This window comes from Populus nigra, chromosome 1 (assembly GCF_951802175.1).
Source record: "Populus nigra chromosome 1, ddPopNigr1.1, whole genome shotgun sequence".
In the NCBI taxonomy this organism is placed as follows: domain Eukaryota; kingdom Viridiplantae; phylum Streptophyta; class Magnoliopsida; order Malpighiales; family Salicaceae; genus Populus; species Populus nigra.
The window spans coordinates 8,641,771-8,713,859 of record NC_084852.1 but is presented as its reverse complement, the minus strand read 5'-3'; the positions used below and the strand labels follow the sequence as shown (position 1 = coordinate 8,713,859).

Sequence of the window (72,089 nt, the reverse complement as noted above, 5' to 3'; positions counted from 1 at the left end):
TCAAGTCTTCCCCTCTCTATTTGTCTTTCAAACAATCTCCTGCTTCCTTCTCTCTATTCGGTTCTCTTCTTCAAGTTCATTTCCTAAAAATTTTGCCCCCTCTGGTTTCCTCTTTTCCTTTTCCTCCCCCCTCTTTTGTTTTCTCCCTTCTCTGTATTTATAGTCACAGGAAGAGAGGGGTACCTTACCACTGCCATGGCACAGGGTAAGGTGGCTACCCTGCCCATGTCTTGGCACAGGGTAGGGTGGCCAGTCATGGCTTGCATTAATGGTGGCAGGGTATGGGATGTGGCTTGTGTGTTTTGGGCAAGTGAGGAGAGCAAGACATATAGGGAGAATAGTGGGAAATGATTTAAAATCTTCTTTTTCCCTGCCTCTGCATGGGCATAGAAGAAGGAGAATAGTGCCGTTTAAAACAACACTGTTTTGGTTTTTTTTTGTTTTGTTTTTTGAAGAAAAGAAAATGTAATTTGAAAGAACCCAAAAATGGGTTATGACATTGTCTATAAAATTTTGCCTAGTTTTCAATACTCTATGTTTTGAGCATTAATAAAAGGAACCTTGTAATGAAGTTTTGTTTTTTATAAGTAGTACTACAATTTGTATTTGTAATGTAATATACATTATCATTAGCAAAGCATATTGATGAAAAGAAGGTGATGGCAAGGAAATGTTGAGGATAGTATGGTATGGCTATGTTTAATGAATTTGCTATTAACTAGTAGTTGTAATACATCATTATTCTACTTCATACGAACATCAATTAATTATCATAAAGGGTCAAATGATTGTTTGTAGTGTTATGTCTGCAACTTTATCATCTATTTTTAAGTTAATGAAATCTCTACATCATAAGAAGATCACATTAACATATTTAAATTATGTATCATAAATAAAAATACACAAATGCATCATAATTAGAACATGAATTAAAAACTGTAATGTTTAAACGATGTATCCAGTTTGATTCCTATGTTATAGTATCCAGAACCTAGTTAAAATACTCGTTTTCTATCCAATTCAGTTTAGTTCCTATATTTTAATACCCAGAGCCTGGCTAATATAATTGTTGTGAGTAAATTTTTTAGGTTTTTACCTGTCCTTTCTATATCATTTACTAAATTCTGACTTTCTACATCATTTCATCCATTCACATATATTTTTTGATCTCAAAATAATCGCAACTACACTTTAAACTTTTGTTCATTAACTTTATGAAAAATTAGAAGCAACAAAGTTAGGAATCTGTTAAATAATGCAACTAAAAAAGAAGATTAGAACCACGAGTGCTTACTAGAATTATGAAGAATAGATCAATGGTTCCTGCAACAATAAATAGGGATACAATTTCGACAATGAACAAGATCTGGTTAGATTCAATATTTACAAGAACATGCACAGATGAAATTGATGACATATTGAAATCAAAATTTACCTAGATTTTTCTACAAAAAAAACAATTGCTTGTATACCAAAAAAGGGTTTATAGAACTTAAGAAAAACAGATCTGGTGGTGGTTTTTGTAGATCTTGGTCGTGGATGTTGGTTTATGTAGATCTGATGTGGGTTTGTAGGTTTTGCAATCGTTTGTACCTATAAAAAGACAAAAAAAAAAAAAAGAACGATGTCTGTAAATAGAGGTTCTTCATCAAGAAAGGAAGAGGTCGGTGAGGAGATTGAAAGATGTGGATGCTAAGAATAATCATTTCATTGGTTATCGGGAGAGCAGTGAAGAGAAGATATGATTAAGTATTTTGGTAAAGAAATAATTGAACGGTGTTCTGGCTAATCACTTTTGTGCACATGAATGTTAAAAGCAGATAAAACATGCTTTTGATAAACTCTAGTTGGAACACAGTTTTGATATGGGTCCCACTTTGCCAAACATTCATTTATTATGGGCAAACCACAACACATTTTCTACCAAGAAAACAAATACAATCTTCAACGTACCAAGATTTTGTTTTGGCTATGCGTAGAAAAGTGCTAAGATGTTTGAAATTGTTATAATGATTGATTTTAAATGATTTTTACTTGAAAAAACAACATCAATAGTTTTTTTTTAAAAAAATATTTTTGACAGTAACATATCAAAATAATCTAAAAATATAAAAAAAATTCAAAACATTTTTTGGCCGCAAAAACAAACATATTTTTTCTAACATTTAGGTGATTACCTTATTTCTCCTACACAATACATGAGCATGACTTGTTCTGTTTTGTTTAAGTGGAGCAATATAGCATGATACATGTGATTCAGAAAATCTTATGCTATAGATTCTGTCTGTGTTGCTTTCTTTATTGCTTTTCTCTTTATGTAAGTCTTTTGTATGGATGGTTTTTAATGTCTTCCATAAAGGCATTGCCTTGTTTTGTTGTAAAATGAAGAAGCCACATGATAAAAAGAAAAGAAAAAAAAGGAACAAGAATAGAAAAATATATTAAATTATAATGTAATATTTAAAAAATAAAAAATAAAACCAAATATTTCTTTTTTATTTTATTTAAAAGCTAACCAAATTTAGAATGTTCAATCTCATTAGAAAATATTTGATATTGGATTTCAATATATTTTTTATTAAAATTTTAAATTTTTTATTTTAAATTTTTTGAATCATTTTAATACGCTGATATTAAAAATTAATTTTTAAAATATATTATTTTAATATATTTTTAAATAAAAAATAACATGTAATGTAAGAAAATCAAGATCTTAGACGTACCGAAACGCTAATAACTCTTTTAATGAGTTAAATTTATGATAATTTTTTTTTTTGTTTTTTAACGTGCCTGAGCTAGATCATTCTAGCTAAACCAAAGTGCAGTAAATTCGTCTAAATTAAATCAGTGTGTATATATATATATATATATATATATATATATTCTACTACAAGCTAAGTTTAGTTAACGAGTAGATTTACCTTGCTGCATCGCGTTCATCAACTCATCCGAGTGAAGGATTCAGGCTGTGCTTGATTTTCACTAAAGTCTCTGATGCTGCGCGTCAGGGCATCGCCCTCCGTACAGCATCAGATGTGATATTTACTGAGTCCAGTTCGGTTTATTTGAAGCCATTACAGCATCAAACCAAACCCCAACGTGCCACTAACTCATTGATCGTTCACCCACCCTTCGCCCATCACAATCAGACCCCACAAGCTGACCCCGAGCTCTGATGTCTTTACCGGCACCGGCTAATCCAAGTCACCTAACAAATAAATGAAAAGGTAAACTACAAGAAGCCCATCTAACTATCATAGATGTTCCAATTAGGCCCTCTTCTGATTAATGTATTGTAATTGATGCAACATCCAGCACCAAATAATTCTATTAGAGCACTCTTTCTTGATTTTTGATTTATATTTCTTATCATAATAACATTAATCAGATTTAATTTTTTACATCTTCAAGTATTATTATATATATATATATATATATATATATATATATATATGACAACACCAGTGAAATGAAAAGCTAAGATTTCACCATTACAATACATTGATGGTGCAATTGAAAGCTATTGCAAGTGAGAAGGACTAAAATAAAACAAGTTTGATAGTCAGAGGGCTTAGATACACCTTTTTCTTCAGTAAAGAAAAAACACAAGAAAGAAAGAAAAAGCAACCTCTCCTTTTCCACTCGTTTCTCTCTTTCTCTGTACCTGGCTTACATTTTGACAGCAAGCTGCTTTCTTTAGAGAGAGAAACTGCCTTTGTGTGTGACTTTCTAGAGAGAGAAAGATAAATCAGCAATAGCCATGGATTCTTCAAAAGAGCGCGAGAACTTCGTCTACGTCGCGAAGCTCGCCGAGCAAGCTGAACGCTACGATGGTCAGCACCTCTATATCTCTCTAGATATATTTACATGTCTTTGTGCTTTATCTCTCTAGATCTGTGCTTTCATGCTCAGTTTTTGCTCATTATAGACTCAAAGTTACATGATCGATCGCAGATTTATGGATTATATTAACTTGTTTAACCTACATTTTATGCTTATTATCTTTGCTTTGAAATAATTATTGAAAATAATTCTTGTCTGTTTTTTTTTTGGGATATTAAAAGTTAATTACGTTTAATTGATGTTACGGATTTTAATTACTGTTGACTGATTTCATTTTTTGCTAGCAAGTAATTTGACGAGGATTTTTTTTCTTAATTTCTTTCTTATTTTATCTGATAATGTAGGATCTTGCCAAAAAAGAAAATAATAATAATAATTGCTGATTTAGCAGTTATTATTTTTATTTATTTATGATTACGTAAACCGTGAAGTAAAATTGAAATGAAATTATTCCTGAGCGTCGAAATTAATTTAGAATTGAAATTAAAAAAGAAAGAGAGAAATTTATGATGTGGATACTTTCTTTGGAAGTTGTTAGAACTTGGAATGCTGATGGTTTATGTGATGGTATGTAGAAATGGTGGATGCGATGAAGAAAGTAGCGAAGCTTGACGTTGAACTAACAGTGGAGGAGAGAAACTTACTCTCTGTGGGCTACAAGAATGTGATCGGTGCGAGAAGGGCGTCGTGGAGAATCTTGTCATCCATTGAGCAGAAGGAGGAGTCGAAAGGGAATGAGACGAATGTGAAGAGGATCAAGGAGTATAGGCAGAAGGTGGAAGCAGAGTTAACTGGCATTTGCCATGATATAATGACAGTGATTGATGAGCATCTTATTCCATCATGTACAGCTGGGGAATCCACTGTGTTTTACTACAAGATGTGAGGGTGGATTTGTTTGTGGTTTTATTATGAATTTGCTTATGTGGACGTAGTGGGTTTTAATTGTCATGTGGATTTTATGAAGGGTTTTGGGTTTGGTGCAGGAAAGGTGATTATTACCGGTATCTAGCAGAGTTCAAGAGTGGTAATGAGAGGAAAGAGGCAGCTGATCAGTCACTTAAGGCATATGAGGTATGCATGTCTATTTTTTGTTTCGTTCATTGATGCAATGGTTAAATTCTAGGGCTTAAAGCCGTGGCTTGTTTTAAGTGCGTCCTACTAAAGTGATATGAATGGTAGAAAATTGAGCCTGGTTTCCACTCATCTGCACTACACGGATTCAGAGATAGTTCTTTCCTCCAGTCATTTGTACTCACTGTTGCTGTTTGGATTAATAGAAATCAGAAGCATGTGCTCAATCATGAAAGGTGAATTTTCATGTGCAACCTATTTTTGAAAACCCCCAGTTTTTACCACCATTTTTCAACACATTTTCTCTTTAGTTGGTTCTTCGAAGGAGAAAGGTACTGGACTTGCATTTCTGAAGTTTATAAGGTTACTCTAACCTCCTCCTTTACTGTTAAATTGGCCAGGGATTGCTTTAACTTGCATAAAGCATTGCACAGCTGTTTTTTGGTGTTTTAAATTAGCAGAGCCCTGCTTGGCATTGAACAAGGCTTGTCGCCTCTCTATATATATTCTTCATATGCTTTTTCCCATGGAAGCATTCTTTGGTTATGGCCTTTTGATCTTCTGCCAATTTTCCATGGTGCTTTTTTTCATTGAATCTGCTATCTTTACCCTTGTTTTCCTTTTATTTTTCCGGATAAGGTTGCCTATATGATTAGTTCTGCATGTTTACTGGTTCTTGCAGACTGCTACAACAACTGCAGCCAGTGATCTATCTCCCACCCATCCCATTCGACTGGGCCTGGCTCTTAATTTCTCTGTGTTCTATTATGAGATTATGAACTCTCCTGAACGGTATGCAGAGCATGATTTGCTTATATGTGGGAAAAGCTTTAAACTTATATTTTTATTTGTATGTGGATAAGCTTTAAACTTATATTTTTATAGATATAATTTCTTATTGCATTCTTGGGGTCTATTAGGGCGTGCCATCTTGCAAAGCAAGCATTTGATGAAGCTATTTCTGAGCTGGATACCCTGAGTGAAGAGTCTTACAAGGACAGCACTTTGATTATGCAGCTGTTGAGGGATAACCTCACTTTGTGGACTTCTGATATTCCTGAGGATGGAGGTATCTATAGATTTAATTCTTGAAAGTTCCTAAGGGCTCAGCTTTCATTTATTTTATGAAGAATCATGTTAATCTGTCCTCTCTATTAATGGGCTTAAAGTCTGAGATGTAGTGAAATCCCATTCTCTTTAGACCCTTTCTCCAGAACAATAAAATAAATAAATGACAAAATCGATGCATTTGACTTTGTATCATTACGAGGTTTGCGAATCCTGTAAGTGCTGCATTTATTGTAAGGACTATTCATGATCTCTTGCTTTTACTTGGAGCTGTTGGGTACTTGGGTTTACTAGTATCTTACTGAATGGAATGAGCAAGCAAAATTGAAAAGTGATGGCCCATTGACGAAGTAAAATCTATATGCATTTGATTATTTGACTTCACAAGCACAAAATGTGCCAGATTCTCAGTAAGCGACCATAGTGGTTGTGCAGTATTTTTAACGGACATCTTTAACCTGAACCTGTTGCTTGCAAGTATGAGTTGCCTGTTGTGCACGTATGATTCTAGATATTTGCTTAGAGTTGAGCTTTAAGTGGACAATTGACCTGTTATTTGAGTTTTTATTTTGACAGAAGACCAGAAGATGGAAACCTCTGCCAGAACTGGTGAGGGTGAAGATGCTGAGGTGGGTCCTTTGCCTATTGTCCATTCTTCGAATCATTCATTTATTTAGATTTGCAGAGATTTATGAACATCGGCTGAATTATTTCTTTATGCAGTGACCTTGCTAATAGAACCTTCTGGTCCTTGAAAGCCTGAATGGAAGTAGGATGATTTCCCCTAGTGTTGTGCTATTGCTTTATTTCAAGAGGATTTTTGTAGTACCTTATCTCAGTTGGTGTTGATCCCTGTTTCAGTCAACTATGTATTAGCAGAAATATTTGTTGGGTTATAATATTGGTAGCCAACGACTATTGCTGCTTTTTGACATTTCCTGGATCCAATTATTTTTCAATTGGTTATTTTGGCTTTTCCCCCGATCCAATTCTGATCCAGCTACAAAATTAATGATGTTGTACTGTATTTTTTGGGAATGATTTTCATAATCTTATATACGATCTAAAATCAAAATCTATAGGCTATAAGAACCTCTCCTCTTGATGCTCTTCCTCTCTCCTCTGATTTCTCTGCAACCTTAGTTTCTCATCTTTCTCCAGCTTCTTCGTACGGATGAATTCGGCAACGCCCTGGAAGGAGTCAGGGCTCTTTGTTAGCTCTCGTACAATTTCTGCATGGGTTACTTCAACCGTCTCTAGAATCCCTTGAATCTCTTCGAAGAGCTTCAAGTCATAGAAACCGAAATATCTGTGTGCTAATAGCTTGAATGCAGGAAAGGTACAGTATGGCATGTGAATATGCATGTCCAGGCGACCAGGAACTAGCAAAGCTGGGTCGAGCATCTCGTTCTCGCTAGTTGTGACAACAATGATGAGTTCATTGACGCGAGGCAGCCAAAGTCCATCAATAAACTGCAGTAGCCTTAAGAGCATAGCCTGTTGATAAAAACACAACACGTCCGAGACATGAGAAACGGTGTCGTTAAGCAAAATGTCTTTCATTGCAAGCATGTGTGTGAGCTCTAGTCTTTCAGATATGCAGACAATAAAGTTATAACAACCTGTTTTTGAACCTCAACCACCTTCCTTGGCTCAAATCTCCGCCTTCGGCATGATACTGTGACAGTGGAATCAATATCTTTGATGACAAGTATAGTTTTGTCTAAATGGTGAAGCAACACTGACCTAATATCGTAACTTGTAAGGAAATTATGTTCCTGTAGATCCAAGTCATGGATACTGTAGTTCAAGTGATTAGCCATGGCGGCGATCAAGCTCGACTTTCCTGTTCCAGGAGGACCGTGTATCAGGTATCCACGTTTCCGAGCTTTCCCGATTTTTCTGTAATATTCCTTTGACTTCACGAAGGTGTTCAGATCACCTATTATTTCTTCCTTGAGCCTCTCATCCATTGCAATGGTCTCAAAGGTCATCGGATGATCTATTTTGGTTGATGTTAACCAAGATAAACCTCCAAGACTGTTGAGCTGCCTTACCTTGTTTTCCTCCTGAATGGCCTTCGCCTGCCGTAAAATGAACGGCAGGTAAGAGCTCAGGACCTTCTCTTTGTGCTTCTTGTGAAAAACCAGCTCATAGGATCTTAGTCGTGCTACTAAGGTATAATTTCTAACTTCAGAGTTTTCTCTAATAACCATCCTCCACTTTACTTCAATATTTTCAAAAACATCAAGAATTTCTTGGTCTCTGTCCAGGGAAATCGCTGGTTCTCTCTCTCTCTCCTTCTTGCATGCCTTTATTCTTCGAATTGATGGAGCCGATTTAGTTCCCAGATAAGCCTCAGCAGCCAAAAACAACTCATCACAGTAGTAATCCGGTCCATATTCTTCTATAACAAGAGTGAATTGAGGACGGAAAAGATGAGGAAACATGCGAAGATTGGCAACTGTTGGAATCAGCACTGCTGAAGCTGCAAGAGAAGCTACCACAGAAAGAACTGTTTTTGTATGAGGCAAGTTCTGGAGAGACACCATCCTTGAGACTAGTTAATGCAAGGTTGGTTATCAAATAAACGATTATGATGGAGCTAGTGAACGAAGCTCTGTAAATGATGCCTAAAGTTCTATTAAGAAACCAGAGAGAAGTGTGATCAAGGTGTCTTCAGTGAGGTTTCTGGTGCAAATTAAAGCCAATAAAAAGAAAGAAAAATGCCCAGAGGACTATTCTATCACTCCTGTAGATTGGTCATGGCTTGTACAGGAAATGTTTGTAGAAGGAAATGCACTGACATTTTTGAATGGATTACTTCAACAGTTTTACCTTTAGAAGACTATTCTAGTTGAAGAGTCTTCTAAGTGTATGGTTGAAATTTAGCTACTAAAATGATTTTTAAAATATTTTTTTATTTAAAAATTTATTAATTTTTATTTTTAATATCATATTAAAATTATTTTTTATATAAAACGTATTTTTTTAAAATATCCAAAAAAACCAAAAACAGAAATTATCAGCCGGCGAAGCTTCAACCTTTTTACAGTGTTTGGAATTTTTCAAATTTGTTTTTTACTTTTATGCAGCAATGCAATTTTTCAACCGTTGACTCCAGAAAGCTTCATTGAACATGTCAAATTTCACAGGTTTGCAAAAATCAAGGAAGAGGGCGGCAACTTCACTTCATTAAAAAAACAAAAAGTGAAGGAGAAATTAATGCAGCACAAGATTAAGATTATTATTTATTGAAATAGTAATCTGATGATATTGCTATTGGCTCAAAAAAAAAAAAAACTTTTGTGAAGTGATTTTTTCATATAAATAATTATTTTGTATACATTATACAAGGTTAAATTAATCATTTCATTTTTGTTTTGCACGGTAAAAATACAAATTAAGCTCTAGAATAAAAAAAATGAGTAAGATTTTTGATCTTTTTATTTTTAAAAAATAGAATAATTATTTTGATATTTTTAAAAACAAAATCAACTTAATTATTTCACAAGTTTTTTTTTATCATTTTACATTATAGATTTGAATGTTGATATGAATTTTTTTTTGTAATTAATATATATTAAATATATTTGAATACATATTTTAAATGCTACGTTGGGTTTAGGAGGCTTTAGTAACATTCCATCATTCCATTGATTGTTGACAATGGGTTTTTTAATACTTTGATTCATTGTTTCAAAACCAGACCGGTCTAGGAGGTTGCCTTAGGACATTGTTGATCCAGTAAATCGATTTGACCACATCCAAAACTTGGATTAGTTTAATTTGAATTAAAAATTAAAAAAAAAACTTTAATAAATTTGAGCAAAGACTCAGGATGATTTAATAACCTGATAAACTCGGGTTTAATCTAGTCAAAACTTGGCTATAACACATTAATTTTTTTTAAAAAAAAATTTATAAACCAAATCATTTTGATTCACATTTTAAAAAATAATTTTTTTATTAACTTGAATCAACTCTTTCTATTTATGACTCGGAAATTACCCGGATAGTGTGTTAAAACTATACTTGGATTTCTTGCACAAAATATAAAAATCTTCATCCTAAATCTTGAGGTGGCATGTGGATGACGGTTAAATATGAGAATTAAATTTTAAAAGATTAGAGGAAAAAAAATATTGAAAGTAAAAAGTGTGGTTCCTAATTGTTCAACCTAACAATCTTGAAGTGACTTGATGGTAAAATTTGGAATCTTTAATTAGAGTTTTTAAAATACTTCTTAATATAATAAATTTCCATTAATAATATATTTTAAAACCAAAATTAATTACGCAATCATATTAACAGTATCACAATAATAGCAGGCAACCCATCCATAAAATTATTCATCCAGAAACAAATTAACAACTAGGTGAGGTGTGCCTTCTCCATGCCTTTTTTCTGGAATGGAATATAAGGAAATTCAATAAACAACAGAATGCAAGTTCTTCACCCTCTCTCACCCATATCTTCTGCAACATTACTGAAGGAGAAGGGAACTCCATCTCTTAGCTGAGCCTTCCTTGGAATAGTGCGGTGGCTCGCACCCTATATCCTTTGGTTTTATAACCAAGAGATGAGATGAGATGATATTAAATAATTATTTTTATTTAAAAATTTAAGTTATTAGATGAGATATCAATATATGATTTATATTATTCTTTAAAATATCTTTTCAAGTGAAAGTTTTTTGAACTTGAAATTTGTACAAGTTCACACTATTTTATGCTTAATATTTTTATCACATAAATAGGGATGATGATTCGAACTCGTGATCGCTTGATCATCAAGACTTAAATATTATGTCAAAGACCCAATAGTGTAAGCTGTTAGGTGAAGTAATAAGATATGATTTATGACAAAAGTTTTAATAAAATTGAAAAGGATATCAAAAAATCATCTTAATTCAATAACTTAAGGTGTTAGGTAAGATTTTAAGATATGATTTATATTATTTTAGAACACACATTTTCAAGTGAAAACTTTTTGGACTTGAAACTTGCATAAGTTCATGTTATCTTGTGTTTTATTTTTATCAAATAAATAAGGATAATGAAATTTGAACTCATGATCGCTTGATCATTAAAGATCTGATATCATGTTAAAGAATTGATGAGCTTGGAAACTTTAACTGTTAAATAAAAAGTTTTTATATTATTTTTTAATAATTATTATTTCGAATAACCTACTCTTTATGATGAATCAGAATCTTGATTTGTAATGGCAGAAAAAGATGTCAATAGGAACAGTCATCTCACGGGGAGGGAGTATACAAAGTCTCTCGGGATTATTTGGCAACAAAGATGCATGCAACCCACGCTAGGATATTATTAGATAATGATAAACAATATGATATGATTCGATAAATAATCTTTTATTATTAGAGAATATCTTGAATATATGATAAAAAAATAAAAATAAAATCAAGAAAGTAAGGATTTATCAATCAATCCTACAGTGCTCTCCCACGTGAATTTCCAGGGATGATTAAAGACCCAAGGGAAGATGGGGGCCAGAAGTACAGTATCGATAAGGTTGTTGAGAAATAATAATTGAAGCCAGAAATTGAATAATAATTGAAGCCGACGATGATATGTCTTCTTTCGCCATTGTTATTGACCCTTGGCTGATGAGAGAAGCCCGAAATCTGGGAGTGCTTTGTTCTTCCTTTCCTTGTTTGGAGAAGCAAGCGATTTTGAATTTTCTTCTCAAAACCAAATATATGAAACTTCCACACTTCAAATTGCAGTTTTTTACGAGGATAGATTTACAATTTCATAGAAAAATAGATCTAAATGTAGTTTAAATTTTATGAATAAATTCAATTCATTTACTTGTTTTTTTGTTAATTACAATTACAAGGCGTTCATTGATAAAATATTATATGACATCTTACTTTTTTTTCCTTTCAAAATTCATTAAAAAAAATCATTTTTCCTGGATAGATATTCCTAACTAATTGTCCCGTGTTTTATTGCAGGTCAAAATTTTTTTGCTTTTACGTAACACCAAAAAAGAATATGCACTTATTATTAGTGCTTGCTGCAACATTAAAAGAAATTAAGATTGTGTAAAGAAAAATAAATGCATGTGTTTACTAAAATAAATTTAGAAGCATATTCATATAAAAACTATAGCTTTGCAAAGCGATGTTCCCTATCTAATTAAGACTAAAACCAATCCGATTTTAGGGTGATATTCTTTTTGTGTAATATTAAGCGTGCGACATATTAGACCGATTCTGGTCAATCTAGGTTAATCGTAATATTCGTGACCTGTATCATGGGCACGTCACAATGCACCAACTCGGTTGGCTATTTATCTCTTTCTTTCCCTTCTTTTTCTTCTCTCCTATGACAAGACTTTTATTAGATTGTGGTTGGATGAAATATGGGACTATATTGCATATTTATTAGAAAAACATGGATTAAATTGAAAGAACAGAGCTTGATATCTGTATAATCATAACCATGACTCAATTGAAAAGTTAATGTAGAATAAGAAACAAAGACTATGTTTGGTAACAAGGTTGCGTCTGCGTTTTGTTTAAAACACAAATGCAACCTGTTTGGTAAAGAAAAATATACATTTTACCGTGTATGGGTCTTAATGTTTTTGCGTCTGAGACGCAAGAAAAGGAAAAGCAACAAAATGTTGCTTCTTGCTCACTGTGCATGCTAATTGCATTGTTCATTGAACAGTGCAATCAGCATGAACAATGTACATTAATACACTGTTCACGTGAATAATTTTTTTTTTCAGTGTGTTAATTTTTTTAACAGTTTTTTTTTATATAAAAAACTAGTTTAGAGTGAATTAAATTCACTCGCACTGCACTGCGATGTGAACAATATTGTTTTTCCCGAACAATATTTTATCTAATTTTATTACACGCTCAAAAAATTATGAAAACTGTAGTTCTTATCGGATGAATTTTGTACGTAATGAAATTATAAATAGTTTAATGAAATAATAAAAAATATTTTATATAAAATATTATTTATTTCATGATGTAATATGAGTAATTAATTCTACAATATTTAAATTTAAAACTATCAATATTAATATAAATATTTTTAAATTATTTTATAACCTCAATTTCAAAAGCATTCTTAACCAAACACATTAAACTACCTTTTTTTCTATCTTAATTTCAACCACAGTTTTAATCAAATATTTATTTTTTCAAACCAATCTCAACTAAAATTGCTTTTATAAAATAATTTTTTTCAAATCATAACAATAACCGTTACCGCAGTACCAAACAGATTTAAATTAAAAAAAAATGAAGAGAGAAGAGTCTGATTCATACACCACACGCACCCATGCATTGGAAGAGCCACTGCATTGTGGCGGTGCATGTGAGCTCCTCCGACCTCATAGTACCTCCTTTTTTAATGCTGCTGGAATCATTGTGATCTAAGCTTTCTTGGAAGGCGACGAACTTTGGTGTTTCTCTTGCGAATAATTTTTATTTTCTTTCTTTTTCTCTTTTCTTTCTTGATTTTTTTTCTTTTGGTTTCCTTTTCACATAAAAAGGGCTGGTTTATTTTATTTTCTAGTTTAGCGCTTGGTCAATTTGGGCACATCATTTATGTTGTTCGTAGACCTTGGACCACTATTATTATTTATTTGTAAATTATTGACTTGTGAGTATCTCTATTATATTATTTTTAGTATTAATAAATCTCGTATCCTTTGCTGTAAATTGTATCGTCTTGGATCTCCAAAGCGACTTGCCAGGAAGTTTAAGACATCTTGAAACAAAAACAAAATAATATCAATTTAATTAATGGTTGCATTGTATCCTGATTAGACCATTAAGAAAATCACATAACAATCATCTAGGAGGATTTTAAGAGATATTATATTAACTTAGGGAGCAAATAGGGTTATCACATTTTAGAATAAATTAAAAGATAAATAAAAAAAATATAAGATGAAAACTATGCAAGTGAAAAAACAAAAACAATTGCATAAATAGAGTGAGAGAGTTTTCGAGTTTCATTTACAAATATAAATATAAATCATTTTTAATTTCAACAATTGTAATAAGAAGAAGCTTGATAAATAATATTTTATGCTAAAAATCATCATCCTCTTTGTAATTATTAAAATTGATGTATAATTGCATAAATAATTTACATAATAAATGTTCAACTCTATTTTTATTTTATTATCTTATATATATTATGAGAGTTGGATGCACTTCAATTAATTATTTTCATACGTGACAATTACGACCCTAAAAACTCAAGATTGCTGCCTAGGAAATAAAAGGTTCGGAGAATTAATTACTTTGAATGACAAGTTTTACTAAGAGTTTTTAGAGTTTAGCCAGTAATTGGGGAGTTGTATGAATATATTTATAAGATTATATGAAATAAGCATTCTTAAGATGATATAGTTGTATGAATATATTTACAAGATTATACCAAATAAGAATGTTCTCTCTTTGTTTTCTAATATTTATTATTCTTATTTATTCTTTTTATTTTTTATTGAGTATATTATCTGCTTCTAAATATATAATTTTATAATACATTATTAGCACAATTGCTTCTCACTTTCGTCTTAAAGCAAATAATCATATTTGATTTGTGAATTAATTAAAAGTAGATGATATCTTTATCAACTTTTTTTTTCTTTCTTTCTAAAACTTCTAGTTATTTAAGTGAATCATTCTTTTTTAAGTTCATAACAAATTTATTCAATATTTAACCAAATGTTACATGCATTTGAAAGAAAGATATGGCCATTAAAAGACAGTTATTCTTTTAAAAGTTCATTATGATTAGATACATTTACGATTGTATAATTTCAAATTAGTAAGTGAATATAATTATACAATGCTTTATATTAGTTCTAAATTGAGATTATATAGAGATAATATCATTGATGGAGATATGTTAGAAAACACTTTATTTACTTTTCATACATGGAAGGTGCTCCTGCATTAGCAATGTAGAAAATGAGGTTTTAAGAAATATTATAAATTGATTTCATGCCTCCTTGTAATTGGACAAAATAATGAGCTTTTGATGAGAAATAATGAATCATGACCGCCTTGTTCAGTTTCATTTCTTGAAGTGAATGCTATAATAATAATAATAATAATAATAATAATGGTCATGGTTGTGGTCATAATAGAGGCCATAGATGTGGCAATGGGCAAAGACAAATTAATTTCTACAAATATAATGGTCATAATTCTAACAAATCTCCATAAAATAAGAAGAAACAAAAAAAGAGGAAGAATATACATAACATAAATACCAAGAAAATAAAAAAATATTTGTTATAAGAGTGGAATAAATGGGCATTGTTCATGTACCTGTTGTACAACTAAACATTTTATTGATTTATATTAGTTCTTATTAAAGAAAAAAGATAAGGACATAAAAATAAATTTTCCTCACCCACATCAAGATAATAATGATATTTATTGACTCCTTGGATATGAAACACCTTAATGTTGTTAATTTATTTTAGCAAACTGATGAGAAAGTTGATATTTCTAGTAATGATAATAATTAGTTAGTTAAATATAAGAATGTTAGAATTCAAAATTCTATTAATCTTTTGAGTGTGTTTTTTTTGTGCTAGTATATTTTAATGTATTGAAATATAAATGATTGTGTTATAATAATTATTATATGCAATTTGAAGAACTAAGTTTTCTTATAACTTATTATATATTTATTTCTTTTCATGAATAAAACATGAACTTGTGTCATGTTGTAATAAGTTCAATTTTAGTGGTAAAGATACATGCTTAGTAGATAGTGCAACAAAGCACGCACCATTCTCAGGCAAAAGTAATATTTTTCATATATAAAAATGATGAAAGCAAAAGCAAATACAATGTCAAATTCAATAGACTTGATTGAAGGCTTTGAAAGAGCCAATATTAGCTTCATAGGGGAATAAGATTTATAATTGATAATATTTTGTTCATTATCAAATCAATGAGATATCTGCTAAGTTTCAAGGATATACGTTGTAACGAGTACCATATTGAGATTGTCAATGACAATGGTATAAAATATTTTCATATAGTATCAAATGTGTCTACTAAAAAATAAATATTGAGAAAATTATCATTTTATCTTCATGTTTGTACTATACAAGTATTAGTATAATTGAAATGAATGCAATAAAGAACTAGAAGTTCAATAAATCAAAAATTTTTATTATTTGGCATAACCGGTTAGGTCATCCTGGATCAATAATAATACGAAGAATTATTAAGAATTCTCATGGCTATCCATTGAAGAACCAGGAGATTTTTCAATTTAAAGAATTCTCATGTATTGCTTGTTCTCAAGGCAAATTGGTTATTAGACCATCACCATATAAAGTTGAGATTACATCCTTAAGATTTCTAGAACATATACAAGGTGATATTTGTGAGTCTATTCACTTACCATGTGGACCATTTAAATATTTTATGTATTTACAAGATGGTCATATGTGTATCTATTATCCACTAGTAATCTAGCATTTACGAGATTACTTACTCAAATTATTACATTGAATTTCTGAATCATATAATCAAAAGAATTCATCTTGACATCGCTAGTGAATTCTCATCCTAAGCATTTAATGATTTTTGCATGCCATTTATCGAACATCATGTTGCACATATTGAATCATTTATTAAATGCTTCTAGTTAACTGTGAGGTCATTACTAAATGATGAGCATTATGAAATGACAACAATGGAGATGTTATTGTAGTTTGCTGGCCGATGGGAAAGGAAAAGGTAGATTGTTAAAAGTGCAAGAGAGATTATCCGGGAAAGTGGATGATGTTAATTAAAGGCTGTAGTTCCATATAATATCAAGGAAGTGGAAAGAAAGGAAGGAAGGAATTCGGCAAAAAATATTTTATCTATTTTCTATAAGTTTTTAAATTAGATTTAATATATTTTTGATACATTATAAGTATACATGTGTGCTAACCCTAGTACAAACATAGAAAACATAAGTTTAGTAGAAAAAATACAGAACATGGTTAGAAAATCTTCTAGTTCTCCTCAATTAGTATTTAGTACCAATAGAGGAGAAGAAATCTATTTTTATAGAGCATGAAAAAATAAAAGAATTATAATTAAAAAGGAATAAAAGAAAAGAAAGAGAATTACATAATAATGGTTTATAGCATAAAATAAGAGTATCTTAAAAGATTTTATCTAAAATTTAAAAAATCTCACGCATTGCAAGATTAATTTAATATAATGCGGTACTGAAAACTCGGCACTATGATGGTACTGGAGTTTTAGCTTCCAAGAATTTTTTTTTATTAATTTAATATCGTTGCATGGAGGATTTTCAGGAGCTTATAACCCCTGAACATGGCATGCCAGAGATAGATTCGCAAGTTCTTGTATTTTCTTTTATATATAGTTTCTAATTATGGGATACATAGAGACGGGAAATTCTGTGGTTATTTATTATTGCATAAATTTAAAAAAAAAGAAAAAAAGAAGAAAAGAGTGATAATTACAGGTCATGAGCTTACCTATTCTACGGGTAAAAAACCAGGGAAACTTGACATTTTGTGAAATAGCCTTATAGTACGGATTTATTTTCCCTCGTAAGCCTTAGAATAGCATAACTTCAGTAACCACCGCACGAGAACAATTTGTTTCACCTATCTTTTTCTCTATAAAAGCAATATTCATTCATGCATAATTCCTCGAACACAAAGAGTAATCAAAGATAAAAATGGCAAAGAGTTTCACCATTGCTGCCTTCGTTCTTTGCTTCTCCTCCCTTCTCATCTCTGCCTATGCAGCAGATTACTTGGATGTTGAAGGCAAGGTCTACTGTGACCCTTGCCGCGTTGAGTTCCAGACCAAAATCAGCGAGGGAATACCAGGTAAAGGGAGTAGTTAATGGTTTAATTAGTATATGCTGATCAACCTAACGATAAAGATATTCTCGGCTTTTATATTCTTGAAATGATTCAAAATCGCTAACTCTTCTTGTTATGTATATGTCCATGCAGCTGCTAAGGTGAAATTGGTATGTAACAACCGTGACAATGGCACTGAGACATATACCGTGGAGGGTGCAACTGACAACAGCGGCACATACCGCCTCCCCGTGGCGGGAGACCATGAGGATGATATCTGTGAGGTCAGGTTGGTGGAGAGCTCCAGACCCGATTGCAATGAACCATTCCGGAGCATTGATTCTGCCAGGATCCTCCTCACCAAGAACGTTGGAGTGGTGGATAAAACTCGATATCCCAATGCTCTCGGGTACATGAAGAAGGAGGCTCAACCAGAATGTGCAGATGTGCTCAAAGAAATGGGTTTCCTTCCTCTTGAGGTTTAAATTATTTAATCAAATCATCATCATTGCTCTTCCGCCTCGCCTGGATAATAAGATTTGACATGTAATGTCATTTTTTTAAATTTCTGCTGTATTTTTTATATGGACAAATGTACAGTACCAATGATTCCATGGAACTATAACAATTTGTTCTGATTTCTTTCTTTGAGTTTCAAGCCCTTGCTTTCTTTTTAATGTTTTAGCAATTTGTGAGCAAAACAACCATGCTATTGAAATATATTACAAGCCTGTAGAAAAGGCAAGGATCTTTCATAAATTTGCGATGTGATATTGAGTTTCCTAATGGCAAATCCCTGTACAAATAGTGGCTTTCTGCAATTTAAATTAATGGGTATTGGGTGATGATAAAGTAATTGAAAAGGGCAGTGCTCCATTGGAAACACAATACTTTTCTTCAAATATAGAGGAAACTATCTTTAAAACTCATGCGGAAATGGTCACAAGCCCGTAACGCTTGTTAAAGTCCCACAGACCTGTTCATAGTCGACCTGCCTGACGGACTAGCCATGGACCGAGGAATTTCGGCTAGGTCTGGTTGAGAAGTTCGAGCCCATTGGTCTGGTTCTGTCAAGGTTTGGGTTTGTAGTCTGCCCGAAATTATAGCAATTTATGGTAACCAATTTTTTCATTTTTGTACTTGAACTTTCTTTTTTAATTATAACTTTCAATGCCTAATTAATGACGAATTTATTAAAATTTGTTATGGACAAAAAAATTCAACAATAAAGGACCAAAGACAGGAGAAATTCTGTAGCTAGTTTTAAATTAGATAAAAAAAAAAGTTATTCTACTTAATTTATTTTCTTAATATTACAGTTTATATGTTTGAGAGAAAGAAGAGAAAGTTGCATAAAAACAATGAAATAGAGAAAGTTAGTGAATGATATTTTTTCAATGACGAAACTTATCTGTTGTAACCTATTTTTGGATCCCCACAAATAAAAAAATAAATAATAATAAAAAAGAAGAAGGAGGGAAACAATGTCGTTTTAAGAAACATTGTTCCTCTCTCTCTCTCCCCGCATGCTGCTGCAAAAACCCGAAATCCCAGGAGTGGAGAGCAGCGCAGGCGTGCCCTGCAAGGCCACGCCTATTGGAGACCTCACCCGATGTCCATGCGCGACAGAGCCCGCTCCACTTGTGACTATGAATACCGTTCACAATTAATTAAACAGGAGGGGGAGAGTTTTTGAAAAGGGAGAGAGGGCTGGAAAACTAAAAGAGGGGGAAAGTTTTGAACGAAAAAAATGGCAGTTAAAGGAGGAAAACAGAGGGGAAGAGACGAACGGTAACCTCTCTCTCTGCTCTCTCTCCCTCCACCGTTTGGAAGCACACCGCCACCTTCCTGACCACCGTGAGGCATCGTCGGCTTCCTCCCAACACCACCAGATTCTCCCCCACGATCCAGCAGCTTCTCAAGACCAGCCTCCCCTAAACCCCACAGCAGCAGCAGCAACACCAAGAGCCGCACCAGCGCTGCCAACGCCCTCATCATTTTCTTCATCTCAGCAGCCACGCCAAGAACCGTTGAGAGGGGAATGCAGGAAAGAAACGAAGAAGGGAGAAGGACCTGAAAAAAGAAAAGGAACGGATGGAGATATGAAGGGGAACTAGGCAGCATAAGAAAAAAGAAACAGGGAGTGGGAGATCTTTTGAAGAGGACGAAAAGAGAGATAGACAGGGGGAGAACATAAGGAAGCAGAGGAGAGATTGACAAATAGTGAGAGAGCAACAGGAAGAGGAGGAAACAGTTCCAACTGCTGATTATGCACTCCCTCCCACTGACTACGGGATTTCTGCTAGTGAATGGAGTAGCACCATAGCCGATAGCCAATGGACAACTGATGTAGCCCAACAATCCATTCCTGCTGCCAACTTCTTCCCAGAACAAGGTGGACTTTCTGTTTGATTGGGGTGCAGCTCCCGCTCCTGCGCCGGCCCTTCACTCTCCCTTCCTCTTCGCTGCTAACAGCAGCTCATTACGGAGAAAATGGAGAAGTAAGAGGGGAGGCCAAAGGAAAGTAAAGAAGGAGCAGAAAACCGAGACTTTAAGGGCGCCGATCTTTTGCCATGCCAGCAGAAGACTTTCTTCCACCTGTGAAGGAGACGACAACACTGTGAGCAGCCATAAGCAAGAGCAGCAGCAACACCACCAACCACACCAGCAGCTGCACAGACGAGGAGGAAAGGCAGCCGCAGCAACACTAGAGAGGAGGAAGAGCAGCCGCGGCAATACCACCAACCGCACCAGCTCATCATCTCTTTCGGTCTTTGCTTTCATTTTCTTGCATATGAAACCTACAGAAACAGGGAAAAAGTGCAGGAAACCAGAAGAAAGAGAGAGGACCGAAGATTGTAGAGGAGGAAACTCAGAAGAAGAACGCCAACAGAGAATAAAGGGGGGAAAGCTGAAGCGGACGGCAGCACTGATCGACCAGCCAGCAAGCCTTCAAACCTCGCCGTTATCCTTTCATTCCCAGGTCTGTTCTCTTCACCTCCTACACCGTAAGCATTCTTTGCTTTGTGTTTGCACTATTCAAGTGAAATTTAATTCACTTGAACAAGTAACGTGGTCTTTTGCATGTAGTTTGCTTTGTTAATGTGTGAAAACAGGGTTACTGTGCATGTGCACAGTAACTGGAAAATTAATTAACGTGCTACTGTGCAGAGGAACAGTAACACGGTTACTATACAGTGAACAGTACCCAGTGATGTGGTTTAGGCTGGGCTGAGTCCAGCCCTGTAGAAAGTAGGCCCATTTTATTTTTGGGCTGATTTCGGCCCATTTTTCTTTTGGGCCGAGTCTGGCCCATTCAAAAATTTTTCTTCAAAGATGTATTTAAAAATTTGTGATTTTCTGCAAGGTTGTATTTTTGTACTATAAAGATACAAGTCCGGTATGAAAATACCCGATTTTCTTCGAGACATAAAAAAAAATATAAAATGAAAAATGTTTTGTTTTCCTGCATACGGCCAATACCCTAACATGTTTTTAATATTTTTTTCATTTTTAAAAACAAATATGTGAAGTTTCGAAAATGTGTTTTCGCATGGATTTCATAAACACAACAAAAATCATTTTTCTTGCATTTCTGGATTTTACAACATGTTTGTAAAACTCCAAAGGGTATTGGCCAATATTCTAAAAAATATAAAAATCTTATTTTGGGGGGAATTCATCTATTATTCACCGCTAATGTTTGGATAAAGAAATCCTTAAAGGACGAATATCCAAAATATTATTGGGAATAATTTGTTATTATTCACTGTTAATATTTGGATAAAGAAACACGGAGTGGTAAATATCCAAAATAATTTTCTAGGAATAATAAATCCGCACAAATCCTTAAAAGAAGCCTTGATTATAATCGAGGACATTTCAATTGTTTTTTTTTACTCCACGGTTTACGAGACAAAAAAATAGGTTTTTAAAGCACCCTAGATTTCATTCGTCAGAGCAGACTTATCCTAGGAAACTGATGGGATTAGAGAACATCAACACCATAACAGTTATAAGGCAAATCAAATACCAAGCAGCTTACCTTAGGTAGGGCGTACTAGGGGTGTTAAAACCTTCCCTTTACACAACCAGTCCCTTGCCTTAGAATCTCTGAAAGACCAGTTAGGTTTCCTAGTGACCATAATACTAGGTGCCGACTCCTTTTTTCACAACAGAAAGACCGCATATCAATCCCCGCTACGAAGGAAGTGTCGCCGCGACGTCGAGCTCTCGGGAGGGTGCGACATCATCATTCTTGGTGTCATTCTTGGTGTCAACCATTCGACAAGAAAACTTCAATGGTGGTGGTTTTTCATCTAAAAATATTTGAAAAAATAAATTAGACACAGTTTACATTTATTTTATTGACTTGATTTTTTTTTAGTAATATTGAGGTGTTTTAGGATTGGTAGGTGGTTTATGAAGTTTTTATTGTGTTTTTTGAGATGTTTGTAGGTGACAATGGCTTGAAAAATGGATTTTCAGATACCCCTCCTAATTGCTCAATAACCATGGTGGTGACTAGATTTTGAGCAACAGTAGAAAACGTGTCATCCCTTGTATTTTTTGAGTAATTTTTTGTTTGCTAGAAAAATATTAGCTCCAATTAGATTTTTTTTACATTAAAAAATTATATTCTTACTTGCAGCATAGCGTAAGACAATGATCTCGTAGTTATTAGATAGAAATTTTTTTTGAAATTATATTTAAATACTTCACATTGTGTTTGAAATTTGAATTGTATAATTTCAAGTTAATTTATTTTTGGATTTGAATTAGAGTTATGCATGTTGAATTAATATCTTGGATTATATATATAGACACACACTTATAACAATTACGAAATGGCAGACCAAAATGCTCCAAAACTAAAATATATTATTTCAAAAAAAACACCAAGAAAAACAGAATTAACAATCTTCGTTCAAATTATCCATCTCACACAAGTTGAAAGTACGAGGCTTAATAACTTTCAAGATTCATGTAGGCTTCTTTTTTGCCCTCTTTAGATATATGTGTTTTTGAAAATATAAAGATTTACTCTAAAATTATCACAAAAACATATTTATTTTTATATTTGTCTCGTTATTTTTTTAATCAAATATGTTTTTGTCTCAATATTTTCATCTTCTCTATCATGAGATAATAACCAAACATCATCCTGTTAAATTTATTAGAACTTTGAAGTTAATTATAAAAACAAAGACGTGTATTCAAGCAAAACTCAACACTACCTATATTATAAAATATATAATTATAATTAAACATATGATGAGAAAAAAAGATGATAAAAATAAAAATAAAGTCAATCTAAATTTTATACCTCTCAAATCGAAGTGTAGTTTATCTTACCCACCAAGATCTACCTAACTGAATAAGTTTTTGAATTTCTATTTAATATTTGGAAAAAAAAATCAAAATAACTTGAAAGTCCGGTTCCATTATGTTCACATGGTTTGGTTCCAAACCTTTACGCCCGCCTAACAGCTTTTTTAACAATCCTAGTTAGATTTTATCCATCTCTTTTTTTTCCTTTTCTTTTTCTTTTTTTTAATTGTTTTTATTTGTTTAGTATTATAATATAAAGTGATTTTTTACTTGAAAATATATTTAAATATTTTTTTATAACACTAAAAATTCATTAATTTAATATTTTTAAAATCAAATATATTTTTTAAAAAATACTCAAACACAAGTAAAAATAAACTATCACACACGCACATAATAGTAACCCATAACTCTTTCATGGGATTAAATTTTTTTTTTTTTGTCAAAGTCATTCATGTGAGGATAAGTGCATGTTTGGCGCTGAGGCTGCGTTTACAGAAAAACATCGATGTCATGTGTTTGGTTACGGTCTAAATGCACATTACTATTTGTGAGACTCATGACCATCTGCGGTTAAACCACAAGACAACCAAAAGCAACTTAAAGCTGCTTTTTGTGATGAGTTGTAAACTGTGTTTATAGACACAATAAACAGAGGCGCAGAAGAAGAAGAACAAAAACAAAGCAGTGAACAATGAAGAGTGGATAGCAGCTCCCTAAATTCACCACCGACCTCTACCGTTTCCACTTCTCTTCGTCTTCTCCTTCCCCTTCTCCTTCTTCTTCGTCTTCTGCATTCTCCATTGTTCACATATAACGTGAACAGTGGAGAGCAGCTCACCACCAGCCTCCGCCGTTTCCACCATCAGCCACTGCTCTTCCTCTTCCCCTTCCCCCTTCCCTTCCCCTTCCCCTTCCCCTTCTCTTTTTATATTTATCTCGTTATTTTTTTAATCAAATGTTTTTTGTCTCAATATTTTCATCTTCTCTATCATGAGATAATAACAAAACATTATCCTAGTGCTAAATTTATTAGAACTTCGAAGTTAATTATAAAAGCAAAGACGTGTATTCAAGCCAAACTCAACACTACCTATATTATAAAATATATAATTATAATTAAACATATTATGAGAAAAAAGATAATAAAAATAAAGTCAATCTAAATTTTATACCTCTCAAATCGAAGTGTAGTCTATTTTACCCACTAAGATCTACCTAACTGTATAAGTTTTTGAATTTCTATTTAATATCTGGAAAAAAAAATCAAAATAACTTGAAAGTCTGGTTCCATTATGTTCACATGGTTTGGTTCCAAAGCTTTACGCCCGCCTAGCAGCTCTTTTAACAATCCTAGTTAGATTTTATCCATCTCTTTTCTTTTTCTTTTTCTTTTTCTTTTTCTTTTTCTTTTTTTAACTGTTTTTATTTGTTTAGTATTATAATATAAAGTGATTTTTTACTTGAAAATATATTTAAATATTTTTTTATAACACTAAAAATTCATTAATTTAATATTTTTAAAATCAAATATATTTTTAAAAAATACTCAAACACAAGTAAAAATAAACTATCACACACGCACATAATAGTAACCCATAACTCTTTCATGGGATTAAATTTTTTTTTTTGTCAAAGTCATTAATGTAAGGTTAAGTGCATGTTTGGCGCTGAGGCTGCGTTTACAGAAAAACATTGTTGTCATGTGTTTGGTTACGGTCTAAATGCATATTATTGTTTGTGAGACCCATGACCATCTGCGGTTAAACCGCAAGACAACCAAAAGCAACTTCAAGCTGCTTTTTGTGATGAGTTGTAAATTGTGTTTATAGACACAGTAAACAGAGGCGCAGAAGAAAAAGAACAAAAACAGAGCAGTGAACAGTGCACAGTGGAGAGCAGCTCCCTAAATTCACCACCGACCTCTACCGTTTCCACTTCTCTTCGTCTTCCCCTTCTCCTTCTTCTTCGTCTTCTGCATTCTTTACTGTTCACATGTAACGTGAACAATGGAGAGCAGCTCACCACTAGCCTCCGTTGTTTCCACCGTCAGCCACTGCTCTTCCTCTTCCTCTTCCCCTTCCTTCTCTTTCATTTTCTGCATTCTCCACTTTTCACGTTACATGTGAACAGTGGAGAGCGTCTCCACTGTTCGTGGTCAGACCGGGTCCGGCCCAAACCTAAATGCTCGGTGTCTGGTACAACCTAGTAAAATAAAAAAAAATCCAAAAAACTTTCTCAAATATTGTGTTTTATTTGAAAAACTAGTATTTAACATTATTCAATGACACTACAAAATTATATTACAAAAAGATTGCATGATGATGTAGCATTTGTAGAATCGCAACCTAAAAATTTTATTCCTGATGATATTTTACCTGATGTTGATGCACACTCAAGAAGCCATGGAAACTATAGTCATTGTCGGATGGATTTTGTACGTGATGGAATTGCAAATAGTTTAATGAAACAATAAAAAATATTTTATGTAAAGTATTGTTTCATGATGTAATAGCATTAGTTAAATCTACAATATTTCAAATAAAAACCAGCAATACTAACTAAGGGTGACCAAAAAAACTAAAAACCCGATTTAACCGTGAAAACCGAAAAAAAAATAAAAAAACCGAACCGTGAAAAAAAAACCGATTAGAATTTTGAAAAAACCGACCGGTTTGATTTCGGTTTTATAAGCCTAAAACCGAATCGAATCCAAACCGAAAAAACACAAAAAAAAAACCGAGTCAAACCAGAAAAAAACCAAACCAAACTGAAAAAACCAAGCCAACCCAGTTTCAACTGGTTTTTTTCTAAAATAACCGAACCGAAACTGGTCGGTTTAAACCAGTTCCGGTTCAATTTTGGTTTTTTTTTAAAACCCAATTTGGTTATTTTTTTTGATAAAAACTGAATCGAACCGAAAATGATCACCCATAATATTAATATATGTTTTATTTAGTTATTTTATAACCTTAATTTGAAAAACATTATTAACCAAACACATTAAACTACTTTTTGTTTAATATTAATTTCAACTACTGTTTTAACCAAACATATATGTTTCTAAACCAACCTCAGCTAAAAATGTTTTTTATATAAATTTTTTGTTTTCAAATCACAACAACTACTACAATACCAAACAGACTAATGCTTAACATTACAACCAAAACAATGTTTATTTAAAATTTAAATTTTTTTAAATTAATATTTTTAATATTTTTAAATTATTTTAATATGTTAATATTAAAAATAAATTTTAAAAAATTAAAAAAAAATATATTTTAATATATTTTAAAAATATATTTTAAAAAGTAGTGTCTTCTTTTGAAAGGTATCTTTAAATTATAAAAAAGCAGCAACAGCTTGCATATAAAGAGTTTCAATATATTTTTTTATTTCGTGTTTAGTGAGAGAATCTGTTAAAAGAACAGAATAGAAAAGAAAAACTCTTTCTCTCTCTAAGAAAACCCTTGAGAAGAGTAGCGTTGTTTGCAATCGACCTCCACAACAAAAATGGCCAACAGTAATCTCCCTCGTAGAATCATCAAGGTTTGTCCTCCGATCCATCGCTTTCTTTCTCTCTGTTTGGTCTTCATTTTTAAGGAAAAATCGAGTACGCTCTCTCTAATTTTCATTTATTGCTCTATTTGATTCTTGGTTTCAAAGATTTTATTTTTATTTCGTTATTTTTAACTGTGATCTAACAGGAAACTCAACGTCTTCTCAGTGAACCAGGTGGGAAGTTGACTCTCTTTTTTTTAACTCAGTAATAAATTATGGTTTTGGAGTAATGATTTGTTTGTATGAAACTTTGAGAATTATTATTATTTGTGTGAAACTTTGATTATTATTATTATTATTATTATTATTATTATACTCTGCTAGTCATCGTTTGCTAATTTTTGTGATTTACTGATACCACCGGCAGCTCCGGGAATTAGTGCTTCACCTTCTGAGGATAATATGCGATATTTTAATGTCATGATTCTTGGCCCAACGCAATCTCCATATGAAGGTATTTTTTTTTAATAATGTAGAAATGATTATTCAAAACTATGATTTTCTATTGATCATCATGCTTTAAGTTTTTCCCCTTTAACGTTTTAGCTTTGAATTTCCATGTGGAAGAGCAAAGTTGTAAAATGGGTTGAAATTAATCGAAGTATCACTACAGTGCCTAAACTCTGTTGTTTTTCTTTTGGCATTTGGTGCTTTGAGTCTCATCCATCTGTATTTTGCTAATCCAATAGCTCTTCATGTGGAATTGAGTGCTGCTAATCATCTTAAACTATGTGGCTGTATGGTCCAACCCCAGCTAGTTGGGTTATGAATGCTTGAACTCTTTGCTCGTCAAGATATTGTTGATAATTTCTGTGTGTGAAATTGGGATTTCGTAATCATTTTGTCCCTTTATCATCGTGTATTCTTTTCTAATTATTATTTGTAGTATAATTAAACTAAACAAGATCCAGCAATTTGAATGGATAACAGTGCTTGATTAAGAGACTGCACTAGAAACGGGAACTTATCATGTCTTCTTCCATATTTCCCTTTGTGCATATAATAATGCTTGTACTTAGTGATAATGAAAGTTCGTAGTTGACTTGAAACAAATTTCCTATTGCATATTGCAAGCTCATGGAAATGTGGCAGATATTCTGTGAGAAAATTCAATTAGTTTTTAAGTTCAAGTCATTGATTACTAATTAGTTCAATCTATTGCTAAGCTAAAATTGAGGTTGGGCCATTTGGTTGCTCTTATACGCACACACACACGCACGCACGCACGCACTTGATGTAGTATACAGTAGATTCAGTTATTTATGAGCATAACTTGCATCATTGCTGTGTGCTGATTTTTTTGATGTAAACTGTGTGGCATGCTGTTGGATTATAATGTAAGCAAGGCCATGGGAGCTGGAGATCTCTAAGTACATCATGTGGCATGTAAATCCACAGTATATCACAGTAAGAGGGATAGACTTGCATCCTTTGTGATATGGCTAGTATGAGACAGTGTTTCAAATAGTCATTGTGTTTATACTGTTATATACTGTGTATTACGTTAATTTACTCTACGAGCAGTTACTAATGTGGTGTTGAGGTGAAGACTCTTGTCAGAGTTGAGACAGGTGGTGGCTAATAACAACTGCTTCTTGCTTATCGGGACTTGAATTGGCTTTTAGACTGATTTGGTTCAGGACTTAATGTTCATGCAATGGATTATTTTAGCTGTATCTCATTACTTTGCATGCTCAGATGCCAACCAGTGGCTAGGGTATTGCTTTCATTCAGTATTTTAAGCATCAGTTTCTGAAGCATTGTTTATGAATTATTAAAACAGAAAAAGTTCCTGTTACATTCAAAGAAGCATTGCCGAATTTCCCTTGCAAGACGATTAATCATTTTTCTCCAGTGCTTAGAACTTCCAAGAATAGTTAAGCTACCATTTATGACACTGCAGAATGGTAGGTTAGATGAGAGGTGCCCCGTGCATGTCTTTGAGAATTTCCTTTAATGTTAAGTAACTTTTGTTTGGCTTTTTATAGGGTTGAGTTTGAGAGAAATGATTGTGAAGTGGATGAATGCAGTTATTGAATTTCATTTTATTTTGCTATTTGCTTGGTCCACTAAACTGTTTAAAATGTTTTGGAAAGAAAATCTTATTTTCCTCCATATCATGTTAATCTCCTTTCCTTGCAATTATTTTGCATGCCTGTTTTGATGTGTGCCTTGGTTGTGTCTTTGTTTAGGAGGGGTTTTCAAGCTGGAATTATTTCTGCCTGAAGAATATCCGATGGCCGCACCAAAGGTACCTCAAGTTGGTTTTTCCATTGTGATGCTTTCCCAAAATCTCACTTTTATGTTATATTGGATGCTGAATTACAAATAAATGAGAATTTTTTTTGCTAGAGTTTAGAATGTGTAGCACTTAGTCTTGGGGATTTGTTTTTGTCTCACTCTTGTTCTCATAATATTGAATTTGCTTATATTTTGAAATATTTTAATGCATTTCTTAGTTGTTTGATGCTTGATTTATCCAGATGTCTCATCTTCTTTTATTTTATCCTCTTAAACACATTTTGTAAATAGATGGTAGGGGATATAGCACTTTATCCATTGTTCCAAAGTGTTTGTCATAGATTCTTAAAATTTAGGATCAGGGTGGTTAGACTTGGAAAACAACATTTTGGGTTGAATAAGCATAGTGTTGGGATAACTTATTAGGTTGGTCGACCCCCCCGTTAATTATTTGGGTGGAATAATAGCATGTGGATTTTGTAATAAACATGTCTACATGAGGTTTGCTTGGTCTGTTATGCGTGTTTTGACCCTTATGAAACCCAAAAATGGAGATACGCTGGGAACAACCATTGTTATCTATTAATAAGTTGATATAATTCAGACCTGAGTGACCTGGCCTATGTGGACAGTAAATTTTTCAAACAAGTGAAGCTTTTTTTTTACTTGTAGTTTAAACATTTCTCTAGCATCTTAGCCTAGTCAATGTAATTGAATTGGTTAGTTACTTAGTGGTGTAGTTTTGAATTCAACGTGAAACCATACAAATCAGGCAATTTTAGACTTTTAGTATTGCCTGCTTATCTTAACATGGTCTAGTTTACAAAAGTCATCATATACTGCTTCTTTTGGTACCTGCAAACTGTCACACTCTGCATGTATCTCCAATCTTTTGTTGATGCACATTCTTAAGCAATGTCTGTTTATGCTAGGAGTTCTCAACTGTAACTTGTTTATCATAATTTGCTGCAGCATTTTTTTCCTGTTTTTTTTATTATTACTACTCTTCTGTTACAGGTTCGATTTCTGACGAAAATATACCATCCTAACATCGATAAGGTAGGCCCTATTACCCCTGCTTCTCTCTTTTTTAGGTTTAAGACTTGTTATTTCTTTTCTCCAACACTGCAAGTTTCTTATGTAGCTCGGAAGGATATGCCTTGACATTCTGAAAGACAAATGGAGTCCTGCTCTTCAGATACGAACCGTACTTTTGAGGTACTATGAGCTGCAATTTAATATTGTCAAACTTTTTATTGGGGTTAACCCCATGTTGAAACTTGTGGTAGTAAGCACTCATGTTTTGATTGATTGATCCCTAGGGGACTGATGAGCTAAACATTAAAAAGATTTTAACGTACTTTTGCTTTTACTTTTACTATTTCTTTTCCCACTCCATTTCCACTGAAGAATTAACTGCCACTGTGAGGGGAAAATATGAGATGAGTTTTATAGGAAGAGATATTTGATATGCTAGACATGAGAGTATTTAATTTTCTAATGTTGGGTTTGATAGTATCCAAGCACTTCTTAGCGCCCCAAACCCCGACGATCCACTTTCTGAGAACATTGCAAAGCATTGGAAAACAAACGAGGCAGAAGCTGTTGAGACAGGTAATGTTGATATTTCCAATTATTAAGTTCATACCAGTTTCTCTGGAATTTACTTTCCTCAAGCTTTATAATAACAACGCTAACAGGCGTGTTGGTTTAGTCCTGATATTTTGTTGCAAACTACTGCTGAACTCTGCAGCTAAGGAGTGGACCCGTTTATACGCAAGTGGTGCATGATTATGTAAACTTCCCTTCAAATGACATGGGATGCATGCTATTGACTTGATTTGAATGGAAATTTGGAAGAAATGATGTTTGAACAAGTTATAATCTAATATTTTTCAAAGCTTCCAGATGCTGCATGTTAAATTGTTCTGTTGTCGGAAACATGTCTTTGTGAACTTGTATGATCAGATAAGATGTTTTATTTGTATCTCTGTGTCGCACTGCATCTGTCTGAATCTCTCAAATGTGAATTTTATTAACTTTACCTTATCTTGAAGAATCTGAACCCTGGTAGTTATGGTAAAGAAATTGATGTGCATGAACATGGAGTTGATGTGTGGATATCGTTCATGATCTGTTCTTTCATCTTTTGATTATTTCTTTATTTTTTTAATCAACATCTTGATGCGTTTATCTTTGTTAATGAAATTTCCAATTATTTTTCTTCTATGTCCTCCTTTTTATCAAAGTGAAAACCGAGTGTATCTGAAATTGTTGAGCGATTTATTTCAGCTGGATGCTTCATCCTTCAACTGCCCTGACCTTAAATTTTCTTTCATCTAAATTTCCTCCCAATCAACATTAGTATAGCTTTTCAAATGCAGATCTTTTCCTCGATAACATGATATATAATGCTTTCTAGACACTTGAGTATTCTCTTCACTGTTTTTCAATGTGCTTGTCCTGGGTCAGATTGATATCCAGTTAACTAGACCAATGGCGTAACAAATATCATGCTTGTATACATCATAGCATATCAAACATTCAACTGCACTAGCATAAGGAACTTCGCACATTTGCTCTTTTTATTATTTATTTTTTTGTGGAGTCTTGGGACATAGTTTTTGACTCAAGGCTTCGCCCTTTAAAATAGAAGTGTTTGTGATTTTGTAAATCTATCATATTAAATTGCTCAAGATTTTTCTAAATGTACAACCCTTGTGAAAGAGAGTTACTTTCTTGATCAATCTCATAAAATCTCAACTACGAACAATGGTCTTCACTGATCATAGTGAAACCATATGGGATGATTGAATTACGAAAACTAATGTATCCATTGCCTTGAAGATTGTTTTAGATCATAGATTTACTTCAAAATCCTACAGTGTGTTCTTGGTCATCCTTGATGAAACTTATAGATTGTTTCTTATAGATTTATTCTTCCAATTCTCTATTGAGAAAGGCGTCCTCGCATTCATTTAAAGTAATTCAAGGTCCAAGTAAATTATTATAGATAGAATTAATATTATTAAGGTAAACCATACAGGAGATGAAAATGTCTCTACTTAGTTAGTTCTTCCATGTTGTGCATACCTCTTAGCTGCTAAGGCATCTTAGCTGGGCAGGTTAATGGCTCCTTCTAATCGTACGTAATAACCATAAAAGCTTACCCTTCAACTTCATAATAATGATGAGGAATGATTTTATGACTTTTTCATAGTAGTCGACAAATCAATTTTATTGCTACTCCTGCTTGAACCAGCAACCATCGATGGATTCACTAATTTATTATCTCTCAAATTTCTCCCACTTGGAAGTGAATCCAGTGGGGTTTATATAGCAGAAGCAATTTCTTGTTCATCTATGAATACATGTCCTTTTAACTATTCAAAATATCTTATAAAGATATATTTCTTCTATCTAGTACCTTATTTTTCATGTTTATGGGAAGAATGATGAATATAAATAGCACAACCCCAAAGTTTCAAAACACTTGGGTTTATGTTTTGTCTAGAACTCATATGAAAAAGTTGCAAGTGACTCAATAAGCACACGGTAATGCATCACTTTAATATGTGATTGGAAAATTTGTTTGTGTTATCATGTACCTAACCATATCAGAAAAAGGTTTTGTTTTTTTTTACTCAACACCATTTTGTTGTTGTGTTTAAGAAATAATCAATTGTCATTCTATTTTCTTTTTATAACATAAATCTCCAAATTAATAAGATAAATATTCACCTTCTTGATTAGTTTTTTAATGCTTTTATTTTCTTATTTAATTGATTCTTAAATATGTTTTATAGAGTAACTTAGAGTTTTAAATTTATGAGATATTGAAAAGACATAATTATACCGAGTAAAATCATTTATAAATATGATGAAATAAATTGCCCTATTCCTTGTCTTTATATTTATTGGACCATGGATGTCAAAATGAATTAATTGGAATGAAAATTCGCCCTTGTAACTTTTCTAAATGGTTTTCTTATACTTTTTTCGGTTAGACAATACTCATAAGGAAACAAATTTACTTTATCAACATTTTTCAATAAACCATCTTTGGTTAATTGATTTAGTTGTTGTTGACCTATATGACCTAGCATAGCATGTCATGTGTTCATATCCTTCCTGTTAACTATAAACTAAAAAGCACCAACCTTTTATTGCATGAATTCATAGTGAAAGGTTGATTTTTTCCTTGGTGAGCAAGGTTAGCTTTAGGGGTAGATGTGTTTTTTTCATGGGACTCGTCAGTAATTACATTAAAGAAGGGTGTTAAGTAATAATTTCATGTTTTTTCTACAATATAATTACCAAATAACCCATAAAAAGATTCATTTTGGTTCAGAGGTTTTTCGGGTTTTTTCTATTGGTATGTGCATGTCAATTGCTTAAATGTCCCTAAAAAGTAAAATCTCTCTACTATGGATTCAAGGTCATTTTAGATTTTTTACTATGGTTTTTTTGTAATTTTATTATGGGGTTAGAGGTGATTTGTTATTTTAATATATATAAATTACTTTTAAATTCAAAAGGCTACTAGCGCCCATACAACACTGAATGTTGTTGCCTGGGGCTGCATTCGATATGTCTCACCACCTCCAGCACGGTGGTGAGGCGCATGTTCGCCGACAAAATGTGGAGGAGTGCCAGCAAGGAGTTTTTCCCTTCATTCCTTTTTTCCCTCACTCCATCTAGAAAAACATGTTGGCCATCGCAAAAAAACAAAAAAGTCTAGTTATTTATTTGTTAAGTTAAATTAGATCCTTATTCTTTTGATTACAATGTATTTGGTCTTGAATCAGTTATTGAGTTAATTTGTTTTCTCAATTTCATCCCTTAATATTTTATTTTTATATCATTTTTTATCCTCATTCTTTTAATTGCAATGTATTTGATCTTGGATCATTTATTAAGTTAATTATTTTTTTAATTGCATCCCTTTACACTTTGTTTTTATATTAGATTTGGTCCTTATTCTTTTAATTGTGATGTTTTTTTATCTTGAATCATTTATTGAATTAATTTGTCTTTGGATTTCATCCCTTGATATTTTATTTTTATATTAAATATGGTCCTCATTTTTATATTGTTATTTTTAGTTGTTCTTATCTTTTTCTTAATTGAAATTATTTTTCAATTTCATCCCTTATGATTTGTTTTTTTTTCTTTTTATGTTAAATTTGATTCTGTTTCTTTTCAAATCTATATTTTTCAAATCATTTTTTTAATTATGTTTTCATATCTATCCCTAATTATTTTGGTTGGTTTAGAATTTTACATCGTTTTTTTTTTTGCCTTTTTATGTTGGGATTCGACCTCATGATTTGTATTATAAATTTTGAAAGTTAAATCGGGTTCGCTTCAGTTATTTTTAATTATTTTAAAAATTTTCATCCATTATCATTGAGGTCGTTAAAATTGATTTTCTTAGTGTTTTATGTTTTGGATTCTTTTGTGAATTTGATTTTTCTTTTTTATTTTGCACTTCAATTCAATATCTTTTTATATTTAAGTTTGAAATGATACTACTCGCGGGTTTTGATGACGTCACATAGTTTTACTGGTGCTTTGTTTTTTAATACTTTTTTTCATGGATTTTTTTCCCGATTTCATCATTCTACAGTTTGATTCATGGAGTTTGACGATCATTATTTTTCTATAATGTCGAGTTGTTGATTTTTTTTTGCTCTTTAAAATACAATAATAGCGTTTTGGCTTTGTTTTTTTTCAGCTGCAAAGAAATTGGCCTAGTCCGCAACGGAGCGCGGACCATCAATCTAGTAATGGCTAGAATATGTAAATAAGGAAAAACTTCATTACTAATATTATAATCAACATTCAATACAATAAAACCATTTAAGAAAATGTCCATCACCAAATAAACTTGTTTTCAAATATAAGTTAACTCTATTTTCATGAAAATATTTATTGAACCTAAGCTTAAGTAAAACCAACATATAAAATAAAATGTGATGTCTTTTTAGAGCATATTAAACATCATGCAGGAATAAAACTAGTACATTCACTCTTGCTCCATTGCGGTTTGATCTTAAAATCTGTCAACCTGAGTTTTGAATTAAATTGTGTGGGAGTTAATTCAAAGTGAATCATTCAATTTAATGGGTTTAAAAAAAACTTAGATGACCGGTAAAAACATAGCGTAACTTTTAAATAAAAATTAATATGATATTTTTTTAATATTAAGATGATATCAAATTAGGTCGGTATTGGTCACCCTGTGACCTAGATCATGGACTTCAATGATTTTAATAACTTTGTTAATTTTTTAAATTATTTTTATTTAATTTTATGATGAAATTGGATGCTTGCAAAATCGAGTAGAAAGAAAAGGAAAGTTTATGTTTTATCTAGAGTTTATAATATTGAATTAAGTGTCCTGATAGTATCCACCATTTCTACTGATACTATAGAGGCAATTAAGAAGACTTAAGAGAAAGATTTAATTGTAAAGGCTATCATCCAGGATCTATTGATCGACCCCACTACTCATCCTCATTGTAGATGGGTGAGCATCCTCCTCAACAAGAAGAGGAAAATTATGGTGGGACATGATCTGACCTATAAAATAAACTTATATCCATGTATCATGACTCAACTATAGGTGGTTATTTAGGTTTTATAGTGACTTCTAAGAGGGTTTGAAGCTTATTTTACTAGAATAAACATCAGAAGAACACAAAGCAGTTTGTTAGAAAATGTCCTGCTTGTCAACGAAACAAGACTGAAAATATGCCGACCCCAAGCTTACTACAACCCCTTTCAATTCCACAAGTATCCTTCACTGACATCCGCATGGATTTCATAGAAGGTTTGCCTAAGTCACGAGGTGAAAAGGTTATATTTGTGGTGGATCATATGTTTAGCAAGTATGCTTATTTTATGGACTTAATTCATCCCTATACAGCATCTTCTGTGGCTAAGGTCTTCATGGATAATGTGTTCAAACAACATGGCTTTCTAGCTGCTATTGTGAGTGATAGGGACCTAGTGTTCTTGAGTCAACTTTGGAAAAATCTCTTCATTCAGCAAGAGGTTTATCTACACTGCTTTACAGCTTACCTCCTCAATCTGATGGCAGAGTGATGTAGTTAATAAATGCCTTGAGAACTACCGTAGGTGCATGTCTAGTGATAATTATAGTTGAATGGTGGTACAACATTAATTTTCATTCTTCCTCCTATTAATATTCCATACTTTCTTAAGGACTCGCCATTAAAAGTTGTAGATGACTTTCTAAAAAAGAGGGAGAAGATACTCAATCGAATCAGGGGTAATCTACTGATGGTTCAAAATAGAATGGTCCAACAAGCAAATCAAATATGAAGTGAAAAAACATTCAACATCGAGGATCAAATCTATTTAAAATTGTAACCTTATAGACAGAAATCAGTAGCAACTAGAAGATCACGGAAACTAGCACCAAAGTATTATGGGCCTTATTTGATATTGAAAAAGATTGGCATGGTGGCTTACAGATTGAACTTACCTCCATCAGCAGGAAGAAGCATGTTGGTAACAAGGTTGTTCAGACCGACCTACCCAGTGTTCTTCCATAGCAGAACCTCCAGCCACAAGTTGTTTTTGAAAAGCGAATGGGGAAACGAGGAAATCAAGCTGTAACCCAGTTCTTAATTCACTAGAAAGCTCGTTCTCCTTCGATGTTACTTGGGATTTTGCAAATGATTTCAAGCTCAGATTTCCGAACTTCAACCTTGAGGACATGGTTGCTTAATTTGAAGGAAGGTACATTGTCAGATGTCTAAACTAAGAAGAATGCAGAAGATGAATTATGTTATATTACAACTTACACGTATCGTTTCACTTGTTGTTCTACGCACTGTTTTATAAGTGTTTCTTTCAATCCTTTTATTTGTAATAAAATATCTGTGTATTGTTATTTTCTTAGCCTAGAAGGTTGTTTTGGGAGAAGGAATTTCTTTATATGGGACTGTAACAAAATTTGTGAGGTTATACAACAAATTATGATGAAATGATGAATCCTTGAAAGACCATCTGTTGGTTCTCATTGTTTTCCCTCATCTTCCTTTAACCATCATATCTGATAGTCTGGCCTTGCTAGGTTAGACAACTTATTTCTCCATTATAGCATTCCTGGATGTTGGTTGATTCTATAAATATCTTCACTCATGGAATTATCGTTCGGGAATATTTAAGCAACCAAGTCAAGCGAGAGCCCTAGATGTAAGGAATGTCTTGTGGGGAGAGAACAGAAGGAGAGGTTTGGCATCGGTCAAAAAGAAGACAGTTCTTGGGCTTTCTTGGAAAAGACTAGTTCTTCTTCTTTTAGAGAAAGTAGCTAAGCATGTATCTATCGTTCTCTATCTTCTTTGATTCAAGTCGTTTTATCCCCATTCTTTTCCTTCTTCTTCTTGAATTCCTCTCTTGCGCCTTTGAATATATATATATATATATATATATATATATATATAGGAATATGATAACTCCTGCCCTTTTGAGTAACGGAATTTCCTTCCCCCCTCTTTCAAATTGAACATGGAATGAGAGGGCCTCGATGTGAACAGTGTCCGTTCAAAGCCTAAGCAATTTTGGGCATTTGCAGGCCTGTTGCTTCTTTGAAGGAAAATTATTACATTTATTTTTCTAATGACTCGATTCAATTTGTTTTATTAAAAGACATGCTCACATTTACCAGGAAGGGAAGGCCTAATCCTTAGGCAAGCAAGCGCTACTGCAGTGCTTCTGCTTGGAGATCTATCAAATAGGTGTTTTCCTCGGTTACATGTTATCCTGAGGACATGTCCGCCTGAATATGACAAAATCTACTTTTCATGTTCCTTTCAGACAGGTAAAAGAGGAGGTAGCACGTCCTCAACTGCGGTGTATGCACCACCTCCTCAACTGAATCCACCCGTCCTCACGACTACTCCAGTACAGTAGCGCTGTAACAGCGGCACGGCACGATTCAGAAACCACTAGGATGCTCTTCCTATTGCTGATTGCTATCTGATCTAGCAGTCTACCCTTTCCACATCTCCTTTTCGCTTTCCATTCTCTCCTCTCCTTTTCTGCTTTTATTTTTCAACTTTTTTTATTTAGATAAGCCTGAGTTAGCCCACGCGCTGTGCTTTTTGCGTTTCTATTTTACCGCGTCCGCCCCACTTCACTGTCGAATAATGTCGGTGCTTATGGTTAAATTGATAAATGGGATGCCACTCCATTTACTTTACATACTGCCGCCACCTTTCTCCTCCTTATTCTCTCTCTCTCTCTCTCGTTTTTAAACACACTGACGTTTCTTAGAAAAACAGAGAATAAATGACAATCCCGCTTATGGAAAAAGAGATTCAAAATGTTCCGTTATACAAGGTTATCAATTCTTTTTTTTTTCTTGTTGAAATGGTTGGTATACCTTGTAGCATTTAGAAAATAAAATAAAGTAAAATAAATTTTATATTGACAAGATATCAATAAAATAAATGCAACATCAAATAAAATCACAAATAGTGAATGAAGGAGACAACACAAGCGACCCAAAAACAAGTGAGCCCCGACATATTTGAACGGCTCGTGTGGCCTACTTCATTCACCGTTTGTGACTTTCTTTGGTGTTGTTGAACTTATCTCATCAAGATTTTTTTAATGATACTAATAGTGTCGCATCAGAGTTTCAATATGCATACGGGATCTTTTATGTTTTGTTTTTTTCGTTTTTTTCTCTCTCCTCTCTTTACAAATTACAAGGACAAAAGAGGAGAGAAAAAAACAAATAAAAAAACTAAAAGTAACCTCGAAAGCACACCAAAATTCCAATGACAACATCATCGGTACCGTTAGAAAAATATTGATGAGACAAGTTCAACAACACTAAAGAGAGTAACAAACGATGATCGAAGTGGACTATATGAACCGTCCAAAGGTATCGGGCCTCACTTGCCATTGAGCTGCTCGTGTTGCCCATTTCGGTTACCATTAGTGTCATTAGATTCATCTCGTCGAGATCTTTCCAACGGTACTAATGGTATCATCATCAAAGTTTCAATGTGCTTCCGAAATTTTTCTTTTCTTTTCTTTCCTTTCCTTTCTTTTTTCTCTCTACTCTCTCCTAATTAAATCCCGTATCTTTTAGCAATTTGAAAAGATTGTTGATGACATTTCTTTTTTCTCTCTCTATCTACTCTCTAAATTATATTATTTTTTAAAATATTTGTTTACACTGCATTATTATATTATATTTTAAAAAAACGCTAGGAAAAAAAAATCATCAAAAGCAACATCGCAATATCCGAACAAAGAATCTGACAACCTGTACGTACGTTTTGGATCTTGCTAGAGTATTATTAGCACATGTCAATGAGGACCATTTTAGAGTCCTAATTGAAGGTGGATAATGACTCCTACACCACTACTTTCCTGATTTGTCCTCTCCTAATCAAGAGCTTTGTTCCACTAACCTCACCCCCAGTAAGTGCGAGTGTTTCAAATAACTTTTCGTGTTAAAATACATGTCAATAATATTTTTTTATTTTTTAAAAATTATTTTTAACATCAGCACATCAAAACGATCCAAAACGTACAAATCATATTAAATTTTAGCCAAAAAAAAAATTTAAAATTTTTAAAAACACAACCACAGCTGCGTTCCCAAACAGGACCTAAATAACCCTCCACACCCCCTACCTCAATTATGTGCGTCGCAGCCAAAACATTATTAGTTTTTTTAATGTTTTAAGATTATTTTAATATACTAATATAAAAAATAAATTTTAAAAAATAATACTTTAATACATTTTCAAAAAATAAACAATTATTTCGAAAATGCCAAACACTCTCACATCACAAACCACATCTTTCTCTATCAGTACGCAACTCACGCACGTAGCTGATGACCACCTATTCAACTTCACTTTCCCATACTGCCCTCGCAACTCCAAAAACGACGGCATTCATTTTCATCTTCTTTTAAGCAATTAATAAGCAATTAATAAGGGAAAAAAAATACTAAAAGACAAAGGACACATACACGCGGCCACAAGCTGACCAAGGTCCAAGCATCGAACAAGGACGGTGCGTGCCGTCGCCATAAGTTAGCACCGACCCCATTTGCACTTTTTGGACTTTTTTGGTGGTGGGGGGAGGGGCGTTAGAGGTGGTGAGGAATGTGTTCATGGATAGTTATGGCAATAACTTGAATGCGCAACATGTGGATGGCTAAGAACCCTTGTTAAGAGGGGACTCTCTGCCATTATATGCCCCCATTTTAGGGCAACATCGAAAGTCTTGTGATAATGTTGTCTAGCATCAAAAGATAGTGCCACTAAACTAAGATACACAAAGTAGTGAACTTACTTTGGGAGCTCTAGAGATGCAAACATAATGTGGCTTGGAATGGAAGAATCAGTGCAGAGACTCTTAAAAACTACTGCTATTCAAGTTCTTAATGTTTCATCGACAGTGTTCAAACAAAGTCCTTCCCAGGACACTTGACATAACCCCGTAACACCACGCCCCATCGTCTTGAAGAGGCCAAAAGCCTCTAATGGAAGGGAAAGGGTGGAAGAGGAGCAGTGAATTCTATCAACACTCAACCACCTAAATCCACTCCTTCATGAAAGAAAAAGAAAACCACCCCTTAATTAATAAGCACATGCACTGTTTAAATCACTCAGATGCCCTGAACGAGCGTCAGATGCAAATGTATATGACAGGAGAAAATGAAATGTTGAGGGTGGAGGGGAAAAAATGGGAGAAATTTTTATTGATTGATAAAATGGCTGGAAAAAGTAACAATATTAATAAACAACATATTCATCCTTCTTTCACTAACCCAATAAGTACCCACCAGGCATCCAATCTCCCTCCCAATGTTTCTGTATATATCACATAAAATGTACAAGATCCTCCTCTACCAGCCTGCCAGCCCCCCTCCCTCTCTCTCTATGAAGAAGGAGACAACTTAATCAATTGTACACATTTCTCTCATTCTCTCTTTTTTTTTCCTCCTTTTCATCTGAATGGAAATGAGGGTACAAGAACAGGCTGGTCTACAAGAGAACAAAAAAGTGATAAGAAGATGAAGAGAAAGAATAACAAGAGAAAGAGACCGGAGGAAGAACATGAAACCGCAGAGCAATGAGGAATGAATGAATAAATTAAAACAGCAAAAGGTGAACTAAGCTATCTCTCTGGGTTCCTTCTAGCATTGGCCGCTAATAGGATTATTATGTAGCTCTGATTTATGTCATAGGTAGATGGTAGTCCTTATATGGTGGGAGAAAGAGACTGGAAGGTTTATGTCATAGGTATCTGGTAGTCCTTATATGGTGGGAGAAAGACTGGAAGGGCAGTGAGGAGGTCCCATCTAACAGGGGATTTGCGTCGCAAGTAAATGTAAAAAACAGGAGAGTAATGGTACAAGTACAATCATGAGTTCTAAAAGCTGTAATGCCTCACCGAATGTTCCAACATATCACGACTTGGGCAGACAATCTCCTTCACTCGGTTACCATTTTTGTATATCTTGAATGTTGGAACAATCCTCACATTCTCAGCATTTGCAGTTGCTGGATTCTCCTCTACATCCACCTTTAACAAAAACACCAAGCAGATGTATGCAAATTAAGAAAAACACTTGTTTATTTCATTTCTGAAACCAAGTTAAGGTCAGGAACTATCCCAAAGCTTAGTACAACTTGGATTATTGAGCTAGTAATTTACCTTGAGAAAGTTTAGAGATGGATACCGAACACATAATGTATCCACAAATGGAGATATTTGCTTGCAGTGCAAATGAGAGGAGGATTTGAAATGAACCACTGAAACACCTGTATTACACAAATTCAATTTCCATTAGAATATTGGAACTCTAGAAATGGGAGAGAAAGAAGCAAGCAAAGAAAAAATGAATTTTCAGAATGTAGAAGGTAAGGCTTGCCTGGTAATGATATCGCAGCTCTAAACTGTTCAAGCCCCAAAACTTCCTCTACTCCACCACCAAACTTCATATTATACACTTCTTCTCCACGAGATTTCTTCAATGCGACTTGAGCATGAAATAGAGATTCAGCGACTCCATTGTCATCTGGAAGTTCCCTCCTCAAAACCTCATAATCTCTCACAGCATCAGCCCATCTTTCTAACTGCAGTTTACAAAAGCAAATCAATCTGGAGTGTGCAAAATATATGAGCCAGTAGGCTAGCACATTGAGGAGCAAATTATACATAAAAGCCAAGTCTTTCGAGGAGATTTTACCTTGCTGTTTGAGGCAGCTCTTCTAAGAAGCGCTTTTGTGTAGTTAGGTTGGATACTTAAAGCTTGATTGCAGTCATCAATGGATCTCTCCCACAGTCCACGCTTAAACCAACATGCTGCTCTGTTGCAATAAAGAACAGAGTTTGAAGGATCAAGCCTAAGGCCTTCCCCATATGCTGAGCAGGCTTCAGTGAACCTTTCTGATTTGAAGAGATCATTGCCGCGGATACGAGCTCTGGCTACTAATCGCACATTGTTAAGCAGCACTGCTACTTCAACATTTCGTGGATCAATCTGTCCAGCTTTCTCAGCAGCTGCAACTCCATTCTCAAACCTGCAAGGCATTCATTCTCAAGCTCTCCAAAATTGTATGTTACCTAATATCTTGTAGTGGTTTGAAATTATGAACTCACCTTCCTAGAGCCATCTCAATCTGCGCTCGAACCAAGAAAGGGTAAGCTTCAGAAAGCATCCCAAAAAATCTAGTCTGTGAGTAGATGGCATATGATTCTAGTTTTGGAACTTTTGACAAGCAATATTGAGCATCTTCAAGTTGGTGGAGCTTCAAAAGAGCTTCAGTTCTACACATAAAGAGCTGTAAATTCAATTTGAACCAGTTCAGACATTTGTTAATTTACTCTCCATATCAATTTTGCCAATTTTACACAGTAAGAGTGCAGATAGCCATTTTACCTGGGGGCAATAATCAGCTCCAGCAGCAATAGCAGAATCAGCTTCCCTTAATGCACCTTTCCAATCATTAACCTTCCGGGCATCCGAACATTTGTTAAGATGTTTCTCTACTAATTGCAACTTATGCAACTCGGCAGAATCTGGATGCTGCCCTGGGAAGCATAAGTGCTTCTTAGCACTCTCAACCTGTCCTAACCTGCAATGAAATCAAGTTCAATGCTTGCTGTCCCAACATCATAAATCAAACTATTTGCAGCAAACTGTTGGAGAAATAAATAGAAAATTAGAGCTCTGTTAAAATTATAGAACACGGTAAAAAACATGAACAAAAAAAAAACAAAGTACAAGTCCACAATAGATGGATCGAATTTATTACAAATGGTTCAAGACAGAGCTGCAGAATATGCAAGGAAATAATTCCAAAGGAAGTATTATTGGCTCTAGGATGATTCGAATGGTTTAAGCATTTCAAGACTACTTAATTAGAAGAATGTAAGAAAATCAAGGCTTGATAGAATGGTGGAAATTGTTTAGATAACCAGCAAGCTAGAAGCCAAATCAACCACAGCTATGTTTCCAGGTCATCAAGACAGAAAAAACACATTAACTCAACACTGTTAGAAAATAGCATGATCAAGTGCATCCACCCATACTAGAACCGGCAAATGCAGCAGGATCGATAGCATGTTAAGACAAAATTAAAGCATCTTAAATCCAAGGAGCAAAAAACAACACAAAAATAGTGTCAACAGCCATAACAAACACAGAAGGCAAATGCAAACAAATGAATCAGCTTCGGTAATCGATCAACTATTCTCACCATGTGGATTAACACATTAGAAATTAGAATAACTTGCTACAATCCACCACAACTCATTTAGTTATCAAAACATTTAGAAGCTGTAATGCAATCACCAAGCATCTAAGAAAAATGAATTTCTCCACCCTTTCACCGACCTACCAAATCCTAATCAACACAAATTAAAACATAACTACTGATACAGATCATAAGAAGACAAACATCACATCCACCAACCAAATGCTCACAAATTCCTCACAAACTCAGCAATCATAAACTAAATGATACATAAAGATTAAAACTCCATCAACACGACTTAGAACCCAATCAATCTAGACTGAAGGTTGTCGTTGTTGTCATGGTTCGTCAAACTCTCTCAAGTCATTCGAATTGTCCAAATCAACAAGAAAGAACAAAACTTTGAACTTCATTTCAGAAATCTAATAACAAACAGATAAGTATCGCAGCAATGCAGATCAAATCACCGCTAAAACTCACAAAATCCTCCAAAAAAACAAGAACCCCACCACAGAAAACACCCCATGACAAGATAAAATCAAGCCCCCATCAACGAACTCACCTAATTAACAAAGCCCCCAACCTCTGATGTGCTCTCCAATAATTAGGATCCAGCCGAATAGCCTCCTCACACTCTTTCACAGCCTCCACAACTCTTCCCAATCCCATCAACGCAGCCGCCCTATTACTCCTGTAAGCAGCATTCCCCGGCGCCAAAGCAATAGCCTTATCATACAATCCCAACGCCTCCCCAAAACACCCTTTTTTATACATCTCATTTCCAGCCTTCTTCACCTCCTCCGGATCCACACTCCCTCCGCGCGCACTCCAAGCATTCCTGCTTGCTGAATTAACAACATCAGAGCTAGCACATTTTGCGCTCCCCCCGCCACGCATTATGCTGCCGTGACCATAATTCGCAGTCCCGGATCCTAAAACATCCGGTTTCGCACTCCGATTCACCATTCCCATGCCTGTCTTCAAGATCCTGCCCGACGGACAAATGTTGCCGGTAGGTAACACATTAACAGTTACCGGAGAGTTTACAGCACTCTGGCTGCCAGTTTGACCTGGGTAAGTTAAAGAGTCGGATCTAGAATGACCCGGTTGACCCTTCTTGGCGCTAGTCGTGGGGCTGCTTTCACTCGAGTTCGATAACTCTCCTGAGTGGTTGTTATTGTTGGGTTTGTGAAGTCGGTTTTGGGCACCGGATGCGGATCCGGAGGAGCTGGAGCTGGAGGAGGTGGTCGTCGTCGTTGTGGTTGTGGTTTTAGTGGTGAGTCCACCTCGAGTTCGGAGAGGTGAAACGGGAGAGCCCAGATCGAGTTCACGAAAATCAGGCTTGTTGGCTTCGAGTGAAGAGAGTGAGTCACGGAGTTGATCAGTTAGTGAGCTGAGGTCCAAATCTCCTCCAATGGAGGGTTTCGCTGATTGTGGCATGTTTTTATATAGTAATTCTTTAAACTAAAACCAAAAACAAGAGTAGTTCTTTTTTTTTATTTTTTTTCTTAAATAGAGTTGTCTGTCTATGTAACTGGGTTTGTGATGATGTTAGAAATGTGAGCGAATGGAGATTAGTGTTGGAAAACAAGGAAAGACATGAGAGGAAAAGGAAAGAAAAGAAAGGAGATGGGGGGATCTCGTGATATATAAAAGGAATGGGAGAGTTTGAGGGGGGGCTGCCTGTTTGGTTTTTGCAGGGAGAGAGAGGAGGAGAGGAGAAAGCTTCTCTTTTCTTTTCTTTTCTTATATCTTGTGGATTCACCTCACCTGCTACTTCACGAGACAGGTTCCATCAGTTGATGGCCTGCCTTGCCTTCTCTCGCTCTCTGACTGGACTCTAGCCCTCTTCCTCCTCCTCTTTCTCTAACCAGCATAAGAGAATCCTTTTCTCTCTCTCTCTCTCTCTCTCTTTTAAGCAGCAGGTGTTTTCTTTCTTCTTTTTTCTTTTTTCTTTTATCTCGTATTTCTTTTACGCAAGATCCTTCACCCCATAATTCCCTTTTAATTTGTTTTTACTTGAACGGAGAGATGATAACTCCTCCACCCACTTCACTTGGAAATTGAGTCGCACTCTGATTCAAGGGCGTGTTTGTTTAAGAGATACGTCGTTATGCATCTCATGAAAAAACATGTTTTTTCTACACGAATGTAATACGACGCACTTTATAAACAAATTAGTCATATAACTCACGTGATATTGTAGATTATTTTTTTATATATAAAAAATATAAAAAAAATTAAGATTTAAAAGTATTAGATTTTTTTATAAAATTATATCCAAGAATCTTGAGTTTAGTTATAACGCCTGACCCAAAGTAATATTTATAATAATAATAATAATATTAAACTTGCATGACCCAGTAGGTCTAGGTCTAGCTTTAATACAAGATCCAATTACCTTAGATGTGGATCTGGCTGCAAGGTCATGTTATAAAAGTATAATAATTAAATAAATTAATTAAAAAGAAAAAAACCAATAGAAAGAAAAAAACTAATGAAGAAAAAGAAAAAAAATCTGAATTAACTGGGTTAACCCATCAAACCTTAGATTCGTGTCGTGAAAGTTTGATAACTAAATAGGAAGAAAAATTGACGGGTTAACCCAGAATTAACCGGGCTAACCCGTCAAGCCAGGTTACCTGTCAAACCCGGGATCCGTGTCATGAAAGTCTGATAACTAAATAGAAAAAAAATTGAACATTAACAACCTAAACTAAACGAAAAAAAATAATTAAAAATAATAATAAAAAACAAACAAAAGACATAAGCCTGTTACTAATGAGGAAAAAGAAAAAAAATCTGAATCAACTGAGTTAACCCGTCAAATCAAGTTAACCCGTCAAACCTGGAATTCGCGTCATGAAAGTTTGATAACTAAATAGAAAAAAAAATCGATGGGTCAAACGAAAAAAAATTAACAAACTAAACTAAACGAAAAAAATGATTAAAAAGGAAAAAAAACAAAAAAAAATTCAGGTTAACTCGTTAAATCAGGTTAACCCGTTAAACCAGGTTAACCCGTTAAATCAGGTTAACCCGTCAAACCCGAGATCCGTGTCATGAAAGTATGATAACTAAATAAATATTTTTTTTCACATTAACAAACTAAATTAAACAAAAAAAATTCATTAAAAGAAATAGAAAAAAAAGTGAACATTAACAATCTAAACTAAACGAAAAAAATTAATTAAAAAAAACAAAAACAAAAAAAAGACATAAGCATATTACCAATGAGGAAAAAGAAAAAAAATCTGAATCAACTGAGTTAACCCGTCAAATCAGGTTAACCCGTCAAACCTGGGATTCGCGTCATGAAAGTTTGATAACTAAATAGAAAAAAAAATTGATGGGTCAAACAAAAAAAATTAATTAAAAAGAAAAAAATAAAAAACAATTCAGGTTAACTCGTCAAACCCGAGATCTGTGTAATAAAAATATGATAACTAAATAAAAAAAAATTCATATTAACAAACTAAATTAAAAAAAAATCATTAAAGGAAAAAAAATACAAAGAAAAAAGCAAAAAAAAACCCCATAGGCAAAAAAAAAAGGAAAACAAAAATGAAAAAAAAAAGTCAAGTGTTTCATTGTGCACTGTGTTCACAATGATACATTATAGGTAAAAAACAGAAGAAATAAAAGTTTTAAAAAAAACTTGCTGCTACAGTGAAAAACTCACGCGTTTTAGAGTATTCTATAATATTCTTTTAATATAGCTACATTCTGAATTTATTATTTACAAAAAAATACGTCAAAACATCATAAATATTTATCCTTGCAAAATAAAATCTCATTGTAAAACAATACTAACTATAATTAAACTCAAAAAATCAAATAAAAATTGAAATTAAATAGGGGCGGACAATAAAGGGATGAATCATTCTACCATATTTTATTGGGTGTATCTCAACTAATCAAGCTTTAAGTTTGTTTCCTAAAAGTTACTAGTTCAAGTCTCACAAATTTCAGAGTTACTAAAAACTTACATAATCGTTAACTTCAAAACTTGTGGGATTAATCGAGATACATATAAATTTGTCCAAACACCTAAAATAATTTTTTTTTTAAATCACTTTAAATGTTACCTCTATTTCTAAATAGAATGGATGTGAAGAATGCTGAATTAGTTCTAGCAAGTATTTGATGGGTCGGTTGAAACTATCATTTTGGTATATGCATATTTCTTCCTATTCTACTTTTAATTTTGTGAGAATATTTAATATTACTTTAGAAGAGTTGATGAATCATAACAATATGTATCATAAAATACGTAGAAATCATTATTTATGTACACGAAAGAAGAACTTTGAATTTGTATTAGATAATGTATCAAATTGATTGAGTTTCAAACACTCAAATCTGAATCTTTACCTTTAACTTAATGTTTAACTCATTTATAAAGGTTTTATCAAGTAGTTCGTGTTGAAAATTTATTTTAAATAAATAAATTATAAATAAATAAGAAATTAATCTTAAATAACCTTTAATTATTTTAGATTTAATTATTAATTTATAGTGGTTAGTCAATAATTGATAATAATAAAAATTAATTCTTATTGATTCTTTAACCTTTATACTTTCAAAATTTACTATAAAAATATAAAAATAAAGAGTTTTTAACTTTAATTTTTAAGATTTTACACACTTAAATCACCTCATTTTCGGTGTTTTTCTTCTTTTTTTTATGCTTTGATTTTTCCTCTCAAATCCAGAGCTTAAATTCATCTTGTTGAGAGATATTTGAATTACATAATTTTTTATTCAAAAAATTATTTAAAAGTGCATCTAAATCAAGATAGTAGTGTTTGAATCTTTGGAGATATATTCCAAACATTTTAATTGCACAAGAAAGATAAAATAAAATTTTAAGAATAAAGAATTTATTTTTAACAATAACAAGAGTTTTATTTATTTAAGGTGCTTCAATATGTAAATACTTTATTTTATGTTGATTTAAGCATATATATTTTAATTATTAGCATTCATGTTAAGACTTTGAATTAGTATTAATTATAAGTTTTAAAATAAACATCATTATTTGTTAGTCTAATATATTCATGTATCTAGCACGCTTTACATCCAAGTTAATCTAAAATTTCAAATCACACGAAACAATAAATTATTTTTTTCATTTATTTCCTCTCATTTTGAACCGAACCTTCAATTTCTTCTCAAGTTCCTAAAAACCGCTAGATCCAGACCCCACAATTTGCTAAAGGCAAGGAAGAAAAATCTATTTGTTGTGCCCTTGCCATGCTTGAAGTTGAAGGTGAGTACTATATTCTGCAAAGTCTTGCAAATGCAACCTATCTTAGACGAGGGAGATGGTGGATGTAAGGTGGTGGCTCTATATGATGGCTAGACAATGATGATCGGCGTAGAGAAAGAAAAAGGAAAAGAGGTGGTGAAGATTATTTCATCATTGGAATGTAATGACTTCGATTATTTCTTCTGGGCTTGGTGGAAATTGAAAAGAAAAAGGAAAAGGAAGAAGTTAGCCATGGTGGCTAGTATTTTTTTTTAATTTAATGGTAAAATTATAATATTTAATACAATAATATAATAATTTTATAAATAATCGGATATTTTTTGTTAATTTTTTTGGTACGTTAGTGAGTATATAAAATTTATGATTTATCAATGCTAGCTTATTTAAAAGATAAAAAAAATTATTGAACATGCATAAATTTTAACATTAATATCATACCTTTTTATTATATATTTTTTTAGAATAAAAAATATTTTTGAATTAGTTTTGATTAAAGACAAATTATTTACTTGAAATGTCAGAGGGAGAATGTATCATTTTAAATTACTAATATTTGTCCAACGATATTAATGGCATTGAAACTCTAGTTCAAAAAAAAAGCACAATTAGTCAATTTTAATACTAGCTATTTCACCTGTATTTTACTGTGGGTTGTGATTTTTTTTAAAAAAAATCTAGATATGTAAACTATTTTGATATTTTTTTTACATAAAAAATTCAAAATATAAATAAAAAATCTTATATAAACATATAATCAAATAATGAATAATCATCTACGTAAATAAACAAAAAAAAATCGTTAATAATAACTAAAAGAAAAACTGAAAAAACTGAGAGATAGATGTAAATTAATATATTTGATCCCGCAGAATAAGATATTTATTCGTTTATGTCTATTAAATTTTTTTATTAAATTCAATAAAAGATAATGAAAATAGAAACATATATGAAACTAATAAAATAAAATAAAAAGAAAAAAAATATTATGCAAGGTCGAACATATTATAAATATTATTTCAAAATAAATACATTTTATAAAATAAACATATAGAGTAAAACAAATCTTCAAAAAATAAATACAAATAAAACAATTAAAAAAAACCTTTATTCAAAAAAGACTTACAAAACTTGTGGCCTAATTCATGAAACCGAGATAAACCGATATAAAAGAAATTGAAATTAACCACAAAACCATTCTTTTTTTTTTTAAATGTAGAATAAGAAAATCATAAAAGAAAATGCGAAAAAAAAGGATACATAATCGCATTGACTTTTCAAAGTTGTGACCCGTGTCATTGGATTAGAAGCACCACAAATAAAAAATTATAAAGTTCAATTTCCAACAAACCAAACATCGAAGGATGAAATCGAGAAAATATTCAATCATATAAAAAATTATAATTAAAAAAATGAGAGTAAAAATCAAAATAAAAAATAAATTAGAGGGCATTGAGAAAATTTAAATTGGATGGTTAAATTGAAAAAAAAACTCTAACAAAAAGAAAAAGAAACAAAAAGAATGAGGGCTATATTGAAAAAAAAACAAAAAACAAACATGAAATTTGTTTCAATGATGAAATTAAAAACCAATTAAACTTTAATAAAAGAGCCAAGGGAAAAAAATTAGAAATCAAAAGAATAAGGACTAAGTTTGAAAAAAAATAATATATGACAAGTTGTAATTTAAAGACTAAATTGAAAACATTAAAAAACTTTTATAAAAAGGCTAATGATGAAAATAAACAATAAAAAATATAAGGACTAAAAAAAAAAGACAAGCATATGCTTTCTCTCAAAGATAGAGAAAATAAATAATAAAAAAAGACCAACAATGACAAACTACCTATTATTTGCCACCACGTGCCACATCAACAAGAAAAGAACATAGTGACGCTTTCAAAAACACAGTAAAATGGTAAGTCTGGCCGTTAGATGGCGTAGCATGCATTGTCCAAACAGTGCAAACACCGTCTAAATGCTAGCAAGTAATGAGCACACATCATCAAAGTTTTCGAGTAAAAAATTATTTTTCTAACTAAAACATACTAGAACACCAAAACAATTGTGTGGAAGAACAAAAATGACCCTCGATGCATGCCTTGTTTTTTATTTGTTTTTGTCTTTTTTAAGGGTAAAAATATATTTTTACTACATTTTAAGAAGCGAAAAAAAATCCCTTGGTTAAGAGCTCTCATTTTTTTCACCCTAGGGTAAATAAGTAATTTGACCGACAACGAAAGAATCTTTGGTCAATAATTTTAGATTTTGTTTACCTTAAAGGTAAATACATTATTTTACTGTATAATATTTTTTAAAAAAACTAATATATCCCTGAATAATTTTTTAATAACTAATAAATTACTAAAAAGGTCAAATTACCCCATCATAAAACTCTCGTTTTTTCCATCCAATGACATAATGGTAATTTCAATATAGCAATTTACTATCAATGTACTTAAGACTTAGTTATCTTAAGTACATTGAACTTGCCAATACAATATCTCTATCTCTAGCATGCTAACCAAATTCCAAAAACTATCTTAAAAATTCACTCGTTTCTTAATTTAAACTCTTTGCTCTAGAACTTTGTAGTTCAAAGGAATAGAGAAGGAGAAACAAAAATCAATTGAGAATTTATATTCATACATTATTATTTTTTTATATAAAAAAATAAAACTAAGTGAGAATCAAGGCAAACGAGGAAACTCTTCCTATCTGGTAATATCGAAGCTATTGCGCGCGTCCAATGAACGTGCCAAGAATGGCGCGTGGCCGGAGAAACAACTGGAAAATAAAAACAAATTGCTTTTTCCCTCAGTATTTTCTTCAAGGGCGGTCTGATGGTGGAGAAGTGCGCAGGTTACGCCCCTTGTGCCGTGGGGCTCATGTTAGACTCAACCCTTAAATACTGTATTCCTACAACGGCAATGAATCACTCATCCATCCCCATACGAAACACTGTATATTGGCCCCACGTTGAATATACCCCCCACTACGACCAGCACAAGGCTGCATGGCATCAAACTCAAAACAAACAGAATATGTGGACCGTCGGATTTGAGGCAATCCCATCATAAATAGGACACATTACCGATTTATCATGGGACCCACGCTGTGAATAGACCCAAGCTAGAGTTCCTATTTATCCTGGTGGATTCATGTGCTTTCTTCTAGTATTCGTAGATCTTTCACTCTCTTGCGCAGAGCCAGAAGCCAAATCAAATCTTGACCGTTTGGTAGCTTGTTCGTTTCTGCCTTTTATCTTATCATAAAAGAAAAAATAATAGCTAAATAGATTGTATTTATTATTTATTGGATTTATACATAATTATATTTTTTAAAAACTTAGTTCTTAGAATAATATGTTTTTTTATTTATTTTAACAGAATTTTTTTTATCTCACAACAATTTTAACTAAATATATGTATTTTTAATTTATTTTTTAAAAACCATAAGTAATTTTTTTTCTTAAATCTATTTTTTAAATCACAAACTAAAAATCTATTACATCACCAAACACACTAAGGCACCGTTTGGGAACGCGGCTGCGGCTGCGTTCCCAAAAAATTTAAATTTTTTTTTTACTAAAATTTAATATGGTTTGTACGTTTTGGATCGTTTTGATGTGCTGATGTTAAAAATGATTTTTTAAAAATGAAAAAACATCGTTGGCATGCATTTTGGCACGAAAAGTTATTTGAAAAGCACCTGCAACCACACTGCCAAACACGCTCTAAGTGTATTTGAGATTGTGGTGTAAAGTGCTTTTTAAATAGCTTTTTACTTGAAAATAATTAAAAATAAAAAAAATATTTTTTTTATTTGTAATAACAGTATATCAAAAAATACGATAAAATAACATTAATTTAATATATTTTTATACCAAGAGCACTTTTAAAAAATACCCAAAAACAATATCGGATTACTAAAATAACCTTTATGAATACCCTCTCAAGCAGGAGTGAGTAAAAAAACCGAAAGACTGATTAAATTGAGAAAACCAGAAAAAAAAATAACAGAAAAAACCGAAATGTGAAAAAAAAACCGATTAAACCGATTAAAATTTTAAAAAAACAGGCCGGTTCGGTTTGGTTCCGGTTTTATAAATCTAAAATCGAAAAAACTGAACCGAACTAAACCCGAACCGAACTAAACCCAAACCGAACCCAAACTGGAAAAAACTGGAAAAAAACCGAGGCAAAACCTAACCAAACTGGAAAATCGAGCCAAACCGGTTTGAACTGGTTTTGATTTTTTTAAAAAATATTTGGTTTGGTTATTTTTTTTATAAAAACCGAACCGAACCACAAATGATCACCCCTACCAAAATCGAGTCAAATAAAAAAACCGAGCCAAACCGGTTTGAACCGACTTTGTCCTAAAAAATCGAACCGAACCGAACCGAAACCGGTCGGTTTGAGCCTGTTTCGATTTTTTAAAAAAAATATCAGTTTGATTATTTGTTTTTTATAAAAACCGAACCGAAATGAAAATGATCATCCCTATCAAAATCGAGCAAAACTGGTTTGAACCGACTTTATTCTAAAAAACCGAACCGAACCAAAATTGATCGGTTTGAACTGGTTTGATGTTTTTTTTAAAAAAATTTCAATTTAATTAATTTTTTATAAAATACAATCCAAACCGAGAATGATGTACCCTACCTCTAACACATAATTTCGCAGCCTGTTAAAGCATTCCTCGCTGTCATTTTTCACGTACTAAAATTGTCGAAATGAAATTTACACCTCGGATTTGATAAAGAAAATGTATTTGCATTAAAAACGCCAACAACTTTTATCTCTCGTGATATTTTCAAGAAGAAAAATGGAGTTAGTAAATTTGTTAAACGTTATTTAAAAAAATTTATTATTTTTATTTTTAATTGAATTGAGTTTAAGAAAATAAAAACTCAATATTAAAAAAAAAATTATATTAATTAAAGGTTTAAAACGAGTCCTTTTATATTTATTTTTAGGATAATTTGTTAAAATGTTTATAATAAATTATTCTATAAAATAAGAAAAAAAAAATTAAATATGAGGTGAGTGATTCTTTTATCACTCATGTTTCATTTATCGAAAATATACCATCTTGACGATGAAAAAGTATTAAAAGATGTTCAATCTAACACCTCATAAAAATTTATTTTCAATGTTTACATATATAATATTATATCTAAAATATTTATATTATATGTAAGGTTATTTTTTAATAAAATAAACTCTCTCTCTCTCTCTCTCTATATATATATATATATATATAAATATATGATATAAAAAACAATTTACCACTACATTTTTTATTTTTTTCTTCTAAGTTATCAAACAGTTATATTTAATATTATATATATGTTAGATAAATTTGAAAAAATATCTAAAATATTAATAAGTGATTTTTCAACTTATTTTTGTTATATATTAATATACTAAAAAGTAGTTTTTAAATTATTTTTCATGACATGCTCTAATATAAAAAAATTATCTACTATTTAAAAATCTATTTTATAAAAAAAATTACTTTCCAAAAGAACGTATTAAGTTTTCCTTTCAAAGAAAACAGATTTGATCCAAACACGGGTTTTACAGCAAAACCAGACGCAAAGTTGAAAGCCGGGCAATAAAAGAAGCTTGCCATCTGAATATATGTTATTTGACTCAATTACCCTTGTCAGCCTGTTAATTACGGAAACTCTTAGACGAGTTAAAAGCACCAAATGGGGCCTTCGATAGGCTCGACGAAGAGTGGAAATGGTATTGTTGTAAATAGAGACTAGTTTGTGTGGTGTCCTGGTAAATCATGGTGCAGTAAATGCTAGACAAGAGTAGCTGGCCACGTGCAGCGGGGAGTGGAGTGCCAGCTGGCCCCATACAGAGGAAGCCCACAGTGGCATCCAGCTAAGCAAATAACGGAGAAAGATGATGACGTTGGGAGGATACCGTGAATATTCCCAAAAATAGAAAGGTTAGGCCTGTTAGGTGGTGAATAAGGAAATAACGAGGCTAACGGGAAAGAAAAAGGATAGTGACAGGAGAGAAGGAGAGCGCATCCAGTGGAAGGCAGAACAGGGGAATGATGAACAGGCGATCGATTTCACGCCAGGTAAGCAAATCCATACAGCATGCCTTTTTTTTTTTCTTTTTTCTTTTTTTAATGAGAGAAGATGGAAGAGGGAAATATTTCATGCTTTGTGATGCATTTATAATTAATGACATGTGATGTGTTACCTTAAAATATTGCCATAAGCTAAGACAAAAAAGGCCAACTTATTTTATGATGCATTAAAATCTATAGTTTCATACCATGTTTTTTAACTTTAGATTTTGTTTTTACCTTTCTATTCTTTATTTTTTTTGAATGGAATTAGTTGTTAATAAGCATCGAATTAAATAGTTTTTGAGATCGCAATAACAATTGTTTTTTAAAATATTTTTTTCTTGAAAATACATTAAAATAATATTTTTTTATTTTTAATATCAGTACATTAAAATAATCCAAAATTATAAAAAAATAATTAATTCTAAGTAGAAAAACTTCAAAAGTGTTTTTTGAACGTAAAATCAAACACTCTTATTGGTTTTGAAACAAAATTCTTTATATATGATACTTAAAATAAAAAAATTAAAATAAAAAAAAAATTTAAAACTTTTAATTTATTTAAAAACACTTTCAAAACACAAAAACAAAAAACAAACAAGCTGTAAAACATGAATCAAATTTATTAAAATTATATTTTTTTTAATTTTACGGTGTCCCTACCATCAAGATTTGAGATCCATGTAGAAGCAATTCTTGGATTGAAGTCGTATTAAAATTTGAATTTATAGCAAGTTGATCCACATAAAGGCTTACTTTTTAATGAAAATAGATGGCCTCCATCTCCGTTCATTGCTTGCTTCTACTAGACGTCTGGCATCATCTCAATTTAAAATTGCATATTCATAGGATGTGGTTACGGGCTTGCATTGAATAGAGTCCCGTCACCATTCCTTGTTGACGTCAAAAATTAATACTAATCTCTACCATATAATATATGGTATTTAATTTCCTAAGAAGAAACAAAACATATAATAAATCAGGCAACGTGGAAGGTGTAGCTGTCCTTTTCTCCTGATCATTTTTCTATTTTCTCTAAGAGTCGTGCATACTAGATTTAGGTGTCTACTTATCTATATCGGGGCGTCTCCGATGTGACTGGATTTTGGCTGGAATATTTTGGTGGCCACCACTTTTAACTCGTCATTTAAAGATAATATGATGAAAAAAAATAATAATTGATTTCTGTGATCCACATTTCTTGCTATGCTTATCAATAAATGGACCGCTTAGCGTGTGTTTACTTATACGGTACGTACATGATAATAATTTTTAAAGATATTTTTTAATTGAAAATTTATTAAAATAATAATTTTTTAAATCTTATTTTATTTTTAATATCAGTACATCAAAATCATAAAAAACTAGAAAAATAAATTTGATATTTTTTCAAATAAAAAACAATTTAAAAAACATTTTTAAAACATAAAAGTTATTACAACACTAAATAATAAAGAAATTAAAATGCACTTAGGGCGTGACCTAGCGGGGGAAGGGACTTTGTTTTTTTTTTTCTGCATCTGGGTTCGATTCTCTTTGTGCATGCCTGTCATCCTCGCGGTGCCTTACATGCCTACTAGGTTTGCAGAATGTTCAGTGTCCCGTGGATTAGTTGTGGTGCATGTAAGCTGGCACAGGCACAAGCACCTCGGGTTATTAAAAAAAATTAAAATTAATCAATAAAAAATAAATATGGTTTATGATTTTTTACAGAAAACTAGTAAAAATAAAAGAAGACTCACAATTTGAGGTTATTGATCAAGATTTTTTAATAAAAAAATAAAAAAATAAATAGATTAATCAATAAAAAACAGCACAAAAGAAAAGGCAAACATAAGATAGTTAGGTGGTTAACACAGACAGAAACTAGCCTTTTAATTATAGTGTGAATGAGATCATTAGTTGTCAAAACTTGGTTGACAAGGCTTAAAGGTTACTCCTTTTTCTTGACATCTCGAACCAGACATCACCAACTACGAACACAACACAAGACACAAGTTAAGCATCTGGGATTCAGTAAAGTAAAATATAATTAAACCTGGGAAGTTGGAAGGGTGGTGGACTTGTCTCTCACTGAATCAAAGCTGATAAACCTTGCAATATATAGAGCGATATCAAACACCTCTCGGATCCTATATATTTTGTCTATTAATTTTCTTAATCTTAGCAACCCCATCTCGTAGCTAGCTCTTCTTCTTTCCAATCAAGATGAACTGCAGAATGCAGGTTGATATTAATTTGTATAAGAAGTAGTATTACAAGACAGGATTTTGCTAGCTAATGGCATGGTAATTCCCCAACAAATTAACATTAATTTATGTAGAGAATCATGCGTTCTAGGGAAGGTTCACTGTACTGTGCCCAAAGATGCATCCTCATAGGGCATTGGATCATCTTTATATGATTATATAATTAGTCTCTTGAATTCCTCAATTTGTTTTTATATCTGGTTCTCAAGTTAAAAGTTGGAAAGCAGTAAAGCATCTTATATATATATATATATATATATTCTTGGAAAATGCCAAAGTTCAACAGTATTATTTTTAATAAATAGCCCCCTTTTTTTCTCTTGATCAAGTGGTTATATATGCAGGTTCTCTCCTACTAAATATGTATACCCACTCACCGGCCAAATGACACCATCACTATCCCGATTGAGCCCACCCCCACCATTCAGTGGGTTTCTTGGTTCATCAATCATGAGCCGAAAATTAGTGTTGAAAGAGTATTTGAAAGGGTAATACTATTGTTTAAAATATTTTTTTATTTAAAAATATATTAAAATAATTTTAATTAAAAAAAATTTATATTTTAAAAAAACACGTTCCAAACTAGTCCCATACCACTCATGAAAGTGCCCTATCTGCATCATATTTTTATTGGCAGACAACAAAAACCCACTCAATTTCTTCTTCTTCTTCTTCTTATTTTTTTTTTTAATAAAGAAAGGGTCTTTAAAGAATCAAACATTTCTGTAATTTAGGGATTAGGGTGCTCTTTCCAGCAGTTTGAGGACAAATGGCACCACCCTAATTAAGCGAGTGCACAAATTTGGTAGTGCCATAATTTCTATGCGCGGCTTATCTTACACGTTAATCTTAAACTAGGTAAAGCATCCAGTGTAGGTGTACTAGCCAAGCCAAGGCTCGACTATTTTCAATGTCAACAAAGCGAAGAAGAATAATTTGTATAGGGTGGTTAAAAGATTAAATCATTCAGCTGAGTAATTTCGTCACGTATATCATGACTATAACAGCACTTTACGCCGCTTGCTACAAGCAACAGATCATCTTGTTTGACTTTGTGGCTAGTTGAACTCATATAAACTGTCAGCAATATATTATCTACAGTAGTGCTCTTACTTCTTGAAGAGGAGCTACCCAGTACTGTTTATCGTGTGTGTGTGATCATGTTATTTTGGCCTGGTTTACCTGAAAGGTCAATGTATAATTAGCTAGCCATCACCTTTCCAACTTGTTGCTCAAACGTATATTATTCAATCCAGACCTCAAATTCTGGATAATCAATCTCTCTGACTTTTTATCAGTCCATGATGACCAAATGAGTCCAGTTTCCTTTCCTTTCCTTTTTTTAATTCTTTTTTCTAGAAGCTATATATATACACACCCCTGAAGTACTGCAGACACAATTTTGACTCTCATGATAAATAAATAAATAAAACACAACTATAATTTGATCACTAGCTAGGTTTTAAAGTGATATGTATTTGTTGGGCAATATTTGGTTGCCTTGAGTCATCAATGGAGATCGCCAAGATATATGAAAACCCTGGCCGAGTAGTAATTAAAGGATTTGCCGTGATGGTTTGATATCCCCTCCTCATGTTTCTTTAAAATCACGACCATTATGTTCATTAACATATATCATTGGATTTAAATTGAATAAATAATCATAATTTAATATATGATAACAGTAAGAACAAAATAATTATTTATTATTTTATTTCTCTAACCTAATTCAAATGATTTAATTTAAAATTAATTGAAAGATCTGGAAATGTAACTGATGATGTTTTTTTTTCCCTAAAGTATCTTTAAAATAATGGTTGGATTTGATTTAATTTAGTTTAATTTTGTTTTTTGATTTCTACAAAAAGGTCCAATATACTCTCGGTTTGAGGTATACAATTTGGTATTATCTAATTTATTTAATTATTATTATTTTTTTACTCAATTAAACAATAAATGGACATCAATAAATTTATTTAGACAGTATTTAATATGTTAAAACTCACTGAAATTTAAGAAAAAATACTCGGAATTAATTGTACCATGTAGCTTTAAGCAATAAAATTGTTCAAGAGAGGTTTTTTTTTTCTTTTTTCTGGATAAAAGTGAGCTATTGTCTTAAGATTTTAAATTATTTATAACCACCAATTATTATATATTTAATCAAATTGCAGTTCATACGATAATTTTGCAAAGCACAAAGAATGAACCTGGAGTTTGAGTAACACATATGTGAATCATTAGCTAATTAAGTAATAAGAAGACGAATTTATAAGGAAAAATCTATTTTTTTATTTTTATTTTTTTTCCCTCAAAGATTGAAATCTCTAATCTTTACTTGCCCACAAATCAAGAAGAAGAAAAAGCGCGACAGCAGATAAATATTGCCAATCCATACATGAGTTTCTTCCCAATTTCCAATAGCTCTGACTTATGCCATGTGAGAGACATGAAGAAAGGCAGCTGCACAACCTTAGAATGTCTCAATCTTTGGACCCTCACTTTGTGTAAGAGTACGGATACCTATGTTTTTAATTTTAAGGATTATTTTTGCAGACCCTATAGTCATGGGTTCAGTAGTAGCTAGCTAGCAAGTTCATCACATGCATGAGGGGGCGAGACTCAAGGGAATTCTCGCTGTTAATTTTGTCCTCAGTAGACTATAGAAATTGAGGTCATGCTACTTAATTAAGCAACAGAGTAAGAACATGATTTCTTTATTAATGTTTTCTTGAACTTTCTTTGGTTCTTACTACAGTCTCTGTACAAAATTCTACTCAGAAAGTTTAACTCTGTTATGCAAAATCTTTGGAGTCATTAGAAAGACGAAGGAGTACTGATAGTGGTAGAAACTGGCAACTGTGGCAGTGTCAAAAAGGAGGTCAGTCTGCAAAGCTACTAAACATATCTATCATGACCAGAGCATTGTGATTGGTTACATATGTACCTGTCCCTCTTTTTTTTTTTCTTTTTTTTTAAGAATAATTGTATTACAGGGAGAAACTGGGAGGGTTATATCCCAGGAATTACAAATACTTATTACCCTAGTCTAACTAAAATAACAAGGAAAATAAGCAAAAGTTAAAAAAAAAACAGAAAAAAGGATAAAAGCAGACCGTGAATAACAGATGAGCTAATCGACTGGTTTCTGGAATTTATTTAATCGGTTGACCGGTTAATTATAAATAAAACTGTGCTAAACAGAATCTCGAAAACACAATAGCAATGATATCTCATTTAACTCTCGGAGGCGTCACATGGATCCGAAAGTAGCTGGGATCACTACAAGAATTAACAATTTTACCGACAGAATTTTTCCGTCGGTGTAAGACACATATTCTGTCGGTAATTAATTTACTTACGAAATCACCGACGAAAATGCTCTGTCGGTGAATCTTTCATCGGTAATTTTTTATCTGGCGGTAAATCCGTTGGTAATAAAAAAATATTATTACCGATGGAATTTCCGTCGGTAATTATTTAAAAATATTTTTAAAAAATTCATTTTAAAAAATTATAAAATAATTAAATTAACATAAATCAACACTCTATAATATATACTCAAAATGCTTGGGAAAAAGAATAAGAAAATCAACTCAAAAAAATTTGCAATAAATAAAACAAAAAAATAAATTCAACTAAAAATTGATCTCATATGAAAAAAAAATCTCACAACAACATTTATACAATTATTAAGAACAAAACAATTAAAAATAAAATAAAAAACAAATATAGTGAAAAAAATCATGAAAAAAGAAAAATCTTACCTTAATGTAGTTGCAAGTGAAGCTAAAGAGAGAAAAAAAATCGTAAAGCATATTAATTAAAAAAAACTAAGAGGATAAAAGAAGAAAGAAGAAGTAGACATACCCGAGTATGGAGAAAAAGAGAAGGAGATGAGGAGAGAAAAGAAGAGAAATAAATGGATATTGATGTTTTTTACATATAGTGAAGAAAAAGAAGAAGAAGAAATGAGTCTGCCTCTTGTGAAATAAGGGGATTCAGGCTTTTTATTGGGGCACATTAGCGACGGATTTACCGACGGATAATTGAATATTAATATTTTTTAATTATTCCATTGGTAATTCCATCGGTAATATTTAATTTAAATTTTCAATTTCGTAAAAAGTTTTCAGAAACCGCCAACAATTACCAATGATTTTTTAATCCGTCGGTGATTCCGTCTGTAATATTTAAATGAAAATTTTAAATTAATTGAATTTTTTCAGAAAAACGCCAAATAACACCGACGACTTTTCAATCCATCGATGATTTTGTCTGTAAAAAATAACAATTAACAGTGCAATTGGAAAGTGAACAGTTCTGGAGCTCTTTGGAAAATACCGATGGAAAATTCTGTCGGTGATTCCCTTTGTAATTGACATGATGAACAGTGTTCACAGTTTACCAACAAATTTACCGATGGATTTTACCAATGGAATTTATTCTGTCGGTAATTTCGTTGGTAAAAATGACACGTCATTATTTTTTTGCTTTGTTTTAATTTTTTTTCCCACTGTAATTCCCTCGGTATATACCGAGGGAATATTTCCATCGGTAAAATCCCTCAGAAATTTACCAATGGAAATATTCCCTCAGTATTTTCGTTTGTATTTATCGATTTTCTGGTAGTGGATGTGAAACCTCGGTATGAGCTGTACCAAATCAAAAATGTTCTTGCAAACATCTTGATGAGATCAATAAATTTTATGAAAGACTCTGTTATTTTTCTCATACTAGATGAAGTAAACCGAGTCTTAGAGGGTTAATTGAGCAAAAAAATGCGTAAATCCCTTCTTATTTTTCAAGTGTGTGTATGCCCACTGAAGTAGTTGACATCATGTTGAAGAAGGCTAACCCATAAAATCATGCTCGTAATAGAACCCCAAACTGTAACAGAGAAAGGGCGCTGAAAGAATAAATATTCATGTGTTTTTAACTTGCAACCTACAAAGGATACATGTTAAAGAGAAAATGGTTTTTTGTCAATCTTGGATCAAAACAGTGTGATCGGCTTAGTATTGTGTGAAAACATTAAATTCATGATTGGAGATGGATCCTCCATTCTCTTCTGGTCTGACGTGTGGATAGGATCAAATGCTTTATGTAGCATTTTCCCTAGGCTTTACCAAAATTCTACTTTTCAGAATGGTTTGGTTAATGAGATGGGTCAATGGGTGAATGATCAATGGCGATGGAATTTGGTTTAGCGTAGGAACCTCTTATCTTATGAAGAGCAACAATATCATCATTTGCTCTCAATGCTGGAGCCAACGATAATTCGGCAAGGAAAAGATGACAAACTTATATGGCCATGTAATTCTGATGGAAGTTTCTCAGTTAAATCCTATTGCTCCCTAATTGATAATACCTCCTCTGTAAATGATAGAGTTTTTGAAGCTAATGTTTGGATTAAAGGGGCCCCTCCGAAAGTTCAGGTGTTTCTCTGGTTGGCAGTACAGGACAAAGTTAGTACAAAAGCTTTTCTCCATTAACGGACTGTTTTGTCTGCAACACAAGCTTCATGTGTCTTTTGCAGCTCAGTTTTGAAAACCTCAGAGCATCTTTTTATACATTGTATCTTTTTTAAGAGTGTTTGGATGAAAGTTTTGGATTGGTAGGGTATCCAATGTTGTTTACCGAGAACACTTGACTCGCTGCTTCTGCAGTGGCCCGAAATGGTACATGACAAATTCCAAAGATCAGCTTGGAGAGTAATTTCAAGTAGTACTATTTGGGGTATTTGGTTGTTGAGGAACAAAATTGTTTTTGAGAAGGGAACTATAAACTTGTTTGATTGTTTCTCCACCATCTTTCATCGGGTTGCTATTTGGTTGCATACTTAGGATTCAAACTTCACTTATACAGGAAATGATCTCTTAAGATCTTCTGATGACATCAAATTGTGGTGTAATAAGAAATCTTAGGTAGTTTTTTTGTTGTTTGCTGTAGTAGATTATTTTTTTTTCTTTTTTCTTTTTTCTTTTTTCATATCGCTTGTATTTCTCTTTGGCTATTGGCTTTATGGCATTCTCAATATACTCTCGAAGATTATCAAAAAAAAAAAGAGGAAATGGTTTGAAAAACATGTTGTTTGTTCATGGTGTTGAGACGACCCATAGAGACAAGCCACATGATAAAGGAGTGCCTCATGATGAAACCTGAGAACCAGAGAAGATGATGCATAGAGTCTATGGGTCTGTAATCTTTAAGAACATCCCATGTCGAGTTAATAGAGAACCTCCTGGATGAGTGACCATTTCAAATATAGTGGTCTGATAAGGCATTTCTGAGATTAGAAGTAATTGAATTCCAGATAGATTGGGACTACCTCATAGAAAATTCTCAAGTATCCCCTCAATGATGTCTGAGACCTTAATATTCTAAGATAGCTTAGTAAAAATGAGCACTCTAAAAAACACTGGTTGCATAACCAATGTTCATCTGATAATCAATAGTTTATTCACAGAGAGGTAGTAGTCTCATCTTCAATACTAAAGATAAAATTTTCTCTACACCAATCTCTGGTAAGTAGAATCTTCTTCCATGACCGAGAAAAAGACATTGACGAAGGCCTGACATGCCATAAGTTATAATTTTGCTTTGGCCTCTCTGATCTGGACCATAATGTTTTCATATTTCTATCTGAATTCTGAGACATAAGTGGGCTAAAGCTTTTGTCATTGAGCTGCAAATTAAAAACACACGTGATGGTCACATGGTAATGGCAGTGTTGAATCCTTTTCTAAAGCTTTTGTATGTCTCTCATAGAGAGCTAGCCCGTTAATTTCTATATCATTCCCCATCCTCAATCCTTATCTCTCCCAGACACTAGTTGTGGATTAGGAGTAGCCATGATTTGCTTTTTATCCGTATGATCTCTTTGTTTGAACATTGAAATGCCAGCGCTGCTCTTTTGTTGTTTTTGCTTTTGATTTGAAACCCATCATCTAGCTTGTGATTAACCTTGACCAATGGTTGCACTTAGTGCTGTCATTTCCCAATCTTCCATTTGAGAAGTGGGCGAGTATATATATGATGGTCTGCAACAAAAAAACAAGAGATAAAATTGGAGGTATCCACGAATTTTAATTTCTCCATGACCATTATTATTATTATTAGGTGGCCAGTACGTGGATGGATAGCAAGCAGTGAACAAGACGTGGATTATATAGTACTTGGAATCTGGCAATTTCCAGGATGCAACATTAATATGCCATATGACCTAGGGAGAGGATGCATGCCATTACTAGGAATGTCTGGTCAGTGAGGAACCTAAGCTCGAATGGCAACAGAGTACGGAATGGATAAAGTTAAAGTAATTTTCAGACACCAATAATCATATGGGTTGCATTTCCATATGAACATTGAAGGGCCAGTATATATATATTGAATATTGTTTGCTTGCTATGTTTCACAGGGAAGGGAAGACCCACCCATTTAGGTCTTCATGTGGGGCTCCTAAGAACACACCCATTTACCATCTGTTCAGCTAGCTATCATGCATTGCTCCTCCATTTTGCCAGGTCCCGTTTTTTCTCTCAAGTCACAACCCTAATATACAGAGGACGATCATTTTATGAAGCCTCACGCCTCGGTCATAACTGATATGTCTTAAAAAAACAAAAGGCATGCAGCTAGCTGTTATTGATAATTGATAGTTAACCCACCTTGTTGGGCCATGAAATGGTATAAATGTCAACTGAAATCACTTGCATAAAAGCATGAAAAGATTTTTAATGTCCTCTCGAAGGGCACATTGGATTCCTCTCTGGATAGAGAGAGATTGGATGATAATTAACACAAAGGGATGAGGAGGCTGTTGTTTTGTCCCCAAGCCCATTTTTGGTCCAGTCATTGTTTCTTATATATCGATGGCATTTTCTTACAGTCTTTTAAGATTTACTTCATTTGTATAGTTGTCTCCCTACTTCAAGAGATCCCTTCTACTGAAGAAACATTTGGTTAAATTTCGAGTGAAAATCTGGAGAAGTCTGTCATCCAAGTGAAAAAGAAAGAATCACTGATCATGAAGGGCAGAGAGTTCCAGATAATCAAAAACTCAAGGGAACAGTACTGAGTATATATTCCCTCTCCCTCTCCCTCTCATATGATGGAGTAATTGAGGAACTACAAAGGCACGTGATGCCCATTTAGTGAGGGAAGAGAACACAATCATTCTGGCTTCCCCTTTTCTTGTGTGTGCAAGCTCGTGGAATTATTGTATTTGGTGGGAAATGCAATTAGTACTTTCTTAATTTGTTTCTTTGTGGTTGGTTGATTACCATGAAAAGAATTTAGTGAGGAAACTTCCTCTGATTAGGAGGAGACATCTAGCAAATCTTGACATTATTAAACTGCTTGAACTTGAGAATATAGCCAGTGCCATGCCCTAGTCATTTCTTATGTGATAAAAGAGAGTACATGAAGTTAATTTTAAGCTAACAAAATTAGAAACCCTAGCAATGTCAACCCTTAGAGGAATTGGAATGACTAGGCCTGCTTCAATCAAATATAACGTGCCTCGGGAGAGTAATTGAGGCTGTACTGTGTTGTGATTATAAGTTAATTTCTAACGCCGGAGAAGAAGATACCAGTACTGTCATGAATGTCCTTTCTAGTATCATGAAATTTATTAATTGAGGAATAAAAAGAATATGTTTGCGTTTGATACAATAATATTTTTTTAAAAAAATACATGAATTGATTAATAGTAAAAAGAGCTATGAATGCTATAATTAATTATAAACTAAAGAGAAAATTAAGTTGATTTTCCTAATAAAAAGTAAAAAGTAAATACACATTGTAAATATTCTATAAATGTAAGCTGCATAGCGTGATATTATTGATGCAATAAACAGTGAAATAGAGAAAAAAACGAAGGTAATAGAACCATTATCAGAGTGAAGTTTTATTTAATTATTTGAGAATTAAAATAAATGTTCAAAAGAGTTCAAATGATTTAAATTGCAGAGGAAAAATGTATTTCTTTAGTCGAAATCCACATTTCTTTTTGATAAAATATGTCTTTTTTTTAATTATTAAGAACATGGTTTTTTCAACAAAAACTAACGGTAATTATTAAACTAAATATTCACAAGAATTCTAATAATTTAACAAATGTATTTCTTTAGTCAAAATCTCTTTTTTCTTATTCATTTATATTTTTATTTTGATGAAAACATTTTTTTTTATTAGAGACATGTTTTTTTAAATAATAAATTATCATGATTCAAAAAGCAAGTTTCAACAAAAAATAAATAAATCATGTCTTGATAATTTTTATGCGCTTGTATAAATTGTTTTTAATTAGGAATAATTAATTTGGAAAAACTATATAAAAACTCACAATAAAAATATAACAAAAAAATACTTTATTCTTATTTAAATACTCAAGTGCAATTGTTTTTTTTTAAATGTGCATTCATTTATAATTATTAATAAATAACTATATATTATGATAAAAGCTCTAATCTTACTTAAAAAAATGTCATAATCAAATAAATTTTTAAATATCATTGTAATTATTTATATTAAAATATAAAAAAATTAAAGGCCAAATATATGAAGTCCATATGAACATTACACGCCTTATGGTGAAATGCCCATCTCTTTTAATTAATTTACAGTATAATTTTCTTCTTAATGTTTACCTTCCTCATTTTACCGCAAGACTTGCATCCTCTCATCTTTGCTAGTGCCATCAATCGGGGTTGGAGTTAGCCCACGCTTGTCTTTTTTACCATTTCTAGAGAGCAAGAGAAAAATACAGCGGAAGACTCCATTCTTTTCTTCTTACAAAGAGTGAAAATCCGAAGTTCAAACATGGCCGTATGGCATCCAAATGGAACAATGAAAAACAAAAAGACAAAAATAATTGTAAACTGACAATAAAAGGACAACCATGGAGACCATGGCCCAAGTGCTCCAATGATTGAAAAGTTTGCTATTACAGACCTTGATTTGCAAAAAGAAAAAAAAAAAATAATAACAGGAAAATAAAGGGTGGCGGCAAAGCAAAGAACGAGGACATTTAGTGCATGCCAACTCCTTCCTCCGACTTAAAAAACCCATCTCCACGGGCCATATCCCCAGTGGACTGCTACAAGATAATTGATAATGGGTAAATAAATTGACTTCTCAAGGTCTAAATTGAAAGAACCTGGGCATGATGGCAGTTTTATGGCCCAATCAAATGCTCCATCGTTCATAGGCCTTTAATGTCACAAATTCCCTTCAAAGTTCAGTGGCCCTCCTCTCCACTCCCACTATTTTATGAATCATTTGCAAATCACTTTGTTATCATCACCTTAATTGTTCTGTTTGTTGTTGTTGATGATACTTCACTTCAACTACACTCTTTTCGAAATCTAAAATTAGCATTGATTGATTCTAGAGGATGTAATCTAGGCTGAAAAGTTTGGTTGAAAGCTGATGTTCAGTTTAACCCGTATTTGTGTAATTTTTTCTACTAAAAGATCTCGAGTTCAAGCCTCTTTTTATATATATATATATATATATATATATATATATATATATAAAACTTTTAGTCACGAGCATAAAATATAAATGTGAATTTTCCCATTTCACGTGAGAAAAGAAATGAGTGATAAGAGAGTTTCATTTTCATACAAAAGTCTTATCAGATTTATACCCAACTCATACCCCGTTAAGAAATAAGGATAAAACTTACAGATAGATTCAGGCAATTCAATCAATGGTTTTTCCTGCCGATGCCAACAAATCAGATTTTTATTTTATTAATGGAACTGAAAGTAACTCTATTATTAACATTCAAAACCACATCCATTCCTGGCATATATCAAGGTAAGAACTGAAGGATCTGCTAACTCAGCCAGCCACATGAATGGCTGATGTGAATATGCACAGGCAAATGGGAAGCGATCATGCATGGACCCCTAACACATGGACACCCATTTGATGAAACGAACAAAATGGATGTGAAATGGGAAGCAATCGCATGGTGCTTGTAGCTGTATTTCTGAGAGGAAATTAAGAAGTTGACATGTTATTTGTCCACCGACAAGTCTTTTTCAGTGAACGTTGTTTTCACTTCCTAATGATGTTCATGAGTATCAATCGTCTAGACAGTTGTTAGAATTTGAGTTAGCCAGAAAGAAGAAATGCAGAAAGCAACAGGGCGGCATCTCGCAGTATCACATGGCAAACACTTGAGTAATTAAATTATTGAGTGGATAGACTTGAGCACATGGCAAACACGCCCCAATGACAGCAATAGATCATGAGTTTAAGAACTGGTGCGTCAGCATTTAACACCTTAGAGACAGCAAAAGGAAATAATTAATATGGTCTGCTGTTCTTAGCTTGGCCAAGAAAATTCTTAGCCGCCTTGAGTGTTTTCCTTTTAAATACAAGATTTTTACATTTTTCCATCCAGTAACAGATACGATTTTCTCAGTAGTTAATGTGTTTGTGTTATCAATAACAAGTATATCAGGGGCTCTACGAGAAATTTAAAATAAGAAAAAAAAATAAAGTTTTTGGCATTATATCTACAAGATCAAGAACCTGATTTTCACTTTGAGTATGTTCTGATTTCCAAAACCATCATTACAAGCAAGTAACCAAATGCTGTGGCTCCCAAAACCATGATTCAGCTCGAAAAGTGCTTTTATCAGAACACGTCTCGGCTCCATCAGGCGAGTATGGAGTCTACATTAACCCTGATCCTTCTCCTTCATTTCATCTAAGAAATAATATAGAAATACAACAATCAATGCAACTACTCATTAACTATATATATATAAGACAGAATCTTCTGAAAGCATATTATGCTTATTTTCTCATAAGATTTCAAACTTGACACTGTTGCCTTATTTGACATAGGTGTAGATTTTTGCAGTATGAAAGAATATATGTAGATGTTTGAAATGTTGATCTATGAAATGTGAAAAAAATAAGCACATCGTCAATGTAAACAATACAGAATTTTGAATGTGCATTGAAGATGTCATTCATGATGCGTTGAAATTCAGATGATGTATTTTTTAAGCCAAAAGGCATGACATTCCATTCGTATTGGCCAATGGAGGAGAGGAATGGTTTGGACCTGTTTCTTAATCTGTTTGACTAGGTCGGTATGGAGGTCAGACTAGGGAATGAGGTTGGTTTTTAACCTGTCATGTAAAGGTTTGGCTAGACGACTAATATTGGGATAGTAATCCAGAACATAATTTAGATTGCCGTAATATAAAGAAGAGAAAACCTTAGTATGTGGCGTTGTTATACCCGAGAATGATCTAGAAGATCGAGTCACAGGTTTCTAGCCTATATACTGATTTTGTGAAAATAAATGCAAGTAAATATAAACAGATTTCTGATGGGAATGAACAAGGCAAGACCAACAATGTCAGGATCCTTGATCAAACATATAACATACTTAAATGTACAAAAATATAACAATAATGTAAATAACAAAAATAGAATCTTACTTAAATTTGTAATGTAAATCAATACAGGAGATATTAGTTACAGAAGAGAATGGATATGGGCTACATATATGAGTTATAGGGGAGAGTCCAATTTTTCTGAGGGAAAAAAATAGTCTATCTTCTGAGGTTTTAGGAGTCCCTTTTTATAGACGAGTTGTCATGGAAGAAGCAAAAACATCTTGTTGAAAAGCTTGAAGATTCCTTCAGAACCCATGTGGTATTGCCTGCCATGATTGGGTGACGACAAAATTGCCCATGTTTTTTGTGGGACTTTCATTTGTTGTCTTCTTGCCACCGACATTTGATTTGTTTGTTTGTAGTAGCATGTAATATTTGTAGGAAAAAACCTAAAACAAATGCGCTTAAAATAAAAAGGGACTCAAAATAGTTGAGTCGAAAAAGATATGGGCTCTAAACAGATGAGCCTGAGTAAGCCTTAAATACTTTTTTTTTAATGTCGCTTTATAGGTGGCAGGATACCAAAGTAGTCATCTTCATTATCGTTTCCAAGGGAAACGACAGGAGTTGTCGAGCCAGATGAGCTGGATTGGGAAAAGACCGTTTTTGGGTCTTGGCTTTGCATAATGCCTTGTACTATTTGTAGGTATTCTTCCTCCGTTCTAGCAGAGGTAAGGAGAGCTTCCGTTTGAGCCTCTTGGGCTAGAAATTTTGATTGAGGATGATGATCAATGATGGGAGCTGTTTGGTGTTTTTGTAGCCATTCCGTAACAGCTAATTTGAAACTTTTGGACTCAGCTGCAAAGGAATCCCACCATTTGATTTCGAATTTGTGAACAAGTACTAGATGTTCGTTTTGTAGATTATAATCATAGAACCACAAACATACTCATGAAACAAAAAATTTTGTACAGAAAATGAGAAGGGAAGAAAACTTCCTTTCAGAAGGAACTAGTTGAAAATTATTTTTGAAATGGAGGTAACCATTTTCAACCAGAGGATGTTCTTTGAGGTAGTCAACATGACAACCATAGTAGTCCCACCATTGGAAGAACCAGAGGGGAAGGTTTGTAATATTCATGACACTATGGAAGTAGAAAAGCCAAGAATGACTATGGTTTTGATTTTGTAGGAGGAAGGCATTGAACCATGCCTGTTGGTAATCCCAATATGTATAGGAAGTATTGAAGTCCTGGGGGTTTGTACGGAAGTGTATGGGGAAGGAGAGAGGTTGATGTAAGGGTTGTCCCTAATCTTTAGGGTGGATAACTTTGTGAATGATGCATGTAGAATATGCCGGTTCAGTTGATCAGAATGTAGTTTGAAGTGTTTGAACTTGACAGAATTGGTAATCTCAAGGATGAAGACGTAGTAGGATTGCGGTTTGGCTAAATTTCAAGGTTTGTAGTACCAATTTGGAGGGAAAATTTTTGAAGCAGCAATGGAAAGGTTTTCATGATAAAATCCTTCTTCCATAGTTAAAATATTTTGGAAAGTAGTTTTGAAAATATATTTGGATTTGGTTTTTGGAAAACTGGTTTGTTGTAAAGAAAGGAGGGGTTTTGAAAAGGATTTAGAAATACTACCTGTTTGAGACACGGAGTCACTGGAGGCCTGTTGGGATACTTTTTGTAATGCCAGGAGTAATTCTGGTGATTTGGATATAGTGTCAACCCAATGTTGAACTGCGTCTGTTTGTACCTGTGGTGGTTTTGTAGTTTCTTCTTCTTCAATAACTGCCTCATACCAGGATTTGATAGGTTTGACAGCTAAGATGGCTGAAAACATAAGTTTTGCAGAAGCCTTAGGGCTTTCTAGTCTTGTAGGCTGGGTTTGAGGGGCTTTCCCTTTGTCTTCGGCTTTTGCTTTAGGAGGCATCAAGACTTGTTTTGAAGGAATTCTCGGGTTAGGAAATCAGGGATTGAATTTGAATCTCATTTAATGTAGACAATATCGAAATAAAAAATGCTTAAAATAGCTTGCCATCAGGCAAAAATCTGTTTTGAAGCAAGATTTTAGACATCTTTTTGTATAACTTCTTTTACAGATTTGCAGTCAACACGTAAAAGAAATTTTTGATTTAATAATCGCTTTGAAATTTTGTAATACAAAGAACAATTGAAAGGATCTCTTTTTTTATAGTAGAGTAATTTTTTTGATAATCATTCCAGTGGGCGGATGTGTATCAGAGTATTTGTTCTTTGGTATCTTGAACTTGTTTAAGAATCCCACCATATCCTAGGTCAGAGGCATCGATATCAACTATCTTAGGAGCTAAAGGATTAGCTAA

General features: G+C 32.9%; 5 protein-coding genes across 8 annotated transcripts; 3 read left to right on the top strand and 2 right to left on the bottom strand.

Moving 5' to 3' along the window:
• The first annotated feature begins 3,629 nt into the window (after positions 1-3,629).
• On the top strand, positions 3,630-6,919 carry LOC133706280 (14-3-3-like protein D). Of its 2 annotated transcripts, none has more exons than XM_062131789.1 (7): positions 3,630-3,833; positions 4,419-4,725; positions 4,830-4,917; positions 5,600-5,709; positions 5,838-5,986; positions 6,565-6,614; positions 6,709-6,919. In XM_062131789.1, the coding sequence occupies exons 1-7, from the start codon at positions 3,761-3,763 to the stop codon at positions 6,709-6,711; spliced, it is 780 nt and encodes a 259-aa protein (XP_061987773.1). In that variant the 5' UTR covers positions 3,630-3,760; the 3' UTR covers positions 6,712-6,919. The 2 variants fall into 2 exon arrangements, with proteins under 2 accessions (XP_061987773.1, XP_061987764.1); XM_062131780.1 differs by having other exon boundaries at positions 6,562-6,614.
• Positions 6,920-6,986: 67 nt separating this feature from the next.
• LOC133706270 (AAA-ATPase At3g50940-like) lies at positions 6,987-8,812 on the bottom strand. The gene is made up of 2 exons (XM_062131770.1): positions 7,608-8,812; positions 6,987-7,482 (listed from the first exon to the last, which is right to left on the bottom strand). Exons 1-2 carry the CDS (start codon positions 8,535-8,537, stop codon positions 7,069-7,071), a joined length of 1,344 nt encoding a protein of 447 aa, XP_061987754.1. The 5' UTR covers positions 8,538-8,812; the 3' UTR covers positions 6,987-7,068.
• An 8,804-nt stretch (positions 8,813-17,616) lies between these two features.
• On the top strand, positions 17,617-18,527 carry LOC133688815 (olee1-like protein). The gene is made up of 2 exons (XM_062108434.1): positions 17,617-17,874; positions 18,004-18,527. The coding sequence occupies exons 1-2, from the start codon at positions 17,721-17,723 to the stop codon at positions 18,333-18,335; spliced, it is 486 nt and encodes a 161-aa protein (XP_061964418.1). The 5' UTR covers positions 17,617-17,720; the 3' UTR covers positions 18,336-18,527.
• An 8,034-nt stretch (positions 18,528-26,561) lies between these two features.
• Positions 26,562-30,970, top strand: LOC133671233 (ubiquitin-conjugating enzyme E2 36). The gene is made up of 8 exons (XM_062091923.1): positions 26,562-26,730; positions 26,889-26,916; positions 27,110-27,196; positions 28,935-28,993; positions 30,001-30,042; positions 30,128-30,201; positions 30,500-30,597; positions 30,737-30,970. The coding sequence occupies exons 1-8, from the start codon at positions 26,695-26,697 to the stop codon at positions 30,772-30,774; spliced, it is 462 nt and encodes a 153-aa protein (XP_061947907.1). The 5' UTR covers positions 26,562-26,694; the 3' UTR covers positions 30,775-30,970.
• Positions 30,971-40,197: 9,227 nt separating this feature from the next.
• LOC133690712 (TPR repeat-containing thioredoxin TTL1-like) lies at positions 40,198-45,778 on the bottom strand. Of its 3 annotated transcripts, none has more exons than XM_062110994.1 (8): positions 44,314-45,778; positions 42,935-43,130; positions 42,655-42,836; positions 42,242-42,575; positions 41,924-42,128; positions 41,707-41,813; positions 41,443-41,574; positions 40,198-40,593 (listed from the first exon to the last, which is right to left on the bottom strand). In XM_062110994.1, exons 1-8 carry the CDS (start codon positions 45,189-45,191, stop codon positions 40,582-40,584), a joined length of 2,046 nt encoding a protein of 681 aa, XP_061966978.1. In that variant the 5' UTR covers positions 45,192-45,778; the 3' UTR covers positions 40,198-40,581. The 3 variants fall into 3 exon arrangements, with proteins under 3 accessions (XP_061966978.1, XP_061966964.1, XP_061966971.1); XM_062110980.1 differs by lacking the exon at positions 40,198-40,593 and adding an exon at positions 40,719-41,033; XM_062110987.1 differs by lacking the exon at positions 40,198-40,593 and having other exon boundaries at positions 40,719-41,574; positions 44,314-45,776.
• Between the last annotated feature and the right edge of the window lie 26,311 nt (positions 45,779-72,089).

Excerpts from the sequence above, each read along its gene's own strand:
- LOC133690712 (XM_062110980.1), bottom strand. The coding sequence starts at position 45,191 with ATGCCACAATCAGCGAAACCCTCCATTGGAGGAGATTTGGACCTCAGC. Across the intron at positions 42,837-42,934 it reads GAGCTGATTATTGCCCCCAG|CTCTTTATGTGTAGAACTGA; the intron begins GTAAAATGGCTA and ends TTGAATTTACAG. Across the intron at positions 42,576-42,654 it reads ATTGAGATGGCTCTAGGAAG|GTTTGAGAATGGAGTTGCAG; the intron begins GTGAGTTCATAA and ends AATGCCTTGCAG.
- LOC133706270 (XM_062131770.1), bottom strand. The coding sequence starts at position 8,537 with ATGGTGTCTCTCCAGAACTTGCCTCATACAAAAACAGTTCTTTCTGTG. Across the intron at positions 7,483-7,607 it reads TGGTTGAGGTTCAAAAACAG|GCTATGCTCTTAAGGCTACT; the intron begins GTTGTTATAACT and ends TTTTATCAACAG.
- LOC133688815 (XM_062108434.1), top strand. The coding sequence starts at position 17,721 with ATGGCAAAGAGTTTCACCATTGCTGCCTTCGTTCTTTGCTTCTCCTCC. Across the intron at positions 17,875-18,003 it reads AATCAGCGAGGGAATACCAG|CTGCTAAGGTGAAATTGGTA; the intron begins GTAAAGGGAGTA and ends ATGTCCATGCAG.
- LOC133706280 (XM_062131780.1), top strand. The coding sequence starts at position 3,761 with ATGGATTCTTCAAAAGAGCGCGAGAACTTCGTCTACGTCGCGAAGCTC. Across the intron at positions 4,726-4,829 it reads ACTGTGTTTTACTACAAGAT|GAAAGGTGATTATTACCGGT; the intron begins GTGAGGGTGGAT and ends GGTTTGGTGCAG. Across the intron at positions 5,987-6,561 it reads TGATATTCCTGAGGATGGAG|AAGACCAGAAGATGGAAACC; the intron begins GTATCTATAGAT and ends TTATTTTGACAG.
- LOC133671233 (XM_062091923.1), top strand. The coding sequence starts at position 26,695 with ATGGCCAACAGTAATCTCCCTCGTAGAATCATCAAG. Across the intron at positions 26,731-26,888 it reads TCCCTCGTAGAATCATCAAG|GAAACTCAACGTCTTCTCAG; the intron begins GTTTGTCCTCCG and ends GTGATCTAACAG. Across the intron at positions 30,043-30,127 it reads ACCATCCTAACATCGATAAG|CTCGGAAGGATATGCCTTGA; the intron begins GTAGGCCCTATT and ends TTTCTTATGTAG.